Below are 72,089 nucleotides of genomic sequence, written 5' to 3'. Positions count from 1 at the left end.
TACAGACCATAGCGTACATCAAGCTCCCCACTGCCGATGCATATAGGATTTTTGACATATTGAGATCCTCCACCCGCGTGTTCGGACTTTGTCCTTTTGAAAGCTTTAAGTGGGCACCTAGTGGTGTGCCAACAGGTTTGGCACCCTCCATGCAGAATCTCTTGAGTACTCGGCTGATGTACTCCGCCTGAGATAGTCTGAGGATATGTTTAGATCTATCTCTGCTGATCCGCATCCCAAGGATCTGTTTCACTGCTCCTAGATCCTTCATTGCAAATTTTCTTGATAGCTTCAGCTTCAATTTTGCAATCTCATGCATGCTAGCTCCTGCAACTAACATGTCATCAACATATAATAGCAAGATAATGTAAGATGTACCGAAGTCCCGGAAGTAGCAACAGTGATCCTCCTGACATCTCCTGTATCCTATCTCAAGCATGTAACTATCGAACTTGAGATACCATTGTCTGGGTGCCTGTTTCAAACCATAGAGGCTTTTCTTTAATTTGCAGACTAAGTCACCCGTACCAGCTGCAATGTATCCCTCCGGCTGCTGCATATATATCTCCTCATCGAGATCTCCGTGGAGAAAGGCCGTTTTCACATCAAGCTGCTCTAAGTGAAGATCCTCTACTGCCACCATGCTCAGCACCGCCCGAATAGAATTCATCTTGACTACAGGAGAAAAGATCTTTGTGAAGTCGATACCTGCTTTCTGCTGAAATTCTTTTACAACCAGCCTGGCCTTGTACCGCTTCTTCCCACCCTGCTCTTCCTTCAGCCTGTAAACCCATTTGTTTGACAGTGCTTTCTTCCCCTTGGGAAGATCCACCAAATCCCACGTTTGATTCTGCTCCAATGACTTCATCTCATCATTCATGGCCAACTCCCACTCCTTCCTGGTATCAACCTCCAATGCCTCCGTGAAGCATTCAGGTTCGCCATTATCTGTGAGCAGCAAATAACTAAGAGTCCCATCATACCTTTGAGGAGGCTTCCCATGAGTACTACGAGTGGACCTTCTTAGTTGTGGAAAGGGTGCCAATACTTCAGGTTCTTGCTCTGACTGAGTCTTCTGACCAAAATTTGTAGACTCCTCTTCAGGATCCACAAAACACGGCTCAACAGGTTTTGTTTCTGATTCAGTGCTCTGCTGCATTTTCTTATTAAATACCACATCATTACTACGAATGATCTTCCTGTGTTCGGGATCCCAAAACCGATACCCAAACTGTTGACCTCCGTATCCAACGAAAATGCACTTCTTTGATTTGGCGTCTAGTTTGCTTCTTTGACTGGAATCAACATGGACATAACTGGTACAACCGAATACTCGTAAGTGCGCCAAATCAATCTTCTTCGCTGTCCATGCTTCCTCAGGAATTCCAAATTCAAGTTTCTTTGATGGCCCTCTGTTGATCAAGTAGGCAGCAGTGTTAACTGCTTCCGCCCAAAACTGCTGTGGCAATCCAGCATGTATCCTCATACTCCTGGCATGCTCATTAATTATTCTGTTCATCCTTTCAGCAACTCCATTTTGTTGTGGTGTCCCTGGAATTGTCCTCTGCCTGACGATCCCAGCCTCTGCACAGTAGTCCTCAAACTCCCTGCTACAATACTCACCACCGTTGTCTGATCTCAGGCATTTTAACCTCCTTCCTGTCTCGAGTTCTACCATTGCCTGCCATCTCCTGAAGACCCCAAATACCTCTGACTTGTGCTTCAAGAAGAACACCCAAAGCTTCCTGGTAGCATCATCAATAAAAGTAACATAGTACTGAGATCCACCAATGGAAGAAACCGGTGCAGGCCCCCACACGTCCGTGTGCACGAGATCTAGCTTTTCTTGCTTCCGAGGTTTACCTTCTTTGTTGAATGAAACACGCTTCTGCTTTCCGAGAATACAATCCTCACAGAAGTCCATCTGAACACTCCTGAGACCCTGCAGCTTTCCCAACTGGTGCATCACCTCCAGTCCCTGATAACTCATGTGCCCAAGTCTGCAATGCCATAACTTGGCGTCCACATCTGCTGCAGCAACTCCAATAGAGTTCTCCGTGCCGTTGGCGATATAAAGTGTCCCAACCTTCTTGCCACTAGCCACCATCAACGAACCCCTGGATATCTTCCACTGATCAGCTGTGAAAATAGTCTTGTACCCCTGGCTCGCCAACTGTCCAACAGAAATCAGATTCCTCTGCAGTTGAGGCACGTGCCGTACGTCCTCAAGCTCAAGTGAAGATCCAGAAATCAACTTCACTTCCGCGCTTCCCCTTCCTTGTATGGTGCAAGGCTCTCCATCCCCTAAGTAGACTTTGCCGAAGTCTCCCTTCTCATATCCTCCAAGAAGCTTCCGTTGGGATGTAGCATGGAAAGACGCGCCCGAGTCTATCACCCAAGACTCGTCACCGGTAGATAAAGATAGAACGAGGGCGTCCATGTCATCGTTTTCAGCAAGACTTGCCAGATCCTTGCTGACTCTTTCGGTGTGGTCGCCTTGCTTCCCTTTAGGAGATTTGCAGTCCCTCCTAAAGTGCCTGTTGCCCAGATAGACAACCCAAGAGGGGGGGGGGGGGTGAATTGGGTTTTAAAATAATTTAGCTATTTAAAATGTTGTGGATGACTAATTAAAACTATTGCAAGTTGTTTAATTAATTGCTATGTGCTGTAAGTGATATGAGAGTAAGAGAAAGAGAGACAATCAATCACAAACACCAAGTTTTATAGTGGTTCGGAGCTAACCCTTGCTCCTACGTCCACTCCCCAAGTCTCACTTGGGAATTCACTATAACCCCTTGGATTACAGCCGGTTGTTTTCCAAGTTCACAACCAAACTTGTTGTTTTACGAGCTCACAACGAACTCGGTTGGTTTTTCCTGGCTCACCGACTAGAACCGCCCCGATTGTTTTTTCGGGATCACAATCGAACCCTTACACACGTTGGTTTTACACTCGGCTCACCAACCAACCTCAATACCCTTGATTCAATCCTCCGATTGAACCAAGTAAAGACCAGGTGAAAATAAAAGGTACAAACAGAAAACACAGCTTCTCAAAAAGCAGATAAATAACAATATAAACAGAAGAAAAGTTAGAAGCCCTCAAACACGTTTGAGTTGGAGTTGAGTGGGGCTTCTCGAACTTCGGGTCTCCTCTTGAATGTGTGGTCGACTTGAATGCAGGAGGAGGCTTCTTTAATTGCTGGGAAGAGGAAGTTGGATGGAGTTAATGCCGCTCTTCCCTCTTTTCGTTGAAGAACAGGTTGCAGAGATTGAATGCTTGATTACTTTGAGTGGAATAGTTGTTCTCTACTTTGCTACAGTCCTCTGTGGCTATTTAAACCAACCCCCACGGAAACTAGCCATTAGAGACCTTTTTCTGCCCGTTCTGCACACTCTGCACAGCCTGACAATATGTCCGTTGGTGGGTTGGAGTCGACTCGCGCGATCAGGAGTCGACTCGGCTGTAGCGGGAGTCGACTCATATTTTTCTGGAGTCGACTCGGCAACTGTTTCGGATTTGAATTAAAGTAGCCTCTTCGACTGGGAGTCGACTCATCTTGACCCGGAGTCGACTCGCCAACTTCTGGAGCTGACTTGGCATTTTCGGAGTCGGCTCATCCCATGAAGTCCACGGAGCCAATTTTCAACTTGGCCAACTCGAGTCGACTCGACTGTCCTGGGAGTCGACTCGGCGCTCAGAGCCCGAACTTCCGATCTTCTGTCTTTTGGCTCGTCCAGTCTTGGAGTCGACTCGAACTTCCCCGGAGTCGACTCGGCTCTCAGTTTCCGAAACTAAGTCTTCTGCCCTTTTGGTGTACCGCTGCCTTGGAGTCGACTTGAGCTTTCTAGGAGTCGACTCGGCTCTCAGACACAGCAGATTGGTCTTCTGTCTTCTTTGGGGTCGCGGTGTCTAGGAGTCGACTCGCGTATTGCGGGAGTCGACTCGAATCTCAGAGTCCGAAAAACGTTCTCTGACTTTTTCCTTGTGTTCCTCTGAGAGTCGACTCTCACTTTCTTTGGAGTCGACTTGCCAACCATCGGAGTCGACTCGCGTTCCACTGGAGTCGACTCGAATCTCAGACCCAAAAACTGCTCTCTGACTTTTCTGCCTGTGACTCCTAGGAGTCGACTCATACTACCCTGGAGTCGACTCGGTGAACATCGGAGTCGACTCGCGCAGTTCAGGAGTCGACTCGCTGACAGGTTTTGAGTTGATGCTTTCTGTTCGTCTGTCTGTTCTCAGTCGGAGTCGACTCGTACTGATCCGGAGTCAACTCGAGCTCGTGCCAGTGAACTTGATACGCTTGGAGTCGACTCGTGATACTCTGGAGTCGACTCGAGTCTCAGACTTTGGTTCAAGCTGATTTCTTAACTTATCCAAAATATTATGAACCAAGTCTAGAGACACTTAGACAAGATTTTCACTGAAACACTTAATTTAATTCATTAGTAAACAAGAGATATACTCAAATGCTTTGAGCTCATCAAAATCAAATAGGGTTTTAATCAATCACTCCACAATCTCCCCCTTTTTGATGATGACAAAACATTGAGTATATGTAAAGTGAATTGCTCTATAAACAAGGAAGTAAAATCCATAAATGAATTCAGATGTCTGGTAATTTAATTTATCCAAGTTTGAAAGGTGTGAACAATAAATTTCGGAGTTAAAGCTCCCTCTTTCATTTGGAATTATATAAGCCTTCATATCATGCAATCAATTGTTTGGCTTATATATCTTTAATGATTTAGCTTGCTTAAAATTCAGATTCTTCCCCTCAACATATGCAATCTACTTTGTTTTGATTCTAAGAATTTTTGACTTTTAAATTTTTGGTTTTTAGAGGAAAAATCTGTCAATTTTTTCTTGAGTAGGATTCAGCTAATCTCCGAATATCCCTTGAATAGATTCTGGAGATTACTCCATTAGGAGCCCCAAAAGAGAGATAATGAGCCTCGAGGTACCAGATCCACTTAGAACAAATTTTTGTATGTTTTAAAAGTTTTTCTTTTTTTTTATTGATTTTCATTGATTTCTTTTACATATTTTATACATATTTCTCTCCCTTTTTGTCATCGTATCAAAAAGGAGGTAAGCACACACAATCAATCATAGATCAAATGGCACAGAATTGAAGAAGATATGGCTACTCATTGTATTGATTTGTATGTAAATACATTTGAGAATACAATAAGTAAAGCAAAAATAATACATGTCAAAACAAAACACAAAAAAAAACAGCTATGGTCTCCTCGAGGATGTAGCTCCTCCTCTCGAGGATGTATCTCCTCCTCTCGAGGATGTGGCTCCTCCTCTCGAGGATGTGGCTCCTCCTCTCAATCTGCTCTGCTCCATGAGGAGGGTGACTGCATCTGTAACATGCCCGAGCTGAGTGATAATCGACGAAGTGGCTCTGCTATGTGTAGTGGAGAGCTCAGTCACCGACATCTGAAGTGCGTCCAGCTTGTCGATGAGCACATTCGACAAGCGCTCGGCCCCCTCGGTAGTGGTGTGCATGTCACGTCCTATGTCATCCCGCATCTGTCGAGTGGTGCTCGTGACCTCACTCATGCTATGGAACTGGGCCTGGAGCAAAGTCCTCATGTTGTAGATCTCTTCCCGCACATGAGCCGTCATGTCAGTCACGGCCGTCAGGGAAGGGACCAACGCTGAAGATGGAGTGGGAGAGGGAGCAGGCACTGAACCTCGGAGCTCCCGAAGCAGATCATCCCGCAGATCTCGGACTATCTCCTGCCGCAGCTCCCGGAGCTGCTCAGGAGCGATGCGGACCTCCATGGGTGGTGGAGCCGAGGAGGAGGGTCCGGCGGAGGTGGTAGGAGCAGAAGTGGATGGAAAGTCCGGTAAGTCAGGATAGTCAGAATCTGGCTCAGGACTAGGGGAGTGTCTGGTGGTCTGTGTGGTGATGGAGGACTTCCTAACCCATGTCCCCTCTATCTTCCGAAACCCCATCCTGTGTAGGGTCCCCAGACGCATGCGATCAGTCCATCGCAATGCGCGAAAGGGTTCCCCCTCAGGGATAGGAATCTCGTACTCCCTAAACAACAGAGTGAATACCATACCGTAGGGTAGGGTGAGCCTAGGTCTGTCTAGTGGCTCACACAGGTATCGATAAATGAGTTTGGGGAAGTTGATTGGGGTGTCCTGAAGCATGTAGAACATGAGAGCTAGGTCTCTCTCAGAAACAAAATCAAATCTCCCGGTCTTAGGGAAGATGGACCTAGACAATATACTCAGGAGGATCCGCACCTCAATCGAAAGTGAGCTAGCGGATACCTCGTCTAAGGGTGACTGGGGTGGATGCCCTAGAATGGCCGTAAGGGCCTCAACCCTGTCCTCGGGGTGTGTGGGAGCCACCCCTACTTGTGGAAGGTAGAGGATGTGGGCAATAAGATCCTCCGTAATGAACAGAGGGACACCGGCTACCGTGCCCTCGATACCCCCATCTCCCCGATGGACGGTACCGTAAAACTCTCTAACTAATCCAGGGTAAGTTGGGAGATCTAATGTGAGGAAATACTCTAAGCCCTGGACACGCAATCTCTCACCTATGGTGAAACCCTCTCGGGAGAGATAGTCGAAATCAACATATCTCCCGGTGGTGACGGCCTTCCCGGCGCACGGCCTCGCGGGAACCGCCCTCGGCGGGGAACGAGCCGGAGGTTGTTGCCTCGCGGGATCGTGCCGAGCCTTGGAGCGCCTCTCGGGACCGGCCTCGGGTCGGGACCTCTTTCGGACTACGGTTTTACGCGGCATAAGGACCTAGATGGGAGGAAAACCCTAAGGGACGGTGAAAGGTTGACGGAAAAGGCTTGGGGACGACCGGGGACGACCTAGGAGTCGGCTCTAGGACTTGTGAACAGTGGCGGCGGAGAATAGAAGTGTTTTCAAAACGACAAAGTTAGGGTTAAAAAGTCGGATCCCGACTGCGAGTCGACTCCACTGAGTCGCGAGTCGACTCGACCTCGAGTTGACTCCAGAATATGCGCGAGTCGACTCCCCCTCTGCTGCCATCAATCTCGAGTCGACTCCCGCAAATGCGCGAGTCGACTCCCCCTCAGGTGCCGACTCTGAAACTTACTCGAGTCGTCTCTAACTTTGGCACGCACCTAAAAATCACTAAATTATGATCTGATTTGATGATCATTGAAAAGAAACTCTATTTTAACCACAATCTAATCATCAAAATCAACGAATCTAGTGGAAACTACCACTAGGATGGATCAATCACTCCTAATCCCCTCCTAAGCACACTAAACCTCTCTTCACTTAGGGGTTTTGTAAAAGTGTCTGCTAATTGATCATCAGTACAAACAAATTGTAGTGTCACATCACCATTCAGTACATGATCTCTTATGAAGTGATGTCTTATCTCAATGTGTTTAGTTCTTGAATGCTGAATTGGATTTTTAGTTAGATTAATGGCACTTGTATTATCACAGTTAATAGGTATTTTATCTTGTTTAATTCCATAATCTTCTAATTGTTGTTTGATCCACAAGATTTGAGCACAACAACTCCCGGCTGCAACATATTCAGCTTCAGCAGTAGATAATGCAACCGAGTTTTGTTTCTTGCTAAACCATGAGATTAGGTTTTCTCCTAGAAATTGGCAAGACCCGCTGGTACTTTTTCTATCAAGCTTACATCCAGCGAAGTCTGAATCTGTGTATCCTATTAGGTTTAGGCTAGATTCTTTAGAATACCATAACCCTATGTTCTTTGTTCCTATTAGGTATTTAAAGATTCTCTTTACTGCAATTAGATGTGATTCCTTAGGATTAGCCTGATATCTAGCACACATGCAAACACTAAACATAATATCAGGTCTACTTGCAGTAAGATACAATAAAGATCCTATCATACCTTTATACAGTTTCTGATCTACAGATTTACCTGATTCATCTTGGTCTAATTTGCATGATGAGCTCATGGGGGTGCTGATTGATTTGTTTCCCTCCATATCAAACTTCTTGAGCATCTCCTTGATGTATTTGGCTTGATTGATGAAGATGCCTCCTTCAGACTGTTTGATTTGAAGCCCGAGGAAGTAGTTCAGCTCTCCCATCATGCTCATCTCAAATTCACTCTGCATCAAATCAGCAAATTCTTCACAGAGACGATTGTTAGTAGCACCGAAAATGATATCATCAACATAAATCTGTACTAGTAGCATATCTTGGTTTTTCTTTTTCAGAAATAGTGTTGTATCTACATTACCCCTAGAGAACTCATGTTCTAGTAGGAATTTGCTAAGCCTCTCATACCATGCTCTAGGTGCTTGTTTCAAACCATAAAGTGCTTTGTTCAATTTATAAACATGATTAGGGTATTGATGATTTTCAAAACCAGGAGGTTGTTTTACATATACCTCCTCATTAATATACCCATTTAAAAATGCACTTTTTACATCCATTTGAAATAACTTGAAGTCCTTAGAGCATGCAAATGCTAATAATAATCTAATAGCCTCAAGTCTAGCTACGGGAGCAAAGGTTTCATCAAAATCTATACCTTCTTCTTGATTATAACCCTTTGCTCTAGTCTAGCCTTATTCCTTATTACAATTCCATTTTCATCTAGTTTATTTTTATAAATCCATTTTGTACCTATAATTGGATATTCAGAAGGTCTCTCAACTAGATTCCATACTTTGTTTCTAGTAAATTGGTTTAATTCTTCTTGCATTGCATTTATCCAATTTACATCATTTTCGGCTTCTTCTATGTGTTTGGGCTCAAAGTGTGAGACAAAAGCTAGATGGTTATTTAAATTTCTAAGGGATGCTCTAGTCCTAACCGGTTGAGATGGATCATCTAGAATTAGTTTCTTAGGATGCCCGTGAGCATACCTCCAAGCTTTAGTTAGCCCATGATCCACAATAGCCTCTTGGCTTGATGATGCATCTTCAATCAATTTTTGATTGTCATCTTGTAATGTCATCTCATTTATCTTTTCTTCAAGAATTTCAGCATCATCATCAAAATTACCTTTCTTACTAGAGGAAAAATCACTAGAATCATCAAACACAACATGTATGGATTCTTCTATAACTAGGGTTCTTTTATTAAAGACTCTATAGGCTTTACTAGTTGTGGAGTAACCTAAGAATATGCCCTTATCAGATTTAGAGTCAAATTTACCTAGATTATCTTTCCCATTATTATGAACAAAACACCTACATCCAAAAACATGAAAGTAATTAACTTTTGGTTTTCTGTTTTTCCAAAGTTCATAAGGTGTTTTCTTTATAATGGGTCTTAATAAAACTCTATTTAATATATGACAAGAAGTATTAATGGCTTCTCCCCAAAAGTACTTAGGGAGGTTACTTTCACATAACATAGTTCTAGCCATTTCCTCTAGAGTTCTATTTTTCCTTTCCACAACTCCATTTTGTTGTGGTGTCCTAGGTGCAGAAAAATTATGGGTTATCTCCTTTATCACATAATTGACTAATGCTTAATAGGTTATGCTTAAGACCATCAACATATCTAACATTATTAATAAAAGTAGAAGGGGTAATTTGAACTTTACCAATACCAATGATGTGACCTTGGTTGTTGTCTCCAAAAGTCACAGCACCTCCCTTCTTAGCTTCAAGGGTGGAAAATTGATCCTTGTCACCCGTCATGTGTCTTGAGCAGCCACTATCCAAGTACCAGCAATTTTTATTGACCTTGGCTGCAAGACACTCCTACACAAGCAGATCATATAATCTTAGGTACCCAAGTTTTCTTGGGTCCTTCATAGTTAGTCATATTGGTTCCTTTTGGAACCCATACCCTTTTAATTTTTCTTTTAGTTTTCCCTTTCCTATAGTCACATACATTTGCCTTATGTCCTACAGTTCCACAACAAAAGCAGATTACTTTCTTAGTTTTGCTTTCTCCAGCTTTAACAAAGAAGTTACTAAGAAGTTTTTGTTTATTTTTTGGTTTATACCCTAAACCCGCTCTATTAAATACTGCTCGTTGACTATTTAGTATCATGTTCAATTTTTCAGAACTATATGTAAACTTTTCTACCAAAGGTTTGTACTTTTCAAGTTCTTTAGTTAGAGTTTGTTTTTCGGCTTTTAGAATGTTTAAATCTTTTATGAGATTCTCGTTTAAGTTTTGTTTATTGTTTTTAAGTCCTGAAATTTCCTTAGTTAATTTTTCATTATCTTTACTCAAGGTATTAGTCTTTTGAGTTTAGAGTTGATTGCTTGTCTTAAGTTCTAAATTTTCTTTGATAAGAACATCTTTATCCTTAACTAATGAATCATACTTACGGATATAAGTTTGGTTAGTTACTTTTAGTTTTTTGTTTTTAGCATTTATAGCCTTATATTCAATCATTAGTTCATTAAAAGCATCATAAAGCTCATCAAAAGTAAAATCTAAAGACGATTCGGACGTTACCTCATTTTCATTGGCCATGAAGCAGAAATTGGCCTTTTCCTCTTGTTCCTCATCCGATGAAGAGGATGATGAGTCGGAGTCGGATAGTGTTGTGACAAGAGCCTTCTTCTTCTTGTACTTGCTCTCCTTCTTCAGTAAAGGGCACTCAGCTCTTATGTGACCCGGCTTCTTGCACTCATAACACCCAATCCCCTCATTTTTCCTTTCCTTACCTTTGTCCTTGCGGTAGGAATTTGAGGGGCCTCTCCTTTGATGATAGGACTTCTTGTGGTTGATGAATTTTTTGAATTTGCGCACAAGAAGAGCCTCACCATCATCTCCCTCAAGCTCTTCTTCTTCACTACTGCTGCTGCAAGACAAGTCTTTATTAGATGATGTAGATTTAAGAGCTATTACCTTTTTCTTATGGGAGGACTCTTCTTCGCTGTGCTGCTTCATTGTGAGCTCGTGAGTCATTAGGGATCCAAGGAGCTCTTCAAGTGGAAGCTTGTTCAAGTCTTTAGCTTCTTGGATTGCCGTCACCTTGGCTTCCCATGACCTTGGTAGACAGCGAAGAATTTTCCTGACAAGCTCACTGTTAGTATAGTTCTTGCCAAGGCTTTTTAGGCCATTGACAATGTCAGTAAACCTAGTGAACATGCATGTGATTGTTTCATTAGAATCCATTTTAAATAATTCATACTTATGAACCAATATATTTATTTTGGATTCTTTGACTTGATTCGTGCCCTCATGGGTCACTTCAAGTCTGTCCCAAATCTCTTTTGCAGAATTGCAAGTAGAGACCCTATTGAATTCATTTCTATCTAAGGCACAATAAAGCACATTCATAGCTTTAGAATTTAGTTGTGCCTTTCTCATGTCATGTTCATCCCAATCCTTTTCAAGTTTGGGTACCGTGACACCCTCTACATATATGGATGGGATGTATGGCCCATTTACTACAATGGTCCACATCTCATAGTCTTGGGCTTGGATGAATATTCTCATCCTAGCCTTCCAATATGAGTAGTCGGATCCATTAAAGAATGGGGGTCTTTGGGTGGACTGACCCTCAATGTGGGAATATCCAAATGGGGTTGTCATTTCGATCTTTTACTCTTGGGTGGAAGAGTTTAGGCTCTGATACCACTTGTTGCCCAGATAGACAACCCAAGAGGGGGGGGTGAATTGGGTTTTAAAATAATTTAGCTATTTAAAACGTTGTGGATGACTAATTAAAACTATTGCAAGTTGTTTAATTAATTGCTATGTGCTGTAAGTGATATGAGAGTAAGAGAAAGAGAGACAATCAATCACAAACACCAAGTTTTATAGTGGTTCGGAGCTAACCCTTGCTCCTACGTCCACCCCCAAGTCTCACTTGGGAATTCACTATAACCCCTTGGATTACAGCCGGTTGTTTTCCAAGCTCACAACCAAACTTGTTGTTTTACGAGCTCACAACGAACTCGGTCGGTTTTCCCTGGCTCACCGACTAGAACCGCCCCGATTGTTTTCCCGGGATCACAATCGAACCCTTACACACGTTGGTTTTACACTCGGCTCACCAACCAACCTCAATACCCTTGATTCAATCCCCCGATTGAACCAAGTAAAGACCAGGTGAAAATAAAAGGTACAAACAGAAAACACAGCTTCTCAAAAAGCAGATAAATAACAATATAAACAGAAGAAAAGTTAGAAGCCCTCAAACACGTTTGAGTTGGAGTTGAGTGGGGCTTCTCGAACTTCGGGTCTCCTCTTGAATGTGTGGTCGACTTGAATGCAGGAGGAGGCTTCTTTAATTGCTGGGAAGAGGAAGTTGGATGGAGTTAATGCCGCTCTTTCCTCTTTTCGTTGAAGAACAGGTTGTAGAGATTGAATGCTTGATTACTTTGAGTGGAATAGTTGTTCTCTACTTTGCTACAGTCCTCTGTGGCTATTTAAACCAACCCCCACGGAAACTAGCCGTTAGAGACCTTTTTCTGCCCGTTCTGCACACTCTGCACAGCCTGACAATATGTTCGTTGGTGGGTTGGAGTCGACTCGCGCGATCAGGAGTCGACTCGGCTGTAGCGGGAGTCGACTCATGTTTTTCTGGAGTCGACTCGGCAACTGTTTCGGATTTGAATTAAAGTAGCCTCTTCGACTGGGAGTCGACTCGTCTTGACCCGGAGTCGACTCGCCAACTTCTGGAGCTGACTTGGCATTTTCGGAGTCGGCTCATCCCATGAAGTCCACGGAGCCAATTTTCAACTTGGCCAACTCGAGTCGACTCGACTGTCCTGGGAGTCGACTCGGCGCTCAGAGCCCGAACTCCCAATCTTCTGTCTTTTGGCTCGTCCAGTCTTGGAGTCGACTCGAACTTTTCCGGAGTCGACTCGGCTCTCAGTTTCCGAAACTAAGTCTTCTGCCCTTTTGGTGTACTGCTGCCTTGGAGTCGACTCGAGCTTTCTAGGAGTCGACTCGGCTCTCAGACACAGCAGATTGGTCTTCTGTCTTCTTTGGGGTCGCGGTGTCTAGGAGTCGACTCGCGTATTGCGGGAGTCGACTCGAATCTCAGAGTCCGAAAAACGTTCTCTGACTTTTTTCTTGTGTTCCTCTGAGAGTCGACTCTCACTTTCTTTGGAGTCGACTTGCCAACCATCGGAGTCGACTCGCGTTCCACTGGAGTCGACTCGAATCTTAGACCCGAAAACTGCTCTCTGACTTTTCTGCCTGTGACTCCTAGGAGTCGACTCATACTACCCTTGTTGCCCAGATAGACAACCCAAGAGGGGGGGTGAATTGGGTTTTTAAATTAACTTGAATATTTAAAACTTTGTGGATGATTAATTTAAAACTATAGCAAGTTGTTTAATTAAAGCTAAGTGCTGTGAGTAGTGTCCGGGGAAGAAGATGAGAGACAATGCACTACAAACACAAAGTTTTATAGTGGTTCGGAGCTAACCCTTGCTCCTACGTCCACTCCCCAAGTGTCACTTGGGAATTTCACTATAACCCCCTTGGATTACAGCCGGTTGTTTTGCAAGCTCACAACCAAACTTGTTGTTTTACGAGCTCACAACGAACTCGGTCGGTTTTCCCAGGCTCACCGACTAGAACCAAACCCCGATTATTTTTCCGGGCTCACAATCAAACCCTTACACACGTTGGTTTTAACTTGGCTCACCAACCAACCTTAAACCCCTTGATTCAATCCCCCGATTGAATCAAGTAAATACAAGAGATAGAAGAAAACAAAAAATAGCTTCTCAAAAAACAGATTTAAAACAATATAATCGTAAAGGAGTTAGAAGCCCTCAAACGCTTTTAAGCTGGTGAAGAGGTATGGCTTCTGGAACTCCGGTCTCCTCTTGAAAGAGTGGTCGACTTGAATGCAGGAGGAGGAAGCTTTGATTGTTGGGAAGAAGTTGTTGGAGCAGTAAATGCAGATCTCCCCTTTTTCGTTTAAGAGCACTTGGAGAGCTTGAAAACTTGAATGCTTGGAGTGGAATGTCTATTCTCTGCCTTGCTACAGTCCTCTGTGGCTATTTAAGCCAACCCCCACGGAAACTAGCCGTTACTCTGCTTTTTCTGGCCGTTCTGCACACTCTGCGCAGCCTGACAATATGACCGTTGGTGAGTTGGAGTCGACTCGCGCGATCAGGAGTCGACTCGGCTGTAGCAGGAGTCGACTCACGCTTTTTCGGAGTCGACTCGGCAACTGTTCCAAATTTGAATTAAAGTTGCCGTTTTGACTGGGAGTCGACTCGTCTTGACCTGGAGTCGACTCGCCAACTTCTGGAGCTGACGTGGCAATTTTGGAGTCGGCTCATCCACTGAAGTCCGTGGATCCAAATTTGAATTTTGTCCACTCGAGTCGACTCGACTGTCCTGGGAGTCGACTCGAATCTCAGAGCCCGAACTCCCGATTCTCTGTCTTTTGGCTCATCCAGTCTTGGAGTCGACTCGAACTTCCTTGGAGTCGACTCGACTCTCAGTTTCCGAAAGTTGGTCTTCTGCCTTTTGACGTGAAGCTTGTCTCGGAGTCGACTCGAGCTGTCTGTGAGTCGACTCGAATCTCAGAGGCAGTAACATGGTCTTCTGTCTGTTGATGGTCGCTCAGTCTCGGAGTCGACTCGCGTACTGCTGGAGTCGACTCGAATCTCAGAGTCCGAAAATCGTTCTCTGACTTTTTCTTTGTGTTCCTCTGAGAGTCGACTCTTACCTTCTTTGGAGTCGATCTGCCAACCATCGGAGTCGACTCGCGTTCCACTAGAGTCGACTCGAATCTCAGACCCGAAAACTGCTCTCTGACTTTTCTTTGTGTTTCTCTTGGAGTCGACTCTTACTACCCTGGAGTCGACTCGTTGAACATTGGAGTCGACTCGCGCACTTCGGGAGTCGACTCGTTGACAGTTTCTGAGTTGAAGCTTTCTGTCCTTCTGTCTGTTCTCAGTCGGAGTCGACTCGTACTGATCTGGAGTCGACTCGAGCTCGTGCCAGTGAACTTGATACGCTTGGAGTCGACTCGTGATACTCGGGAGTCGACTCGAGTCTCAGACATTGGTTCATGCAGACTTCTTAACTTATCCAAAATACTATGAACCAAGTCTAGAAACACTTGGACAGGATTTTCACTGAAACACTCAATTGAATTCATTAGTAATCACAAGATATACTCAAATGCTTTGAGCTCATCAAAATCAAATGGGGTTTTAATCAATCACTCCACAATCTCCCCCTTTTTGATGATGACAAAACTTTGAGTATATGTAAAATGAATTGCTCATAAAACAATGAAGTAAAATCCATAAATGAATTCAAATGTCTGATAATTTAATTTATCCAAGTTTGAAAGGAGTGAAACATTAAATTTCGGAGTTAAAGCTCCCCCTTTCATTTGGAATTATATAAGCCTTCATATTATGCAATCAATTGTTCGGCTTATATGTCATTAATGATTTAGCTTGATTAAAATTCAGATTCTCCCCCTCAACATATGCATTCAACTATGTTTTGATTCTCTAAATTTCCTTTTAATGCTTTGAAGTTTTTGAACTGAATTTTATCTTTTTAGAGGAAAAATCTGTCAATTTGTTTTTGAGTAGGATTCAGCTAATCTCCGAATATCCCTTGAATAGATTCTGGAGATTACTCCATTAGGAGCCCCAAAAGAGAGATAATGAGCCTCGAGGTACCGAATCCACTTAGAACAAATTTGTGTGTGTTATTAAGAGTTTATCTTTTTATTTATTTCCATTGATTTCTTTTACATATTTTTTCATATTTCTCCCCTTTTTACATATTTTATACATATTTCTCCCCCTTTTTGTCATCATACCAAAAAGGAGGTAATCACACACAATCAATGGCACAACCAATCATCAAATGGCACATAATTGAAGATAAAATGTCTACTCATTGTATTGATATGAATGTGAATACATGTGAGAATACAATAAGTAAAGCAAAGCAAGACAAAACACAACTCAAACACATCTATGTCCTCCTCGAGGATGAAGCTCCCCCTCTCGAGGATGCATCTCCTCCTCTGGAGGGTGTGGCTCCTCCTCTCGAGGATGTGGCACCTCCTCTGGAGGATGGTGCTCCTCCTCTCAATCGGCTCTGCTCCATGAGGAGGGTGACTGCATCTGTCACATGTCCGAGCTGCGTGATAATAGACGTGGTGGCTCTGCTATGTGTAGTGGAGAGCTCTGTCACCGACGCCTGAAGCCCAGTCACCGATGTCTGTAGTGCGTCCAGCTTGTCGATGAGTACATTCGACAAGCGCTCGGCCCCCTCGGTGGTGGTGTGCATGTCACGACCAATCTCCTCTCGCATCTGTCGAGTGGAGCTCGTGACCTCACTCATGCTGTGGAACTGGGCCTGGACCAAACTCCGGATATTGTAGATCTCTTCCCGTACATGAGCCATCATGTCAGTCACGGCTGTCAAGGAAGGGACCAGGGCAGAGGAAGTGGGCGCGGAAGAGGGAGCAGGCACCGAGCCGCGGATCTCCCGAAGCAGCTCGTCCTTCAGATCTCGGACGATCTCCTGCCGCAGCTCCCGGAGCTGCTCTGTATCAATACGGACCTCCATAGATGGTGGAACTGAGGAGGAAGGTCCGGCAGAGGTGGTAGGAGCAGGAGGAGTGGATGGGAGGTCTGGATGGTCTGGAAGGTCTGGGTAGTCTGAATCTGGCTCAGGACTGGGTGATGGTCTGGTGGTCTGAGCAGTGAGAGTGGACTTCCTAACCCAGATCCCTTCTCTCTTCCGAAACCCCATCCTGTGCATAGTCCCCGTACATAAGCGATCAGTCCATCGCAAGGCACGAAAGGGTTCCCTCTCAGGAATGGAAATCTCGTACTGCCTAAAAAGAAGAGTGAATAACATCCCGTATGGGAGTGAGAGCCTAGGTCTATCTAGGGGCTCACACATATACCTATAAATGAGCTTTGGGAAGTTGATCGGGGTGTCCTGAAGGATATAAGACATAATAGCTAAGTCCCTCTCATTCACAAAATCAAATCTCCCTGTCTTAGGGAAGATGGACCTGGACAGAATGCTCAAAAGGATTCTCACTTCAATAGGAAGTGAGCTAGCAGATACCTCATCTAGGGGGGACTGAGGTGGATGCCCTAAGACGACCGTAAGGGCCGCAACTCTATCCTCAGGGTGTGCGGGAGCCACCCCTACTAATGGAAGGTGAAGGATATGGGCAATGAGGTCCTCTGTGACACGCAACGGGACACCTACTACCGTGCCCTCGATACCTCCATCTCCCCGATGGACGGTACTGTAAAACTCTTGAACTAGGCCAGGATAGGTGGGAAGATCCAAGGTGAGGAAGTACTCTAGGCCCTGGGCTCTAAGCCTATCGCCTATGGTGAACCCCTCCCGGGAGAGATAGTCGAAATCGACAAACCTCCCGGAGGTGACGGCCTTCCCGGCCAACGGCCTAACGAGAACCACCCTAGGCGGGGAACGATCCGGAGGTGGTTGCCTCGCGGGATCATGCCGCGCCTTGGAGCGCCGCTCGGGACCGGCCTCGGGACGGGATCTCTTCCTAACGACGGTCTTACGAGGCATCTTGACCTAAACGGGAAGAAAAATACCTAGAGGACGGTGAAGGACCGACAGAGGAAGCTCGGGACGGACCGGAAATGACCTAGGAACGGACGGAAACTCAATGTCCGGCGAAGAATCGACGGGAAAAGGGCTTGGAGACGATCGGGGATGACCTAGGAGTCGGCTCTAGGGCTTTGTGAACAGTGGCGGCTTGAGGAAAAGTATTTGCGAAACGACAACCCTAGGGTTAAAAAGTCGGATCCCGACTGCGAGTCGACTCCCCTGAGTCGCGAGTCGACTCGACCTCGAGTCGACTCCAGAATATGCGCGAGTCGACTCTCTGTTAGCGCATGTAGACTTCGTGTCGACTCCCGACATTGTGCGAGTCGACTCCCCCTCAGCTGCCAACTTTGCGAGTCGACTCCCGCAAATGTGCGAGTCGACTCCCCCTTAGGAGCCGGCTCTGAAACTTACTCGAGTCGTCTCTAACCTTGGCACGCACCTAAAAACCATGCCATAATCGTGCCAAATGAGGGAAAATCAGCTAATTAAGGACTGATTTGATGATCACTGTATAGAAACTCTATTTTAACCTCATTCTAATCATCAAAATCAATTAATCTAGTGAAAAACTCCCACTAGGATGGATCAATCACTCCTAATCCCCTTCTAAGCACACTAAACCTCTCTTCACTTAGGGGTTTTGTAAAAATGTCTGCTAATTGATTATCAGTACACACAAATTGGAGTGACACATCACCATTCAATACATGATCTCTTATGAATTGATGTCTTATCTCAATGTGTTTAGTTCTTGAGTATTGAATTGGATTTTTAGTGAGATTTATGGCACTTGTGTTATCACAATTAATGGGGATTTTATCTTGTTTAATGCCATAATCTTCTAATTGTTGTTTAATCCATAAGATTTGAGCACAACAACTCCCGGCTGCAACATATTCAGCTTCTGCAGTGGATAATGCAACCGAGTTTTGTTTCTTGCTAAACCATGAGATTAGATTTTCTCCTAGAAATTGACAGGACCCGCTGGTACTTTTTCTATCCAGCTTACATCCAGCGAAGTCTGAATCTGTGTACCCTATTAAGTTTAGGCTAGATTCTTTAGAGTACCACAGCCCTATGTTCTTAGTTCCAATTAAGTATTTAAAGATTCTCTTAACTGCAGCTAGGTGTGATTCTTTAGGATTAGCCTGATATCTAGCACACATGCACACACTAAACATAATATCAGGCCTACTTGCAGTAAGATACAGTAAAGAACCTATCATACCTCTATAAAGTTTTTGATCTACAGATTTACCTGATTCATCTTGGTCTAACTTGCATGATGAGCTCATGGGGGTGCTGATTGACTTGTTTCCCTCCATATCAAACTTCTTGAGCATCTCCTTGATATATTTTGCTTGATTGATGAAGATGCCTCCTTCAGATTGTTTGATTTGAAGCCCGAGGAAGTAGTTCAGCTCTCCCATCATGCTCATCTCAAACTCACTCTGCATCAAATCAGCAAATTCCTCGCAGAGGCGATTGTTAGTAGTACCGAAAATGATATCATCAACATAAATCTGTACTAATAACATATCCTTATTTTTCTTTTTCAGAAATAATGTTGTATCTACATTTCCCCTAGAGAATTCATGTTCTAATAGGAATTTACTAAGTCTCTCATACCATGCTCTAGGTGCTTGTTTTAGTCCATAAAGTGCTTTGTTCAGTTTATACACATGATTAGGGTATTGATGATTTTCAAAACCAGGAGGTTGTTCTACATACACCTCCTCATTAATAAACCCATTTAGAAAAGCACTCTTTACATCCATTTGATATAGTTTGAAGTCCTTAGAGCATGCATATGCTAATAGAAGTCTAATTGCCTCAAGTCTAGCTACGGAAGCAAAGGTTTCATCAAAATCTATGCCTTCTTCTTGATTATAACCCTTTGCTACTAGTCTAGCCTTATTCCTTATAACAATTCCATTTTCATCTAGCTTATTTTTATATATCCATTTAGTACCTATAATTGGATATTCAGAAGGTCTCTCCACTAGATCCCAAACCTTGTTTCTAGTAAATTGATTTAGTTCTTCTTGCATTGCATTTATCCAATTTACATCATTTTCGGCTTCTTCTATATGTTTGGGCTCAAAGTGTGAAACAAAAGCTAGATGATTATTCAAATTCCTAAGGGATGCTCTAGTCCTAACCGGTTGTGATGGATCATCTAGAATTAGTTCCTTAGGATGCCCGTGAGCATACCTCCAAGCTTTAGCTAGCCCATGATCCACTATAGGCTCTTGGTTTGACGATTCTCCTTCAATCAACTTTTGATTATCATCTTGTAATCCCATCTCATCTATCTTTTCTTCAAGTATTTCAATATCATCATCAAAATTAACCTTCTTACTAGATGAGATGTCACTAGAGTCATCAAAAACAACATGTATAGATTCTTCTATAACTAGGGTTCTTTTATTAAAGATTCTATAGGCTTTACTAGTTGTAGAATAACCTAGGAATATTCCTTCATCAGATTTAGGATCAAATTTCCCTAGATTATCTTTCCCATTATTATGTACAAAACACCTACATCCAAAACATGAAAATAGTTAACTTTTGGTTTTCTGTTTTTCCACAGTTCATAAGGTGTTTTCTTTATAATGGGTCTTAATAAAACTCTATTTAATATATGGCAAGAAGTATTAATGGCTTCTCCCCAAAAGTACTTAGGGAGGTTACTTTCACATAACATCGTTCTAGCCATTTTCTCTAGAGTTCTATTCTTCCTTTCCACAACTCCATTTTGTTGTGGTGTCCTAGGTGCAGAAAAATTATGGGTTATCCTCTTTTTACTACAAAATTCGTCAAATAATTGATTTTCGAATTCGGTACCATGGTCACTTCTAATGGCTATGACTGAAGACTCTCTAGCATTTGTTACTTCCTTATGGAATTTTTTAAACATAGAAAATGCTTGATCCTTATGTGCTAGGAACATGACCCATGTGTACCTAGAGTAATCATCTACTATAACAAGACCATATTTATTTCCACCTAGACTTGTTGTTCTAGTTGGACCAAATAGGTCCATGTGTAATAATTCTAGAGACCTAGAGGCAGAGACATATTTTATGGATTTAAAGGAGTTCCTAGATTGTTTGCCAAATTGACATGCTTCACATATTTTGTTCTTTTCAAATTTTAATTTTGGCAAACCTATCACGGAGTCTCTTTTAACTAATTTAGTTATTGTGTCCATGTTTGCATGACCTAACTTACGGTGCCATAACCAACTAGCATCATTATCTTTAGTTTCATTTACAACTAGACATTGGTTATGTTTTGCAAGATCTTCTAGGTCTACAACATATACATTTCCACGTCTAATCCCTTTAAAAACTAAGCTATTATCATTAGGATTTGTTATAATACATAGTGATGGTTTAAACATAACATCATATCCTTTATCACATAATTGACTGATGCTTAACAAGTTATGCTTAAGACCATCAACATGTCTGACATTATCTATAAAAGTAGAAGGGGTGATTTGAACTTTACCAATACCAATGATGTGACCTTGGTTGTTGTCTCCAAACGTCACAGCACCTCCCTTCTTAGCTTCAAGGATGAAAAATTGGTCTTTATCACCCGTCATGTGCCTTGAGCAGCCACTATCCAAATACCAGCAATTTTTGTTGACCTTGGCTGCAAGACACTCCTACACAAGCAAATCATGTCATCTTAGGTACCCAAGTTTTCTTGGGTCCTTCATGGTTAGTCAAGTTGGTTCCTTTTGGAACCCATACCCTTTTAATCTTTCTTTTAGTTTTCCTTTTCCTATAGTCACATGCATTTGCCTTATGTCCTATATTTCCACAACAAAAACAGATCATTTTCTTAGTTTTATTTTCCCCAGCTTTGACAAAGAAGTTACTAAGAAGTTTTTGTTTATTTTTCGGTTTATACCCTAAACCCGCTTTATTAAATACGGCTCGTTGACTGTTAAGTATCATGTTTAACTTTTCAGAACTATATGTGAATTTTTCAACTAAGGGTTTGTATTTGTTAAGTTCTTTAGTTAATGTTTGATTTTCGGCTTTTAGATCATTTAGTTCTTTTGTTAGATCCTTGTTTAAGACTTGTTTATGGTTTTTGAGTTCTGAAAGTTCCTTAGTTAGTTTTTCATTATCTTTAGTTAAGGTATTAGTTTTCTTAATTAAGAGTTGGTTGCTTGTCTTAAGTTCTAGATTTTCTTTGGTAATAGCATCTTTATCCTTAATTAAAGAATCATACTTACGGATATAAGTTTGGTTAGTTACTTTTAGTTCCCTGTTTTTAACATTAACATCCTTATATTCAATCATTAGTTCGTTAAACGCATCATAAAGTTCATCAAATGAAAAATCATAGTGCGTATCAGAAGTTACCTCATTTTCGTTGGCCATGAAACAAAAATTGGCCTTCTCTTCTTGTTCTTCATCCGATGATGAGGATGATGCGTCGGAGTCCGATAGGGTGGTGACAAGGGCTTTCTTCTTCTTCTTGTACTTGCTGCTCTTCTTTAGTAAGGGACACTCAGCTCGGATGTGTCCCGGCTTTTTGCACTCATAGCACCCGATCCCCTCACTTTCCCTTTCCTTACCTTTGTCCTTGCGGTAGGAATTTGAGGGGCCTCTCCTTTGATGATAGGACTTCTTGTGGTTGATGAATTTCTTGAACTTGCGCACAAGAAGAGCCTCACCACCATCTTCCTCATCTTCTTCTTCTTCACTGCTGCTGCTGCAAGACAAGTCCTTGTTAGAAGAAGTAGATTTTAAAGCTATTATCTTTTTCTTATGGGAGGACTCTTCCTCGTTGTGTTGTTTCATGGTAAGCTCATGCGTCATAAGGGATCCAAGGAGCTCTTCAAGTGGAAGCTTGTTCAAGTCTTTAGCTTCTTGGATTGCCGTCACTTTAGCTTCCCACGACCTTGGTAGACACCGAAGGATTTTCCTGACAAGTTCACTATTAGTATAGTTCTTGCCAAGGCTTTTTAGGCCATTGACAATATCAGTAAACCTAGTGAACATGCATGTAATTGTTTCGTTAGAGTCCATTTTAAATAGTTCATATTTATGAACCAAAATATTTATTTTGGACTCTTTCACTTGATTCGTGCCCTCATGGGTCACTTCAAGTCTGTCCCAAATCTCTTTTGCAGAATTGCAAGTAGAGACCCTATTGAATTCATTACGGTCTAAGGCACAATAGAAGACATTCATTGCTTTAGAGTTTAATTGTGCCTTCCTCATGTCATGTTCATCCCAGTCCATTTCTAGTTTAGGTACCTTAACACCATCTACGTATATGGATGGGATGTAGGGCCCATTTACTACAATGGACCACATCTCATAGTCTTGGGCTTGGATGAATATTCTCATCCTAGCCTTCCAGTATGAGTAGTCAGATCCATTGAAGAAAGGGGGTCTTTGGGTGGACTGACCCTCAATGTGAGAAGATCCAAATGGGGTTGTCATTTTGATCTTTTAACTCTTGAGTGGAAGAGTTTTTGGCTCTGATACCACTTGTTGCCCAGATAGACAACCCAAGAGGGGGGGGGGGGTGAATTGGGTTTTTAAATTAACTTGAATATTTAAAACTTTGTGGATGATTAATTTAAAACTATAGCAAGTTGTTTAATTAAAGCTAAGTGCTGTGAGTAGTGTCCGGGGAAGAAGATGAGAGACAATGCACTACAAACACAAAGTTTTATAGTGGTTCGGAGCTAACCCTTGCTCCTACGTCCACTCCCCAAGTGTCACTTGGGAATTTCACTATAACCCCCTTGGATTACAGCCGGTTGTTTTGCAAGCTCACAACCAAACTTGTTGTTTTACGAGCTCACAACGAACTCGGTCGGTTTTCCCAGGCTCACCGACTAGAACCAAACCCCGATTGTTTTGGGCTCACAATCAAACCCTTACACACGTTGGTTTTAACTTGGCTCACCAACCAATCTTAAACCCCTTGATTCAATCCTCCGATTGAATCAAGTAAATACAAGAGATAGAAGAAAACAGAAAATAGCTTCTCAAAAAGCAGATTTAAAATAATATAATCGTAAAGGAGTTAGAAGCCCTCAAACGCTTTTAAGCTGGTGAAGAGGTATGGCTTCTGGAACTCCGGTCTCCTCTTGAAAGAGTGGTCGACTTGAATGCAGGAGGAGGAAGCTTTGATTGTTGGGAAGAAGTTGTTGGAGCAGTAAATGCAGATCTTCCCTTTTTCGTTTAAGAGCACTTGGAGAGCTTGAAAACTTGAATGCTTGGAGTGGAATGTCTATTCTCTGCCTTGCTACAGTCCTCTGTGGCTATTTAAGCCAACCCCCACGGAAACTAGCCGTTACTCTGCTTTTTCTGGCCGTTCTGCACACTCTGCGCAGCCTGACAATATGACCGTTGGTGGGTTGGAGTCGACTCGCGCGATCAGGAGTCGACTCGGCTGTAGCAGGAGTCGACTCACGCTTTTCCGGAGTCGACTCGGCAACTGTTCCAAATTTGAATTAAAGTTGCCGTCTTGACTGGGAGTCGACTCGTCTTGACCTGGAGTCGACTCGCCAACTTCTGGAGCTGACGTGGCAATTTTGGAGTCGGCTCATCCACTGAAGTCCGTGGATCCAAATTTGAATTTTGTCCACTCGAGTCGACTCGACTGTCCTGGGAGTCGACTCGAATCTCAGAGCCCGAACTCCCGATTCTCTGTCTTTTGGCTCATCCAGTCTTGGAGTCGACTCGAACTTCCTTGGAGTCGACTCGGCTCTCAGTTTCCGAAAGTTGGTCTTCTGCCTTTTGACGTGAAGCTTGTCTCGGAGTCGACTCGAGCTGTCTGTGAGTCGACTCGAATCTCAGAGGCAGTAACATGGTCTTCTGTCTGTTGATGGTCGCTCAGTCTCGGAGTCGACTCGCGTACTGCGGGAGTCGACTCGAATCTCAGAGTCCGAAAATCGTTCTCTGACTTTTTCTTTGTGTTCCTCTGAGAGTCGACTCTTACCTTCTTTGGAGTCGATCTGCCAACCATCGGAGTCGACTCGCGTTCCACTGGAGTCGACTCGAATCTCAGACCCGAAAACTGCTCTCTGACTTTTCTTTGTGTTTCTCTTGGAGTCGACTCTTACTACCCTGGAGTCGACTCGTTGAACATTGGAGTCGACTCGCGCACTTCGGGAGTCGACTCGTTGACAGTTTCTGAGTTGAAGCTTTCTGTCCTTCTGTCTGTTCTCAGTCGGAGTCGACTCGTACTGATCTGGAGTCGACTCGAGCTCGTGCCAGTGAACTTGATACGCTTGGAGTCGACTCGTGATACTCGGGAGTCGACTCGAGTCTCAGACATTGGTTCATGCAGACTTCTTAACTTATCCAAAATACTATGAACCAAGTCTAGAAACACTTGGACAGGATTTTCACTGAAACACTCAATTGAATTCATTAGTAATCACAAGATATACTCAAATGCTTTGAGCTCATCAAAATCAAATGGGGTTTTAATCAATCACTCCACAACCCTGGAGTCGACTCGGTGAACATCGGAGTCGACTCGCGCAGTTCAGGAGTCGACTTGCTGACAGGTTTTGAGTTGATGCTTTCTGTTCGTCTGTCTGTTCTCAGTCGGAGTCGACTCGTACTGATCCGGAGTCGACTCGAGCTCGTGCCAGTGAACTTGATACGCTTGGAGTCGACTCGTGATACTCTGGAGTCGACTCGAGTCTCAGACTTTGGTTCAAGCTGACTTCTTAACTTATCCAAAATATTATGAACCAAGTCTAGAGACACTTAGACAAGATTTTCACTGAAACACTTAATTGAATTCATTAGTAAACAAGAGATATACTCAAATGCTTTGAGCTCATCAAAATCAAATAGGATTTTAATCAATCACTCCACAGTGCCCCATCTTCCCGCAGTTCCAGCACTTCGCTCCCTTGTTCTGAGGTGCTTGAGACCTGCTGGATCTCGACTTCGAGTCGCTTCGAAATCGACCGTCCTTCTTTTGTCTTCCCCGATTAGAGATGTTTAGTGCACTTCCAGACGACTCCGTAGCTCCAGAAGATTTCCTTCTTGCTTCTTCACTCAGAAGCACTCCCACAATGTCATCAAAGATCAACTTTCCCGTCGCCGAAGAGTTGCTCACCGCCATCACCAAGCCCTCCCAGCTATCAGGCAATCCGGAGAGGATTAGCAATGCTCGAATCTCATCGTCAAAACTAATCTCCACTGACTCCAACTGGGCCGTGAGTCCATTGAACTCGTTGAGGTATTCTGCTACGCTGCCGCCATTTTTCATACGAAGATTAAACAACCTCTTTATGAGAAATACCTTGTTTGATGCTGAGGGTTTCTCGTACATCCGACCAAAAGGATTAAGGATGACCAAAGTCAGGCAGAATGCTTCTATTGTAAGAAGCAGGGGCATTGGAAGAGAAATTGTCCTCAGTACCTTACCTCACTTGACCCGAACAGGCTAAGCAAGAGAAAACGGCAATCAGTTGCTGATCAAGGTATTTATATGATAACACCTTGTAATTTCTCTATATGTGATAATTCAACCTGGGTATTAGATACTGAAAGTCCATTTAATATATGCAATTCGTTGCAAGGACTTCAGGTCAATGAGAGATTTGAAAACAGCGAGAGATTCCTGAATGTTGGAGATGGAAGATCTGTTCCAGTTCTAGCTTTAGAAAATCTCGAACTTGTTTTCAATTCTCATGTAGTTGTCTTGAGTGATTGTCACTATTGTCCTACATTCTTATTGAATGTAATTTCCGTAGGCCTTTTGGCCATGAACGGTTATGAAATTTCAATAAAGAAATATTCTTGTGATATCATTATGAATGGTGTTACTATAATGAATGGACAATTGAGCAAAGGCATCTACTTGTTATCACAACCTATTAATGTAATGTACACGTCAAGTAAGCGTCCTAGAATAGATAATGTCACGGATGTCTACCTTTGGCATCATAGGCTAGGTCATATTAACAAGAACAGGATGAACAGGTTAAGTAAAGTGGAAATCCTCAATGTTAATGATTGTGAATCATTGACAACCTGTGAATCATGTCTTCTTGGTAAAATGACCAAATCATCTTTTACCGAAAAAGGTGAACGAGCCAATGATTTATTGACCCTTGTACATTCTTATGTATGTAGACCAATGAGCACAGATGCTAGAGGTGGGTATTCATATTTCGTTATATTTACAGACGACCTTTCTAGGTATGGTTATGTCTATTTAATGAGACATAAGTCTGAATCATTTGAAATGTTCAAATTATATCGTAATGAAGTAGAAAAACAAACTGGAAAGAGTATTAAAACTCTTCGATTAGATCGAGGAGGTGAATACCTCTCCAGTGAGTTTTTGACATATCTAGGAGAGAATGGGATTCTCTTCCAATGGACTCCTTCTGGTACACCACAGTATAACGGTGTATCAGAAAGGAGAAATCAAACTCTATTAGACATGGTTCGATCCATGATGGGGTTTGCTGATTGTCCATATCCTTTTGGGGATATGCTCTTGAGTCAGCCTGCTACATTCTAAATAAGGTTCCAAGTAAGTCTGTAAATAAAACACCACATGAGATGTGGACTGGACGTAAGCCGATGCTCTCTCACCTTAGGGTTTGGGGGTGTCCAGCGTACGTCAAACGTTTGAAGACAGACAAACTTGAACCCAAGTCTGACAAATGTTTCTTTGTTGGTTATCCTAAAGAAACTAAAGGATATTACTTCTACTTTGCTAAAGAACAAAAGTTGTTCGTAAGCAATAGAGCTGTTTTCTTAGAGAAAGAATTCCTTAGTGAAGGAACTAAAAGCTTTAATGTTGAGCTTAGGAAAGTTCAACATGTAGAAGATCCGACACCATCTACTGAACTAGTTGAGTCGGATTTGATTAGATCAGATCCAGAACCCATATTAGATGCACCATTAAGGCGATCAGGTAGAGTACCACGTCAGCTGGACAGATACTATGGTTTCTTGGTCCGGGACGGGGTTTCTGTCGAACTTGATGAAAACAATGAGGATCCGATCACCTACATAGATGCGATGCAGAGGTATGACTCTGATACATGGCTTGGAGCCATGCAATCCGAAATGGAATCCATGAAGGTCAATGATGTATGGACATTAGTTGACCCACCCGAAAGGATTAAACCCATAGGGTGTCAGTGGATTTTCAAAAGAAAACGGGGCGCAGACGGAAAAGTAGAGACCTATAAAGCCCGTCTGGTTGCCAAGGGATATCGTCAACGTTATGGTATTGACTATGACCAGACGTTTTCTTCTGTGGCAATGCTCAAATCCATTCAAATTATGCTTGCGATAGCAGCACAGTTAGATTATGAGATCTGGCAGATGGATGTTAAAACCGCTTTTCTAAATGGAGATTTAGAAGAGGAGGTGTATATGATGCAACCTGAAAGTTTTATATCTGCAGATGAGTCTAAGGTGTGCAAACTTCAAAAATTCATTTATGGATTAAAGCAAGCTTCACGGAGTTGGAACATACGATTTGATAAGGTGATCAAATCATATGGCTTCATTAGGAATGAAGAGGAACCTTGCATTTATAAATGGGCAAATGGTTCAGTTATCATATTTCTTATTTTGTATGTGGATGACATTCTTTTAATCGGGAATGACATTCCTGCATTACAAGAAATAAAGGTTTGACTATCATCTCAATTTGCCATGAAAGGTTTGGGAGAAGCATCTTACATCCTAGGGATGAAGATCTATAGAGATAGATCTAGAAGATTGCTTGGATTATCCCAATCCACATACATTGATACTATACTGAAGAGGTTCAGTATGATTAATTCTAAGAAAGGCTATCTTCCGATGGGCCATGGAATTAATCTCTCTAAAAGGGATTGTCCGACAACCCCTCAAGAAAGAGAGAGTATGGATAGAATTTCATATGCTTCGGCAGTGCGATCTATAATGTATGCCATGACATGTACTTGACCAGACGTGGAATACTCACTAGGAGTAGTGAGCAGATACCAGTCTGATCCAGGTAGCAACCACTGGAAGATTGTAAAAACCATTCTTAAGTATTTGAGAAATACTAAAGATCAGTAGCTTGTCTATGATGATTCTGACTTAAAACTTGAGGGATATACCGATTCAAGTTTTCAGTCAGATCAAGATGATAGCAAGAGCGTGTCGGGATATATCTTTACTCTTAAGGGTGGGGCCATCTGTTGGAAAAGTTCCAAGCAGCATACAGTGGCAGTACATGTGAAGCAGAATACATCGTAGCATCTGATGCAGCCAAGGAAGCCGTATGGTTGCGCAAGTTCATCACCGAGCTGGGAGTGGCACCTTCCATTGATGGTCCAGTTCCTATATTTTGTGATAACACTGGAGCCATAGCTCAGGCAAAGGAACCTAAAGCACATCAGCGGACCAAACATTTTCTGCGACGCTATCACCTAGTTCGAGAGATTATAGAACGAGGTGATATTGATCTTCAGAAGATTGACACAAAAGAAAATCTGGCTGACCCATTTACCAAAGTCCTCGGCATTAAAGAGTTCAACGAACACAAGTCGAAGATGGGTATTAGATACTGTGCCGATTGGCTTTAGGCTAAGTGGGAGTTGTTGGGAATTGTATCCTAAATATCAATCGTCAGCATGTTGATGATTAAATGAATTGACAAATTAATAAAGTATTATTTGGCATTATTCATCATTTCATCTTCAAATGAACTCTTATATGATGAAGTCCTTAGGACTTATGTTATGATAAAGGAGGATTTATCTTTGAGTCCTTAAACTTGTTCGCGACCAAATGATATGTTGTTACTAGGACGACAACATTATCGAGATTAGGTCGTTGTGTGACATATACGTTGGTTGTCCTCTTAACCAAGGAGTATGGAGATACTGATATGCCATACAGGTGAAGTGTAGGAGTACATTTCACTGAACGTGACCAATTCCGGAATGCTCTACTGTCGAGAGATGTTCCAAGTAGATATGAGTATAAGTTTGGCCCTCTGACCGGAGACCGCAACCTGTGACTAGTAAGCAACTCACTGTACTTTGGTACCGGACTACCTGAATTTCTAATTCAGTGACGGAAGGTCACTGGGTGTAGTCAAGTACTTGCATAGTCAGTTGTGAGTTAAGATGGAATTGACCCCTCCTGGGAAACGGAGATAATGTCTTGTGATTAATTTAGCAAAATCTTGGCCAGGATAATCCCAGTGAGGAGTCATGGGATATCTAAAGTTAATCACATAATGGATGTACTAATTATAGGGTTGACAGTGAGCTCTAAGTCATCCTGGCATTAGGAGTCAAAGGGATTGAATTATACAGTAACCATAGTCCAGGGTTCCAGAATATTTGCTTCGCATATATTCGGCCTATCCGGATGTCGGGTACCATTGCTAGATGGTCACATCGATTAGTATAGGAAGACGTTCCTATACGACCGGCTTAGGTTCGAACCTATGAGGTCACACGCATAGAAATTTCTAGGTTGATCAAATAGCTGATTGATGATTAAGAATCATTCAGGAGTAATTTGGTCAATTTGATTGACAAATTATTATAAGCAAAAGTTGCAGTAAAATAATTATTGAATTATTTGAGGATTAATTAGCAATTAGATTGCTAATGAACTCAATTTGATTGAGTAATTAAGCTTAGGTCGAGCCAAATTGAATAGGATTCAATTTGGGCTGCATCAAGGTTTGACCTAATTGGATTGGGTTCAATCCAAGTAGATAGAGCTTGACCCAATTGATGGGACTTGACCCAATTGGATTGGACTTGATCCAAATCAATCAGAATTGGATAAGGAGAAGAATCCCTAAATTTTAGGAACCCATCCTTATCTTCTTGGAGAAGAATGACACCTTAATTTATCCCCAATATTTTCTACGCCTATCCTCTTTATTTTTGGCCAAAAAATGGCGTGAAAAGAGAGCATGCGTGGGGCTATATTTTCTATAAAAATGGCGCCTTAAATCTTTCTAGAAAGATTTAGATGAATTTCCTAATTTGTAGGGATTGCATGGTGCATGAAATAGGGTGGTCTGCGGCTAAACTTTGGATGCATGAATTGCTATCTTTTAGGGATTCAAAATGCACAAAATTTGGATATGTTTATGTCTTCTTAGCTGCCAAACCACCAAAATTTTTTGGAAATTTTATCAGCCAAATTAGTTGGCTAAAATAGGTGTGAGGTGTGGGGTGGTCTTTTGGCTATAAAAGACCCCCATACCTTGGGTTCAAGAAAATATACCATATTTAGAGATTTCAAAAAATTCTGAAAAAATTCTCTGAGGGCCTCCATCCCTTCTTCTCCTTCTTCCTCACGTCCATCCTCCATCTCCTTGAAGAACAATCAAAGATTGAGTGTTTAGAAGGAGAAAGCTTCAGCCATTGCGGCGTTCCTGCGCGAGCTAGCACTCCCGCGGAAGACGATCTACCTAGGGCTTTGCGTGTACTTCTCATAGAGGCCATTCATGTGCATGGCTGCGAAGTCAAGGATCAGATCCATAAGTTTCTTCCATCATAAAAGGTATTAATCCTACATCAATATTTTATTTGGAGTCAGGGTCTAGGTCTGATTTCCCGAGGTTTTACCCTCCTTTGGGGCTCCTCACGGAATTATCTCCAGAATCCATTCGATGGATATTCGAAGATTAATCGGAATAGAGTTCTTAAGTTTCAGATCTGATAGTTAATCATGCATGAAAGTTTTAGCATAATTGTTTAAACGATTCCGGCATAATCCTATGTGTTCTTAAGGTGCTGATTTCTAGATTTGATCTTGTAAGTATGCATGAATTAAATTATTTGATTCGATTTTTTCGCTGCATTTTTGAAACTTAAAAAGAACTACGTATGGCTTGATCCTCCTTATGAAGGGGTACGTAGGCAACCCGATCAGGTTCAGCTATGGTTTAAAAAAAAAAAAATCAGTATGCTTAACACCGAAGAACCTAGGTTTCACTTTCACTCATAGCACACTAAGGGGTCTTTCCCTTTCTCCTTATCCTTTTCTACCTCACCTCTTGTTATAGGATACCTTTTGAGGTTCATCTTCCTTCTCCTCATGAACTTACTGAATTTTTTTGCGAGGAGGGCAATATCATCAGCCTCATTCTCATCTTCTCCTTCATCACTACTCTCATTACATTCCTTTTGGGTAGAAGCCTTCAGTGCTATTCCTTTTCTCTTATGATCCTCATCCTCAAGGTGTTGGATCATGGTAAGTTCATGAGTCATCAATGATCCGAGAAGCTCTTCTAGAGGAAGGATGCTGAGGTCCTTGGCTTCTTGTACTGCCGTCACTTTGGCTTTCCAAGAACGTGGTAGTGAGCGAAGAATCTTTCTGACAAGATCACTGTTAGAGTATATTTTTTCAAGACTCTTTAGTCCATTAATGATATCAGTAAATCTAGTAAACGTGAAAGTAATATTTTCAGATGGTTCCATTTTAAACAATTCGTATTTATGAAAGTAAATCCTATGTTCTTCGGTGTTAAGCATGCTGAATTTTTTTTTTTAAAAAACCATAGCTGAACCTGATCGGGTTGCATACGTACCCCTTCATAAGGGGGATCAAGCCATACATAGTTCTTTTTAAGTTTCAAAAATACAGCAAAAAAATCGAATCAAATAATTTAATTCGTGCATATTTACAAGATCAAATCTAGAAATCAGCATTGTAAGAACACATAGGATTATGCCGAAATCATTTAAACAATGATGCTAAAACTTTATGCATGATTAACTATCAGATCTGAAAGGTAAACACTCTATTCCGATTAATCTTCGAATATCCATCGAATGGATTCTGAAGATAACTCTATGAGGAGCGGGTAAAACCTCGGAGAATCGGACCTACATCCTGACTCCAAAATAAAAGATTAATATAGAATTAATACCTTTTATGATGGAAGAAACTTGTGGATCTGATTCTTGACTTCGCATCCATGCACATGAATGGCCTCTATGAGAAGTACACGCGAAGCCCTAGGTAGATCGTTTTCCGTGGAAGTGCTAGCTCGCGCAGGAACACTGCAGTGGCTGAAGCTTTCGCCTTCTAAACACTCATCTTTTGATTGTTCTTCAAGGAGATGGAGGATGGATGTAAGGAAGAAGGAGAAGAAGGGATGGAGGCCCTCAAGAAATTTTTTCAGAATTTTTTGAAACATCTAAATATTGTATATATTGAACTCTAGGCATGGGGGTCTTTTATAGCCAAAAGACCCCCCATGCCTCACACATAATTTAGCCAAGCTACAAAAGACCCCCCCAATTAATTGGCTGATAAAATCTCCAAAAAATTCTGGCGACTTGGTAGTTAAGAGGATATAAACATATCTAAATTTTGTGCATTTTGGATCCCTAAAAGATAAGAATTCATGCATCCAAAGTTCAGACGCAAATCACCCTTTTCATGCCCAATGCAATCCCTACAAATGAGGAAATTCATCTAAATATTTTTAGGAAGATTTGAGGCACCATTTTTATAGAAAATATAGCCCCACGCTGTTGGGTTGTGGAGCCTGATCCATTCCCTTTTCCTAGACCCCTATGTGCACTATGGTGGTGGAGGATCAAGGGAAGACAAGCCGGAAAGAGTTTCGAGAAGATTCGGAGTTGAATCAGCAAAGAAAGAAACCTTCAGCAAGGTCCGGAGTCGACTCCAGCAGACTTGGAGTCGACTCTGGCACGCAGGTAGTCTTAGCACAGTTTTTGGAGTCGACTCCAGCAGACCTGGAGTCGACTCCCCAGTGTTGGAGTCGACTCGAGAACTCCAGGAGTCGACTCCCACAGGCAGACAGAGAGGCATTTTTCTGTGGACTGTTGCCGAGTCGACTCGCAGTATTGCGGGAGTCGACTCGAGCACGGTTTTTACGCGAGGCTGAGTTATGAACCGGGTCCAAGCCAAGGTTTTTTGAGCCCTAATCAAAGTAAGAGATTGGGAGGTATATATAGACTTCTTAAGGGACACGAGAGGCAAGGTTGCAACCTAGAGAAATCCTAGAACTCATCAACGAGAGGTTCCAAAAAGTAGATTCTTTGTGTGCATCAGGAAGACGACGTGTTGCTCGTCTTGAGAGAGATTGTTTGCTGTGAGAAAGAGAGTTTGTTTCTCTTCTCTTGAATCTCTGTAACTTTCTTTGATCATATAGTGAATTATTGATCTGTGCGGCTGTGGACGTAGGAGCAAGAGACTCCAAACCACATAAACTTGAGTATCTTGTGCGTTTTGCTATTGTTTTGCCGTGTTATTCATTTCTCCTACTATCCTTTATATTCCGCATTCGTAGGGTTGATTCCCTAACAACTGGTATCAGAGCAATCTGGTTCAAAGGAAATAAGTGGGAGCAATGGCGGCTGAAGAAGGCAAGGTCAAGATTGACAGATTTGACGGCAAAGACTTTGGTTTCTGGAAGATGCAGATTGAAGATTATTTATATCAGAAGAAACTTCATCTACCTCTTGAAGGTATGAAACCGATAGATATGTCACAGGCCGACTGGGATTTAATGGATCGTCAGGCTTTGGGAGTTGTTCGCTTGACGTTGGCTCGAAACGTTGCGTTCAACATTTTGGAAGAGAAGACAACAGCAAGTTTGCTGAGAGCATTGTCGAATATGTATGAAAAATCCTCGGCCTCTAACAAGGTGTACCTGATGCGCCGTTTATTCAATTTGAAGATGAGTGAAGGTTCCTCAGTTATGGATCACATCAATGAGTTCAATCTGATTACGAGCCAGTTGAGTTCGGTGGAAATCAGCTTTGAGGATGAAGTTCGTGCTCTAATACTCCTATCCTCCTTGCCAGAAAGTTGGGGTGCAACGGTGACAGCTGTAAGCAGTTCCTGCGGCTCAAACAAACTGAAGTTTGAGGAGGTCCGAAATCTGATACTCAGTGAAGATATCAGAAGGAGGGAGTCTGGTGTGAAATCTGGTTCGATTCTGAACACATCTGAAGGCAGAGGAAGAACTGTGCAACGCAGTGAAAATCGTGGCAGATCGAAGTCTAAGAGGAGGAGCAAGTCTAGATCGAAAGGCGATGGCTGCTGGCATTGTGGCAAGATGGGCCACACGAGGAAGAATTGTTGGCTCAGAAAGAAGAATCCAAGCAAGGGGCAGAATGAGGAGTCCGTGAATGCAACCACAGATGAAGCCAACGATGCTTTGATTCTCAGCGTGGACAGTCCTATGGAATCGTGGATACTAGACTCTGGAGCTTCGTTTCATTCTACCTCACGGAAGGAGTGTATGCTGAATTACACTGCAGGAGACTTCGGAAAGGTTTATCTCGCTGATGATGAGCCTTTAGATATTGTGGGGAAAGGTGAAGTTCATATCAGGATGCTGAATCAGTCAGTGTGGAAACTGAAGAATGTGAGGCATGTCCCAGGCTTGAAGAGAAACTTGATTTCTGTTGGGCAGCTTGACAGCGAAGGGTATGTTACTACCTTCGTAGGTGGTTCATGGAAAATTACCAAAGGTGCTATGGTGATAGCACGTGGGAACAAGTTGGGAACTCTCTACATGACCAATGACACCAAGGATACGGTGGCATTGGCAGAAAGAGGTGCAGATAGTTGTCTTTGGCATCGCAGACTCGGACATATGAGTGAGAAAGGTATGAAGATGATGGTGAAAAAGAACAAGCTAGCAGATCTGAAAACTGTTGATGTAGGTCTCTATGAAGACTGCATATTTGGAAAGCAGAAAAGAGTTAGTTTCTCAAAGAGTGGAAGAACACCGAAGACAGAAAAGCTAGAGCTTGTACACACAGATGTGTACGGGCCTTCACCGGTTGCATCTCTTGGAGGCTCACACTATTATGTCACGTTCATCGACGACTCTACCAGAAAGATTTGGATTTATTTCATGAAGCACAAATCAGAGGTATTTGTCACCTTTAAGAAGTGGAAAAGTCTTGTGGAGAATGAATCTGGTGTAAAGATAAAACGACTAAGGTCTGATAATGGCGGTGAGTATGACAGCAGCGAGTTCAAGAAATTCTGCGCAGAGAATGGAATCCGAATGGAGAAGACAATACCGAGCACACCGCAGCAAAATGGGGTGGCTGAGCGAATGAACAGAACCCTGAACGAGAGAGCCAACAGTATGAGGATCCATGCTGGTGTGCCCAAGATGTTTTGGGCTGAGGCAGTCAACACCGCAGCGTATCTGATAAACAGAGGCCCGTCGGTTACCCTAGATTGCAAATTGCCTGAAGAAGAGTGGACAGGAAAAAGAGTAAATTTGTCACACTTGAGGGTCTTTGGGTGTGTCTCCTTTGTGCACATCAATGCAGAGAAAAGGGACAAGCTAGATGCAAAGTCCAGAAAATGTTTCTTCATTGGATACGGTACAGATGATTTTGGTTACAAGTTCTGGGATGCGCAGAACCAGAAGGTCATCAGAAGCAAGGATGTGATATTCAATGAGCGAGTTCTCTATAAGGACAAGAATACTTCAGATCTTGAAAATGTAGGGGAGCAAAGCAAGGAAAAACAGCAAGTTGAGTTGCAAGAGATTACAGAAGAAGACGTTGCCAAAAGAGTTCAGAGAAATCCTAAAAATTCAGAAACTGTTGCGGCACAACCTCAACCAAGTATACCGCAGCTGAGAAGATCTACAAGAATCTCCAGACAACCGGATAGATATTCATCCTCTTTACATTATCTGCTATTGACAGATGAAGGTGAACCCGAGTGTTATGAAGAAGCCATGGAAAGCAAAGATTCGGTGAAGTGGGAGTTAGCCATGAAGGACGAGATGAAGTCCTTGGATAGAAATCAAACTTGGGAGCTCAGTTCACTACCAGAAGGCAAGAAGGCTTTACAGAACAAGTGGGTCTACAAAGTTAAAGAGGAACATGATGGCAGCAAGAGGTACAAAGCAAGGTTGGTTGTGAAAGGCTTCCAATAGAAGGAAGGTATCGACTACACTGAGATTTTCTCTCCGGTAGTCAAATATTCAACAATCAGAGTGATTCTGAGTATTGTGGCAGCAGAAAATCTGTATTTGGAGCAGTTGGATGTTACAACTGCATTTCTCCATGGAGAGATTGATGAAGACATCTACATGCAGCAACCTATCGGCTTTGCAGTCCCTAGCAAGGAGAACCTTGTATGCAAACTGAAGAGAAGTTTGTATGGTTTGAAACAGGCCCCGAGGTTGTGGTACAAAAAGTTCGATGGATTCATGATCAACAATGGTTTTGCAAGATGTCAAGAAGATCATTGTTGTTATCATAAGGTACTTGATGGCAGTTTTATCATCTTACTCTTGTATGTTAACGACATGTTAATAGCCGGACCGAACCTACAAGAGATTGAAAGATGGAAGAAAGAGCTATCAAGTAAGTTTGCAATGAAAGACATGGGTGCAGCAAAACAGATGCTTGGGCTAAGGATTGAAAGGGATAAGGTGGCTGGAACACACTGAAGCTTTCTCAAGCTAACTACATTGATAAGGTGCTGAATAGATTCAATATGACAGATGCAGATCCTGTGAAGACACCTTTGGCAAGCCACTTCAAACTTTCAAAAGAGCAATCACCCAAGGATGATGAGGAGCTGAAGAAGATGTCAAGGGTACCATATGCTTCAGCTGTAGGCAGCTTGATGTATGCTATGATATGCACGAGACCCGACATTGCACATGCAGTTGGAGCTGTGAGCAGATACATGGCCAATCCGGGTAGACAACATTGGGAGGCTGTCAAGTGGATCCTAAGATATTTGAAAGGTACCAGAAATGTAGGCTTGTGTTATAGAAAAGGCAGTCAAACACTACAAGGTTTTGTGGATGCAGACCTAGGAGGTGATACTGACACTAGAAGAAGCACCACAGGGTATGTTTATACCGTAGGCGGGACAGCAGTGAGCTGGTTCTCACAACTGCAAAAGATCGTTGCTCTTTCGACAACTGAGGCAGAATATGTTGCCATTACAGAAGCCAGCAAGGAGATGATTTGGCTACAAAACCTTCTGAAAGAGCTGGGCAGAGAACAGAACTGTAGTGTACTATTCTGCGACAGTCAGAGTGCTATTCACTTAGCTAAGAACCCATGTTTCATGCGAGAACGAAGCACATACAGCTGAGATATCACTATATCAGAAAGTTGCTAGAAGATGGCAGTTTGTTACTTGAGAAGATTCAAGGAGTAAAGAATTCAGCTGATATGTTGACTAAGACAGTCACTACAGAGAAATTGAGGCTATGCATGGCCTCAATTGGCCTCCAAAGATAGTTGAATGGAGGTGCCGCACAAAGAATACATATCAAGATATGGAAGTTTGTTTTATTTTTAAGATAGATGCACAACTGGATGTATCAGTCTCCAAGTGGGAGAGTTGTTGGGTTGTGGAGCCTGATCCATTCCCTTTTCCTAGACCCCTATGTGCACTATGGTGGTGGAGGATCAAGGGAAGACCAGCCGGAAAGAGTTTCGAGAAGATTCGGAGTTGAATCAGCAAAGAAAGAAACCTTCAGCAAGGTCCGGAGTCGACTCCAGCAGACTTGGAGTCGACTCTGGCACGCAGGTAGTCTTGGCACAGTTTTTGGAGTCGACTCCAGCAGACCTGGAGTCGACTCCCCAGTGTTGGAGTCGACTCCCACAGGCAGACAGAGAGGCATTTTTCTGTGGACTGTTGCCGAGTCGACTCGCAGTATTGCGGGAGTCGACTCGAGCACGGTTTTCACGCGAGGCTGAGTTTTGAACCGGGTCCAAGCCAAGGTTTTTTGAGCCCTAATCAAAGTAAGAGATTGGGAGGTATATATAGACTTCTTAAGGGACACGAGAGGCAAGGTTGCAACCTAGAGAAATCCTAGAACTCATCAACGAGAGGTTCCAAAAAGTAGATCCTTTGTGTGCATCAGGAAGACGACGTGTTGCTCGTCTTGAGAGAGATTGTTTGCTGTGAGAAAGAGAGTTTGTTTCTCTTCTTTTGAATCTCTGTAACTTCCTTTGATCATATAGTGAATTATTGATCTGTGCGGCTGTGGACGTAGGAGCAAGAGACTCCGAACCACATAAACTTGAGCGTCTTGTGCGTTTTGCTATTGTTTTTGCCGTGTTATTCATTTCTCCTACTATCCTTTATATTCCGCATTCGTAGGGTTGATTCCCTAACACACGCCTCCTCTCTTCTCATGCCAATTTTTGGCCAAAAATAAAGAAGACAAGCATGGAAAATATTGGGGATAAATCAAGGTGTCATTTTTCTCCAAGAAGATAAGGATGGGTTCCTAAAATTTAGAAATTCTTCTCCTTATCCAATTCTGATTATTTCGACTCATAATCCTCTTCAAATAAGATCTTCTAATTGATTTGGATCAAGCCTAATCCAATTGGATCAAGTTTCATCAATTGGGTCAAGCTCAATCTACTTGGGTTGAACCCAATCCAATTAGGTCAAATCCTGATGCAGCCCAAATTGAATCCTATTCAATTTGGTTCAACCTAAGCTCAATTACTCAATCAAATTGAGTTCATTAGCAATCTAATTGCTAATTAATCCTCCAATAATTCAATAATTATTTTAATGCAACTTTTGCTTAGGATAATTTGTCAATCTAATTGACCAAATTATCCCTGAATGATTCTTAATCATCAATCAGTCATTTGATCAATCTAGAAACTTCTATGCGTGTGACCTCATAGGTTCGAACCTAAGCTGGTAGTATAGGAACGTCTTTCTATACTAATCGATGTGACCATCTAGCAATGGTACCCAACGTCCGAATAGGCCGAATATATGCGAAGCAAATATTCTGGAATCCTGGACTATGGTTACTATATAATTCAATCCCCTTGACTCCTAATGCCAGGATAACTTAGAGCTCACTATCAACCCTATAATTAGTACATCCATTATGTGATTAACTTTAGATATCCCGTGACTCCTCACTTGGATTATCCTGGCCAAGGTTTTGCTAAATTAATCACAAGATATTATCTCCTATTTTCAGGAGGGGTCAATTCCATCTCGACTGACAACTGATATGCAAGTACTTAACTGCACCCAGTGACATTCCATCACTGAATTAGAAATTCAGGTAGTCCGGTACCAAAGTATAGTGAGTTGCTTGCTAGTTACAGGTTGCGGTCTCAGGTCAGAGGGCCAAACTTATACCCATATCCACTCGCAACATCTCTTGACAGTAGAGCGTTACAGAATTGGTCACGTTCAGTGAAATGTACTCCTACACTTCACCTGTGTGGCATACCAGTGTCTCCACACTCCTTGGTTAAGAGGACAACCAACGTATATGTCACACAACGACCTAATCTTGATAATGTTGTCGTCCTAGTTATAACATATCATTTGGTCGCGAACAAGTTTAAGGACTCGAAGATAAATCCTCCTTTATCATAACATAATTCCTAAAGACTTCATCATATAAGAGTTCATTTGAAGATGAAATGATGAATAATGCCAAATAATACTTTATTAATTTGTCAATTCATTTACAAAATTCAATCATCAATATTCTGACGATTGGCTTTTAGGATACAATTTCCAACAGCTCCCACTTAGCCTAAAGCCAATCGGCACAGTATCTAATACCCATCTTCGACTTGTGTTCATTGAACTCTTTGATGCCGAGGATTTTGGTAAATGAGTCAGCCAGATTTTCTTTTGTGTCAATCTTCTGAAGATCAATATCACCTCGTTCGACAATCTCTCGAACTAGGTGGTAGCAACGTAGAATATGTTTGGTCCGTTGATGTGCTTTGGGTTCTCTTGCTTAAGCTATGGCTCCAGTATTGTCACAAAATACAGAAACTGGACCATCAATGGAGGGTGTCACGCCAAGCTCGGTGATGAACTTCCGCAACCATACAGCTTCCTTGGCGGCATCAGATGTTACGATATATTCTGCTTCATATGTAAAATCTGCCACTGTATGCTACTTGGAACTCTTCCAGCAGATGGCCCCACCCTTAAGAGTAAAGATATATCCCGACACGCTCTTACTATCATCTTGATCTGACTGAAAACTTGAATTGGTATATTCCTCAAGTTTTAAGTCAGAATTACTGTAAACAAGCCACTGGTCTTTAGTATTTCTCAAATACTTAAGGATGGTTTTTACAACCTTCCAGTGGTTGCTACCTGGATCAGATTGGTATTTGCTCACTACTCCTAGTGAGTATGCCACGTCTAGTCTAGTACATGTCATGGCATACATTATAGATCCCACTACCGAAGCATATGAAATTCTATCCATACTCTCTCTTTTATGAGGAGTTGTCGGACAATCCCTCTTAGGGAGGTTAATTCCATGGCCCATCAGAAGATAGCCTTTTTTGGAATTAATCATACTGAACCTCTTCAATATAGTATCAATGTATGTGGATTGGGATAATCCAAGCAATCTTTTAGATCTATCTCTATAGATCTTCATCCCTAGGATATAAGATGCTTCTCTGAAATTCTTCATGGCAAATTGAGATGATAGCTAAACCTTTATTCCTTGTAATGCAGGAATGTCATTTCCGATTAGAAGAATATTATCCACATACAAATAAGAAATATAATAAATAAATCATTTGCCCATTTATAAATGCAAGGTTCCTCTTCATTCTTAATGAAGCCATAAGATTTGATCACCTTATCAAATCGTATGTTCCAACTCCGTGAAGCTTGCTTTAATCCATAAATGGATTTTTGAAGCTTGCACACCTTAGACTCATCTGCAGATATAAAACCTTCAGGTTGCATCATATACACCTCATCTTCTAAATCTCAATTTAGAAAAGCGGTCTTTACATCCATTTGCCAAATTTCATAATCTAAATATACTGCTATCGCAAGCACAATCCGAATGGACTTGAGCATTGCCATGGAAGAAAACGTCTCATCATAGTCAATACCATGACGTTGACGATATCCCTTGGCAACCAGACGGGCTTTATAGGTTTCAACCTGATCGTCTGCTCACCGTTTCCTTTTGAAAATCCACTTACACCCTATGGATTTAATTCCTTCGGGTGGGTCAACTAATGTCCATACATCATTGATCTTCATGGATTCCATTTTGGATTGCATAGCTCCAAGCCATTTATTAGAGTCCTACCTCTACATTGCATCCATATAGATGATCGGATCCTCATCGTTTTCATCAAGTTCAATAGGATCCCCATCCCGGATTAAGAAACTATAGTATCTGTCTGGCTGATGTGGTACTCTACCTGATCGCCTTAATGGTGCATCTAAAATAGGTTCTGGATTTGATCTAATCAATTCAGACTTAACTGGTTCAGTGGATGGTGTCGGATCTTCTACATGTTGAACTTTCCTAAGTTCAACATTAGAGCTTCTACTTCCTTCTCCAAGGAATTCCTTCTCTAAGAATACAGCTCTATTGCTTACGAACAACTTTTGTTCTTCAGCAAGGTAGAAATAATATCCTTTAGTCTCTTTAGGGTAACCGACAAAGAAATATTTGTCAGACTTGGGTTCAAGTTTGTCTATTTTCAAATGTTTGACCTACGCCGGACACCCCCAAACCCTAAGGTGAGAGAGCATCTGTTTACGTCCAGTCCACATCTCATGTGGTGTTTTATTTACAGACTTACTTGGAACCTTATTAAGAATGTAACAAGCTGACTCAAGTGTATATCCCCAAAAGGATATAGGCAGACTTGTAAACCCCATCATAGATCGAACTATATCTAATAGGGTTCGATTTCTTCTTTCTGATACATCGTTATACTGTGGTGTACTAGGAGGAGTCCATTGGGAGAGAATCCCGTTCTTTTCTAGATATGTCAAAAACTCATTGGAAAGGTATTCGCCTCCTCAATCTGATCGAAGAGTTTTAATACTCTTTCCAGTTTATTTTTCTACTTCATTATGATACAATTTGAATATTTCAAATGCTTCAGATTTATGTCTCATTAAATAGACATAACCATATCTAGAAAGGTTGTCTATAAATGTAATAAAATATGAATACCCACTATTGAAAATCCGCCCATGCCGCAGAAAATTTTAAAAAAAATTTCAGATGCAGCGGAAGAGGCATAAGCGGGATCAATCGCTCATCCTATGAACGTTGTTCAATAACCATTCGTAGATAGATTAGAATTAAAAACTTATAAACTAATTATGAAGATTAGATCCTCACCTTGCGTGGGTAGATGATCACCGCAAACTGAAGTTCATAATTTAGGATGAAGGTTCGCTTGAAGCCGTTCACGCGTCTGGCCTCTACGGGTATCCACACGAAGTAGAGATCCGATCAAAGCTTTCTTGTCTTCCCGGGGTGCTAGCTCCCTTGCAGAGACTTCTTTTAATGGCTGACGTCCTCCCTTTGAATCAACCCTTGATTGTGCTTGGGAGGAGGAAGAAGAAGGAGGAACTTGGATGAAGAACCAAAAGCTAGACCTGTAGCCTTTTCCCTTGCTTGCGTTGGAACCCAAGAGAGGGAGAGGAGGGATGCCGCCAAGACTTCCTTTGCTTTTCCCTTGCTTGCGGCTGAAGACCAAGGGGAGAAATGGTGGCCACGGCTTGGAGAGGGAGAGGGTTTCAATGATCAGCCCTAGGGTGCCGCCCACATCCCTTTTTAAAGCATGAAGGGCTCCTACAAATTAGGAGCCCTTGATACTTTACCAAGAGGGGCGCCGGCCCCTCTTGTGTTGCCGCACCAACAAAGCAAAAGAGGAGGGGCGCACGCCCCTCCCTCTTGGCTAACCCTAGTCCTCCTCTAAGGAGGATTAGGAGGTCTTCTAGTGGCTAAGTCCTAATCTAATTAGGCTTAGTCCAAGGTTTAACCAATTTGGGTTTTATACAAGTCCTAATCCAATTAGAACTTGAATGAACCATGACTCAATTGAACTCTTCAATCCTAACCCAATTAGGAGTTGTTGCTGGTGGTCCAAACCGAGAACGATTGGCACAGCGGTGTGAACGGGATTCCCTTGGAGTTGGGTTGATTGCGCTCCACCTTCCACCGGGAAACCTGCAAGCAAGCCTCGCACCACCACTGGGGTAGTGGGGGCCCTCCGACGATCAAGTCAGAGGAGATTGAAGGAGAAGGAGAGATAGCAGCAGCAGGTAAGAGAATACTCTGGAAAACCTTTGCTTACCCTCCCCCTTCTCCCCCCCAGCCGCATACATACCAGGCTGGGGGGTCTTTCTGGGGGGTTGGTCATCGTGCGGCACGATGGAGTTGCCACTGGCATGGCCGTTACAGGGCGTCGTGGGGCAGCGCTGAGTACGGCCATGACAGGGCGTAGTGGGGCTCCGCTTTGTACGGCTGTTACAGGGGATCGTGGAGCAGCGCCGGATGCGACCGTTGCAGGGAGTAGTGGAGCAGGGGGCCGCGGCGTGCCTCAGGAGAACAGCCTGTTGTTGTCGGGAGATTGCCGACTCGGGGTCGGATGACTGGATCAGGGGGCAGCCGACTCGGAGTCGGGCTGCGGAGCCGAAGATATCCGACTCGGGGTCGGATTGCTGGATCAAGGGGCAGCCGACTCGGGGTCGGGCTGCGGAGCCGAAGATATCCGACTCGGGGTCGGATTGCTGGATCAAGGGACTGCCGTAGTCTTCCTGGGCGCGCGTGCCGGTCACGTGGGGCATGGTAGCTAAATTCTCCCGTAACAGGAGTCATCTTGATTCATTAGGTTAATGATTAATTAGGACTTAGGAGATTCTAATCCAATTAGGACTTATTTAATTTTAGTCCTAATCCAATTAGGACTCTTATTTGAATCCGAAGTCCTAATCTAATCTGGACTTCTAGGAATCCTGTTCTAAGTAGGAATTCATATTGAATTCAAAATCCTGATCTAATTAGGATTGTAGGAATCCTACTCCAAATAGGACTTCCAATCCTAGTCCAAGTAGGATTTCTAGTCCCAATCCAATTAGAACTCCCGGAATCCTACTCCAAGTAGGATTCTTGTTTAAGTCCAATTAATTAATTTCCATTGTTTCTTCTTTAATTTATTATCAATCGAATTGATTACTTGTGATTCATAATCACGTTTCAACCATCGGATCGGTCAATACTTCTAGTGTGTGTGACCCCATAGGTTCTATTCTGACTGGTAGTGAGATATATTGCAATCTCTATCACAATATCATTGAAAACTTCTTTCAATGGGTTGGAACAGTTCCAACTCAACTCATCAGGATTTATCGATTATCGAGATATTCTCTGTGAGTCTCACCATCCACCAGTGACACCTAGCAGCATGTAGTGGCTACCCAGTAGAATGGAATGATGAATCTCTAGATGCAGTTATCGTATGATACAGTCCTACTATCGTGGATCCCTACAGGACGGAGGTCATGGACAACTCGTCAAACCCCATCGTCTGTCATATGTCAAAATTTATTGGACTTAAGTTCGAGAATGGAAAACTCTTTCTCCACTATGCATACTGCCCCGGCCGAGGTCTTACTAACTCAGTCTTATAAATCACATAGGATCTCTCCTTATCTACCAAGGTCGATAGATTCCATATAGGTGCATACCCTACTCCTACAGTGAACCTATTGCAGCCAATCTACACTGCATGGACCCGTATGTCTAGAGACCATGTATACGTGCAGTCAAACTATAATAACCTCACTGTGAGTAGCCGAAGCACCGCAGGTCAAAGGACCATTCACACTACTGCAACATCAAGCAAGTCACTGACGAGTGGATAGACATCCAAGTGACTTCCTGTCTTAGTCACGCTCAGTACCCTTGTTTTTAACAAGCACCTGCACTATTACTTCAGTGTCGCCACACCGTGGTCTCGAGCCTCGTCCATCCATAAGGAAAGCAATATGTACACTGATCTCATCGGATCGATCACCGTCCTCGTGATGATCCATTGACCAGGAGTATTTAGAATTTAATCATCAATGATGCATGGCTCAAATTCTTAACTCTTAAGAATATGCATCATCATCTTATTAATTCTTGGACGATTCATAGACACATAAACAATATGAATGAAAAAGATGCCTTTTATTTATTCAATAATAAATAGTCAAGTACAAAATTATGTCCTAGAATTAACAATGTGTCAGCCAAATTGGCTTCTAGGGCATACATCTAACAATCTCCTACTTGCACTAAAGCCAATTAGTTATCTAAGTCCCATCTTCTCAAGGTGGGCTTTAGTCTTTTGCTGACTCAGCTGCTTAGTGAACGGGTCCGCCACGTTGTCCGCGGAGTCTACTCTCTGCACTTCGACATACTTCTTCTCAACATAGTCGCGTATGAGGTGGAAGCGCCGCTCTATATGCTTGGACTTCTGATGAGACCTTGGCTCTTTAGCAAGAGCTATGGCGCCATTATTATCGCAGTAGAGTGTTATGACATCTGATGTCATCACGTCCAACTTTGCAATGAACTCGAATCATTAAGTGATCCAATCAAAATGTGATTGACCATGTCGGCCAGGTAAGTGAGATCGGTGGAAGGGATATGCCATTAACTCGACAAAGACGAATCAGTGCGAGTAGCTCACAATTAAAAACCACCGGTCAAAACTGCCAAACTTACCTTAGACACTGACTGGTTAAATAATTTCGATTTGATTACTCAAATGACTCGGGCTACACCTCTGAGCCTAAATCAAGTTCCATCTTGGTCTAATCAAAGACATGGACTTGATCCATCTACAACTATTATAAATTGACCTAGAATTTTCTTGACCTAATCTAGTTACTACTTAATTAGATTTGATCAATTATTCTATTTGTCCATGTATGATTCTAACCCTAGGTCTAACCCAATCCTAGGAACTTGATTCAAGCTAACCCATATGCCCAAAGAATTATGCAATGTTAATTAATTGAGTTACAATTCTATTTCATAACACTTAATTCTCAATTAAGTTTAGACTTATGAAAGTTTTGATCATTGCATATTTCTTTTTAATTATATATTAATTACAATCTTTCAGTTCTTAAAACATATTTTCAGATCTGAGTTTTTGTAGTTAATCATATGTAATCAGATTTAATGCATGTTTTAAGTTATTATGTTTTATGTTCATGCATCACATATACACAACAACATGAATTAATTCAAACAACATACATCTTATGTATTTATTTTTTCACTTTTATTTTCAGATCTGATTTGTTCATTAAAATTAGAGATCATATAAATCATAAACTTTATTTAGATCTAATCTAAACAATATTATAATTTCAGATTTATTCATGTTACTAATCCTAACACAAACATGCATCATATGCATCCAAAATTTCAGATCTACTTAATCATGCATAATCAGCAATTAAATCAATCATAAAAAATACTTTAGATCTAATCTAAATATGTTAATGATTTCAGATTTAATTACAAGAATTAAAATATAAAAGTTTAAATATAAACCTGGCTCTGATACCACTGAAAGTGAATCCTAGGTTCTTCGGTATTAAGCATGCTGATTTTTTTTTTTTTAAAATCATGGTTGAACCTGATCGGGTTGCCTACGTACCTCTTCATAAGGAGGATCAAGCCATACGTAGTTCTTTTTAAGTTTTAAAAAGTAGCGGAATTATGTTAAACAATTATGTTAAAACTTTTATGTATGATTAACTATCATATCTGAAAGATAAACACTCTATTTCGATTAATCTCCGAATATCCATCGAATGGATTCTGGAGATAACTCCGTGAGGAGCCCTAAAGGAGGGTAAAATCTCAGGGAATCAGACCTAGACCCTGACTCCAAAATAAAAAGATTAATATAGAATTAATACATTTTATGATGGAAGAAACTTATGGATCTGATTCTTGACTTTGCAGCCACGCACATGAATGGCCTCTACGAGAAGCACATGCGAAGCCCTAGGTAGATCGTCTTCCACGGGAGTGCTAGCTCGCGCAGGAACGCAGCAATGGCTGAAGCTTTCTCCTTCTAAACACTCAACCTTTGATTGTTCTTCAAGGAGATGGAGGATGGACATGAGGAAGAAGGAGAAGAAGTGATGGAGGCCCTCAGAAAATTTTTTCAGAATTTTTTTGAAACTTCTAAAAATGGTATATTTTGAACCCAAGGCATGGGAGTCCTTTATAGCCAAAAGACCCTCCCACGTATCACACCTAATTTAGCTAATTAATCTGGCTGATAAAATTCCCAAAAAATTCTGGTGGTTTGGCAGCTAAGAGAAGATAAACATATCCAAATTTCATGCATTTTGGATTCCTAAAATATAGGAATTCATGCATCCAAAATTCAGCCGCAGACCACCCTATTTCATGCGCCATGCAATCCCTACAAATTAGGAAATTCATCTAAATCTTTCTAGGAAGATTTAAGGTGCCATTTTTATAGTAAATATAGCCCCACGCCTCCTCTCTTCTCATGCCAATTTTTGGCCAAAAATAAAGAGGATAGGTGTAGAAAATATTGGTGATAAATTAAGGTGTCATTCTTCTCCAAGAAGATAAGGATGGATTCCTAAAATTTAGGGATTCTTCTCCTAATCGAATTCTGATTTCCTCATCAAATAAAGTCTTCTAATTGATTTGGATCAAGCCCAATCCAATTGGGTCAAGCTCGATCTACTTGGGTTGAACCCAACCCAATTAGGTCAAACCCTGATGCAGCCCAAATTGAATCCTATTCAATTTGGCTCAACCTAAGCCCAATTACTCAATCAAATTAAGTTCATTAGCAATCTAATTGCTAATTAGTCCTCCAATAATTCAATAATTATTTTAATGCAACTTTTGCTTTGGATAATTTGTCAATCGAATTGACCAAATTACCCCTGAATGATTCTTAATCATCAATCAGCCATTTGATCAACCTAGAAACTTTTATGCGTGTGACCTCATAGGTTCGGACCTAAGCCGGTAATATAGGAACGTCTTCCTATACTAATCGATGTGACCATCTAGCATGGTACCCGACGTCCGGATAGGCCGAATATATGCGAAGCTAATATTCTGGAACCCTGGACTATGGTTACTGTATAATTCAATCTCCTTGACTCCTAATGCCAGGATGACTTAGAGCTCACTGTCAACCCTATAATTAGTACATCCATTATGTGATTAACTTTAGATATCCCGTGACTCCTCACTAGGATTACCCTGGCCAAGATTTTGCTAAATTAATCACAAAACATTATCTTCTGTTTTCAGAAGGGGTCAATTCCATCTCGACTCACAACTGACTACGCAAGTACTTGACTGCACCCAGTGACCTTCCGTCACTGAATTAGAAATTCAGGTAGTCCGGTACCAAAGTATAGTGAGTTGCTTGCTAGTCACAGATTGTGATCTCAAGTCAGAGGGCCAAACTTATACCCATATCCACTCGGAACATCTCTTGACCGTAGAGCGTTCCGGAATTGGTAACGTTCAGTGAAATGTACTCCTACACTTCACCTATGTGGCATACCAGTATCTCCACACTTCTTGGTTAAGAGGACAACCAATGTATATGTCACACAATGACCTAACCTCGATAATGCTGTCGTCCCAGTAACAACATACCATTTGGTCGCGAACCAGTTTAAGGATTCAAAGATAAATCCTCCTTTATCATAACATAAGTCCAAAGAACTTCATCATATAAGAGTTCATTTGAAGATAAAATGGTGAATAATGCCAAATAACACTTTATTAATTTTTCAACTCATTTACAAAATTCAATCATCAATATGCTGACGATTGACATTTAGGATACAAATCCCAAGACTGAGTTCGATAAATTTCTGGCCAGGTATTTTGGAAAAAGAGTTTTCCATATCTTGAATTGGAAGTCGTGTAAATTTGACATATGATGGACGACGGAATTTGACGAGATATTCATAACCTCCGTCACGTCGGGATCCATGATAGAGGGACTGTATCATACGCTAATTGCACCAAGAGGTTCAGATATTCCATTCTGCTGGGTTGCCACCACATACTGCTAGGTATCACTAGTGGATTGTGAGACTCAAGGCATTCACTTGGTGATCAGTGAACCTTGAGTGTAGAACTGAATTCGTTTCAGTCCACTGAAAGGAGTTTCAGTGATATTGAGATGGAGATCTCAATATATCTCACTACCAGTCAGAATAGAACATACGGGGTCAAACACATAGAGGATTTAATTAGTCAGACTATCATAATTATGATTTGAAATCATAATAGAAATCAATCATCAATATGATTGGTGATTGAATTAACCCACTAAGTGTTAGTGAGTTAATGAAAGAAGAATTAAGTGGAATTGATTGCAATTGGGCTGATTTAACGAGCTAAATCAAATTGGGTTCGATCCAAATTGATTTGGGTTCATGATTGGGTCAATTTGATTAAACCAAGGTTTGTGCGGATTTTAAAGACCACATATCATCGTAGGATGAATATGACTTAAGTCATGTTCACACTATGTGGACTTTAAAGTCCACATGGCGTCGTAGGATGTATGCTCCCAAATCAATTAATTCTTCTAATGAGATTAGGAATCCTAATATGATTGGAAAATTATTCAATTGATTAAATAGACACATGTCATGCATCTATGAGCACAAGGATTGGACACTTGGCATTAATCCAAGGGTGGGTTATAGTCCCACACTCCTAATAAGATTAGGAGGAGCCCTAAACCCAATCTATAAAAGGGTAGCAAGGGAGAAGTTATGAATTAATTCTCTCCTCTTCCTCTCCACGCCTCCTCTTCTTTCTTCCTCCTCCACGGCAGCAAGAGGTCTTCGTCCTCCTCTTCTTCCATGGTAGCAAGGCAAGAAATATCCACGTGCAAGGTTCCTCCTTCCTCTTCCTCCATCGCGAGCAAGGTTGAAGAAGAAAGGGTTCTTCTTTAAGGAGGTATGTTGCAGATTTTTATCTTCTAATCTATATGATAGTCATGAGAGGTCTTTACAAGGAGCTAGCACTCCGGTAAGACCCTATCTTAGATGATTAGATCCTCGTGTGGATACCTGTAGAGGCCGGACAATTGTGTGGCTCAAACAGGAACCTAGATAGATCATCAGGCTGCGGTGTTCTTCATCTGTAGAATTTTTGAAGATGAGATCTTCAAATTAATTTAATTTTAGTTTCAGTTTTATGAATCTTAATCAACCTTCCTCAGATCCTAATCTCTCCTTCCTAATGAATTCAAAGAACTTCTGGATTTGGATCTAGAAAAATTTTTGAATTCTACGATCCGAGGCGCATTCATGCGATGAACGACATCCCGTTCGAATTCTGCTGCGAACGTCGCATCGAACGGGGCGTAACTTAGCAGTGGTATCAGAGCAAAGGTTCGATCTCTGGAAACTCTCACATGTAATCATGTGATGAAGCATGGCTCTCCGTCCGGAGGCATATAGAGATGTGTGCTCTGATAGGTATACATGGGTGTCACTCTATTTTTAATAGGATCGAACCCATGTAGGAGTGAAGTCTCCCCCTTCAGTGGTATCAAAGCCATGGATCTAGGGAGCATGATTAGGACCTAAGGATTGATTACCACATTTTTAATCTGATTTTTAAAGAAATTATGCTTGCTAGATTTTCTGCGTGCTGAAATTTTCAGCATGCAGATTTTTTATTTGCTATGATCTTGCAAATTATTTTAGAATTGCAATAAGATTACAATGTTTAAAATCAAGTAATGCATGATCTGAAATCCAGAGAATAGCATAATAGGTTTAAAATTTTAGATCTGAAAATATACATGAGATGCATATGGCAATCATAATGTTCATACTTGTTTAAGGTTATGTTTAAAATAATGTATGCATGAGATGTATGTATTAGTTAAACAAAAATTTATTTGCATGAGATATAAATAAAACCCTTAAACAATAGGACATTTACATAAGATGTAAACTGAAACAATTATGTCATTTACATAAGATATAATCACATAATATATGAAAGGGTTTCATAATTACATAGGATGTAAACCTGAACCAATGTGACATTTACATAAGATGCAAATCGAATAACATATGGTATAGGGTAGATGGTTACATTAGATGTAAATTCCAAGAGACCTAAAACCTCCCTAAATCAATCGAGAGTGAACGATACATTGAGCTAGCCATATTTGATTAATTGATCTAATTGGTGTCTAGGTAAGCTCAAAGGTGGTTACTTAATTAGGACCTTACTCTCTGAGTAAGGAGAGCCTCCCACCCGCTTACCTGACCAATTGATCGATTACCTCCTATGGAAAGCTCAAAGTTGAAATCACTAAGATCTGATTACCCAATATTAAGTCGATTGATCTTCCACCATAGTAGAGTTGCTAAGATCTTTCCGGTGTTGATTAGTCTCGGCTGGATACAGTGGGCTAGTTGCATCGGGGGATTGGAACTCTCTATTAACATGAGATGTTATGGGGTAAAGGTGGGGTTGGGCTCCAAAAACTGTTAAGTGAGGACCCAATTACAGCTTTATTTTCGCAGGATATACGGTGGGTCTGACTGATCGGTTATTTCAATTTCGGTTATATGGATTGAAGCAAGCACTTAGGGCTTGGTATGATCGATTAAGCAAATTTCTGCTTAATAATGACTTTAGTAGAGGAAATGTAGATAAAACACTGTTTCTCAAAAAAAAGGACGAAAATCTATTAGTGGTACAAATATATGTAGATGACATAATCTTTGGTGCCACAAATGATACTCTTTGCAAAGAATTTGCTGATCTAATGCATGGATAATTCGAAATGAGTTTGATGGGAGAACTAAGTTTTTTTTTCTAGGATTACAAATCAAACAAACTAAAGAAGGTATTTTCATTCATCAAACTAAGTATACAAAGGAAATACTAAAGAAGTTTGGGAATAAAAATCATAAGAGAGTAGGCACTCCAATGAATCCTACTAGTAAGCTAGACAAAGATGAAAAAAGAAAGAGTATTGATATTAAGCTTTATAGAGGACTAATTGGATCCTTGCTCTACCTTACTGCTAGTAGACCAGACGTCGTATTTAGTGTAGGAATATGTGCTAGATACCAATCAGATCCTAAGGAGTCACATTTAAGTGCTGTTAAAAGAATTCTTAGATATTTAAGAGGAACTATGAATATAGGATTATGGTACTCAAGAGACTCCTGTCTAGATTTGCTTGCATACTCAGATGCTGATTTTGCTGAATGCAAATTAGATAGGAAGAGCACTAGTGGAACTTGTCAATTCTTAGGAAACAACTTAGTATCATGGTTTAGCAAAAAGAAGAATTCAGTAGCACTGTCAACAGCTGAAGCTGAATATATAGCTGCTGGTAGTTGTTGTGCTCAAATACTATGGCTTAAGCAACAACTAGAGGACTATGGAGTTAAGCTAGATAATATTCCTATTAAGTGTGATAATACTAGTGCCATCAACCTTACTAAAAATTCGGTTCAGCATTCTAAAGCCAAACACATAGAAATAAGATATCATTTTATTAGGAATCATGTGCAAAATGAAAACATATGTATTGAGCATATATGCACTGAAAAATAATTAGCCGACATATTCACAAAACCCTTGAGTGAAGATAGATTCTGCACGCTAAGGAGGGAATTAGGCATATGTAATCCTTTTTATTGAAGAGATATAAAAGGGAGCAAGCAGTCTCATGATACATTCCTCTCATTTCTAAAAACCCATGAAACATGAGTCAAACTTGTAATCTATAGATTCCTTACTCATGTATCATTGTTCCAGAAAGAATTTGTAAGGATTGGAAGCAAGGAAAATTTTTAGAAGTGAAAAGGAAGAGAAAGGAAAAATTTATGAACTCGGGTCGACCCAACCCAGAATAGGGTCGACCCAAGAAAATTCTTGAGTCGACCCAACGTCGGGACCCCACTGTTAAAAGGGGGACCCGTGAGCTATCTAGGGCACTGTTTACCCTTTGTCCTCTTCCGAAAATCCTATTCCCCACTCTCAAATCTTCTCCAATCATCTCCAAACAGTAGATTACTTCAAGATCTTGGAGAAATGGGACCCAAGAGAGCCGTAGCCAAGCGATCCGGGAGAGTCTCATGATCTTGTTTAGAGCCTAGGATATGTATCTAGTTCTCATATGTATTTTGTGTTTATCATGTATTTTGAACTTTGATTGAGGAACATTGTATTTGCTTTTGTTTTTGGCATTATTGTACTAAAATGTTCCTATTTTGATCAATGAAGTTTGAATGTTTGTTATTTATTGTATCTATTCCCATGCACCTATTTGATGATAACAAAAAGGGAGAGAAGTAAAGAAAGAGAAATAAGTTGTGTAAGAAAAGAGAAATAAGTTGTAAAACAAATTGAAAATTATAATGGAAAAGCATATACATTTAAGGGGGAGCAATTTGTAACAATGAAAATGATCAAATCTAAAATTTCAATTAAATTTCAGAATTTGGCACATAGAATTTCAGAATTTGGCACGCACCTTTCACACCTCGATACATAACCTGAAACTCATGCCTTATCTCAAATTTTTGGAGTTTCATCTTTAATGAAATATAAATGAAAGGGGGAGCAATTCAAAAAGTTAAATTGGAAACATTTGAATGAAATAGGGGGAGACTTCACTCTCATATTTGAAAAGCTGAAATTCAGCAACTTGAGCCCTTTTAAAACTGATTCTAAGATAAGTATCAATAGGCTCATACTCTATATTTTGTAATCATCAAAAAGGGGGATATTGAGGATGATAGTGTTATTTTGATGATTAACAAGCAATAATCAAGAGTATGTTACAAGTTAATTCGATACTTCATTTATAAGTCTGTTACTCTCAGTATATTTGTATAATAAGATAAAGATGCATTTCATTGTTTATTTGGATGAATCTAACCTTGAGTTGCAGCAAAGTGTGGATTGAGTCGACCCCAAGGATGATTGAGTCGGCCCCGGCACATCAAGAAAGCATTTGGCACACTTCTGCAAAAATGGCACGGATGAACAGTAGTTGGGTTGACCCAAGGAAAGCATGAGTCGACCCAAACCTCAAGCCTCTCAAAGACTCAAGAAAACAGTTCTCTGGAAACACTGAGAGGGTCAACCCAAGAGGAAGTTGAGTCGACCCACGCTTGAGTCGACCCAAACACTGAGAGAGTCGACCCAAAGGCAATGGCAGAACAGATAACAGAAAAGGTTCTCTAGAAACCCTGAGAGGGTCGACCCAAGAAGAAGTTGAGTCGACCCAACTGAACCTTGAGTCGACCCAAAGAAATGTTGGGTCGACCCAACTGAAGAAAAGCTGAATTGCAAGTTTCTGTGGTTCTGAGAGGGTCGACCCAAGGAAAGGTTGAGTCGACCCAAGTGAAAGTTGGGTCGACCCAAAAAAAGCTTGAGCTGACCCAAGTCTGATGAACAGTGGTTTGGGTCGACCCAAGAAAAGTTTGGGTCGACCCAAGCACGGGCAGAAGCATAACGGCTAGTTGTGCAGAAGTGCTTTTTGGACTCCCAACGGCTATAAATGGCTAGTTTCTTCAATCCAACGGTCAGGAAGGACTATTTGGAGGTTGGAGAAGTATTTAAGAGGGAGTATTCATCAGAGAAAGCAAGCTTTGGTAAATACATCAAGTGCATTCAAGAGAGAACCCTAGCAAGGCAAGCTTCATCCAAGAGCTTCATTCAAGAGTCAAAAGAAAGTGGTTGAGCAGATTCCAAGAGTCATTAAGGGCTCCATCCACCCTTGAAGAGTGAAGCATCCTTGACAAAGAAGAGAGAAGTCACATCAAGCGATAACTATTCTCTAAACTCTACTTTGTAGATTATATTATTATATTTGCTCATCTAGGAGCTTAAATCTTCTTACTTTGTTTATTAAACTCCTTGTAAAGGTTAGTTGGTTAGCCCGCAAAACCAACGGAATAGGTTGATTGGTGAACCCGTAAAACCAATTGTAAAGGTTCGTTGGTGAGCCCGAAAAACCAACATAGGTTGTTGGTAAGCCCGTAAAACCAACGTAGGTTGTTGGTAAGCCCGTAAAACCAACGTAGGTTGTTGGTGAACCCATAAAACCAATTGTATAGGTTCGTTGGTGAGCCCGTAAAACCAACATAGGTTTTTGGTGAACCCGGAAAACCAAAGTGTAAAGGTTTTTGGATTGTGAGCCCGGAAAACAATCCAACTGTAATCTGCGGGATTATAGTGAATTCCCAAGGGGTCGCTTGGGAAGTGGACGTAGGTGCTAAGGAGAGCACCGAACCACTATACTTCTTGTTGTTTGTATTGTGATTTGTTTAATTCCACTAACTCATCATTTAACATAAGTAAGATAGTTAAAATTAAGAGAAACCAATTCACCCCCCCTCTTGGCTTGTCACCTTGGGCAACAGGCTCCAATAACTGTTAAGTGAGGACCCAATCACAGCTTTATTTTCGCGGGATATACGGTGGGTCTGACTGATCGGTTATTTCAATTTCAAAAATAAACCATGCAATAGCACGTATCCTGTAGGATAGTGATTACGTGTGTCGGTCCACAGGGATTGAAGAATAAGTTATTTTTTTAAAAAAAAATAAAGAAGAAGGATTTGCTAACTCAATTTAACTAAATTAAACTATGAGTGCGAATTGAAATTTATCAGAGTAGATAGATCTAGGGTTTGGAATCCACCACATAGCATTGCATCATGGACTGTGTTCTTAATTTTTGTCTTTTGGAGAGGCATGCAATTTGGCTACAAGCCTTTTTGAAATAAGAGCATAAAGAGTTTTAGGAAGATCCATCTCAGGCATAGCAAAAAGTGTCTACTTAATTATGCTAACCTAGAGTGCAGCACACCTCATCTTCCTAGGCATGGATCATCTTAGACTACTTTAGCAGACATGAATAATAAATAGCATGCTCAAAGTTTAAACATCGTAAAAGAATTTTTCATTGATAATAAGAATTTAAACAAGCTCCAAAAAATTAAAAGAGTAAGAACTACAATGCCCTGATACATTGCTAGAGCTTCATCCAGCCCTAGACTAGGTGTTCAGCCGCGCATGGTGGCCGAATGTCCTTCCATCTTCAAATGAAAGCCTTCACCTCCCATTCTTCCAAAAATATCACAAACTATTCTCTTCCCCCCTCTTTTCTTTTCTTTTTTTTTTCTCCCAACCGAACCTCTCTTCTTCTCTTCACCGAAACAGGGGTTCCCCTGTTTCTTTCACAACCCAGCTCTCCCCTTCCAAGCCGATGGCCACCCTCTTTATACCCATTCTCCCCCTTGATGGATCCACTGAGAGCATGCTCGAGATGTGGATGTGAGATCACGGGATGCCCGAACGCGGAGGAGGCTGGGATCACGGAGAGGAGTTGGGCTCTTGATGCGGCTCGGAACGCACGCGGTTGATGGCGGAGCTGGATCTTGGCTGTGGGCTGCGTCACGGGCGGAGGAAGAGGCGAAGATGCTGGGATTTCGACTGCTAGGAGTGGATCGTTGATCTCGGAGGAGAAGACGCGGGCTGTGATGGCAAAGGGGCTGGATCTCCGCTGCTGGGAAGAGTCGACTGCACGGGCACGGTGGGCACGCGGCTGATTGCGGCCGACTGGAATCACGGAGAACTGGTCGCCGGCGGATTTGATCACGGGATCGTCGGGAGGGAGCCACGGACGGTGGGTGGTTGGGTGTGATGCTTGGATCCCGCTTGCAGTCGGACGGGCGTTGGAGGTTGCTGGATTACCGGCTGCTGGGACGTTCACCGCGTGCGGGCTGTTGATGGCTTCATCGCGATGAAGCTTGGAATGGGTTGGGGTTGCACCGCGTGGATGATTTGTATCGCTGGCTGCTGGGAAGAGGTCTCCTGTTGCAACGCTGGGAAGGAGAAGATAAACAGTGAATTCCCAATTTTTTATTTTTTATTATTTATTTATTTATTTATTATGTATTATTTATTTTTTCTCTAACACTGTTCACATGAATAGTATTTTCACGAACACTGTTCATATGAACAGTGTTTTCGGCATTTTATTTTTTATTTTTTTTATTTTTTATTTTTATTTTAACACTATTCATATGAACAGTGTTTTAACTGGACACTGTTCATATGAACAGTGAATCGTGAATATTTAGTTATTATTATTATTATGAATTTTATATGAAGGCAGGTAACGAGTTGGTTGGAAATTGACTTTGGATTTGCGGTGGGTCATGATCGTTGAGTTGCTTGAACTTGTTCTCGAGCCCTATGTCTTTTAAATTTAATTCTTGCTAAGCTGCTTCAGATCGAACTCGACCAGACAAGACTAAAAACTGGACCGTGACCTAATAAAAAGGGTTAATCAAACCTTTGCCCCATACATAATTAATTATAACTTTCGATCGAATCAGGACCAAAACCCATTTAATTATAACCTTAGCTTGATTACAACTCCATCAGGTTACCAAATCGGGTCAACACAATCTCGTCCTTATATATTTTCATGAAAGATTATAACCAAGAGAGAGACAAGTTTAGAGTCTGTTTTGAGAAAAGAATTATTTACCCCTTACCATATTTTAAATTCATTTCAATGTTTATTTAATTTTATGGTAAAATATATATTTATCAGTTTAAAAACATTGATAAGTGCTATGGAAAGATAACTAAATTATAGATTATTAAGCACTTATCACATCTCCAAACATATGTTTTGCTAGTCCTCGAGCAAAATAAAACTAGAAAAGAAGAATTTTAACTCACTTTCGCAGGCATCGCGGTTACATTTACTATATGTAACAAGGCTTTAAACCCCTAGGTTACCCTAGTGGACGAGTTGTAGTCTCGTGAGGATTTTCAGTGAAGATACCCACAAACTTCAATAAATCATTTATCATTATTGTTATTATTAATTTCTTTTCTTTTTTTTTTAAAATCAATTGATCCCTAGGTCAAGATGCAATTCAAGTTGAAGTTATTAAGTTTCCATTTAGGGAGTTGTAAGACTCATTTATACTGGAGTGCTCGGTGAAATCTGGACCGTACACAAGCTAAGGATTCGGATCTCCAAAATATTGCTAATACTAGTAGTTTCCAAGGATTGGTCGAAAGGACCTGCTCACTGATTCAAAATCATCTTATCTGCAGGATTTTGAGAGTTGTGGATGTTTACTTTAGTACCTCACGGGCTTTATCTGTAATATTCCAGTTTACTCGAATTTTTAAAACGACGGCTTTCACACTATTGCCTTTTTCAAGGTCAATACAGAGTTTTTTTTTTATAAAAGATATATAAATTGTGCACTTTTACTCTTGTGGTGATTTTTTCGTGTAATGAGCAATCAGTCGACAACTCTCACACCAGTTGGCATAAGGTGTTGGGCATCAAGACTCCCCTACGGACTTATGCTCGGAGTCCTCATCACAAGCCCATTTGACCTTTGACAATAGGTAGCCTTTTTCGATGTTCCTGACTAAATCCATTTTTATTGATGATTTTTTTTTTTTTTTTTTTTTGGATACGATAAATATGATTCATCAGGGTCCAAGATTGCTACTATACTATCAACATAATGTCGAGCTTAGATCTTAGAAGGGTCGGCCAGTATGTAGTGAAATTCCAAAGTATTAATTAGCTTACAACTCCCTAAGAGAGACTTAATAAAAAGAACTTAAATTTATATTACTTCCGACTAGTCATTGGGCTTTTTAAATTTTATATACCTTGTGTATTTATCATTCTCGCATTCATGTATAGAAATTAGGTTTTTTAAAAACAAAAACTTTTTTTATTTAAAATTTTATTATTATAATTATTTTACGAACAAATTTTTTTTTTTGAATGAAAATCAAGAAATGAAAATCAAGATGAATACCCCCAAACCTAAACCTAACATTGTCTTCAATGTTAAAAAAAATCTAAGAGAATTGGGTTGCCTCCCAACAAGCGCTAAGTTTATTGTCTTCAGCCAGACACGGTGCATCCTTAGTTATTTTGATAAACAGGGTTTGTCAAATTAAGAAATTCGATCAATTGCCCATCGGTAACACAGTCCACATAAGGTTTTAACCTTTGACCATTGACTTTTAAAATATGTCCACCATTGAGGTGTTGGATCTCTACTGCACCATAAGGAAAAACCTTTTTCACTACGAATGGTCCATCCCACCTAGAGCGAAGTTTATCCGGAAAGAGTCGCAACTTTGAATTGAATAGCCAAACCTTTTGACCAGGTTTGAAGGACTTACGGTTAATATTTTTATCATGAAAAGCCTTAGTCCTTGCTTTATAAATTTTAGCATTTTCATAAGCCTCATTGCGCAATTCTTCAAGTTCACTTAGTTGGAGTTTTCGGTGAGGACCAGCTACTGCCATATCTAAGTTAAACTTTTTGATAGCCCAGAAAGCTCTATGTTCAAGTTCTACCGGTAAGTGACAAGCTTTTCCAAAAACTAATCGGTAGGGAGACATGCCAATAGGAGTTTTGTAGGCAGTACGATAGGCCCAGAGTGCATCATTTAACCTTTGAGACCAATCTTTCCTATCGGGACGTACCGTTTTTTCTAAGATGTGTTTTAACTTCCTATTGGACACCTCGACTTGTCCACTCATTTGGGGATGATATGGGGTAGCAACTTTGTGGGTGATGTTATATTTGCGAGCCAAAGCCTCGAAAGACCGGTTGCAAAAATGAGATCCCCCATCACTGATGATGGCTCGGGGTGTGCCAAAACGACAAAAGATGTTTTCATGTAAAAATTTAATCACAACCTTGTGGTCATTAGTTTTAGTGGCGACAGCTTCTACCCATTTTGAAACATAATCAACCCCCACAAGAATATATTCGAAACCAAAGGATGGTGGGAAAGGGCCCATAAAGTCAATACCCCAGACATCAAATATTTCTACAATTAAAATAGGATTGAGAGGCATCATATCTCTACGGGAGATGGTACCCATCCGTTGGCACCGTTCACAAGTTTGGCAAAAGTTATGGGCATCTTTGAAAAGAGTGGGCCAATAAAATTCACTCTGTAAAACTTTTGCTGCAGTTTTTCTACCCCCAAAATGTCCCCTACAAGCTTGTGAATGGCAGAATGAAAGAATACTTTGAAATTCGCATTCGGGGACACATCGATGGATTACTTGATCGGGACAATACTTGAATAGATCGGGATCATCCCAATAATAGAACTTTACTTGTGAAAAGAATCGGTTCTTGTCTTGAGTTGACCAATCATCACGAATTCGTCCTATGGCAAGGTAATTTACTATGTTTGCAAACCATACCATTTTCATTCCTTGTACCCCAAATAATTGTTCATCTGGGAAAGCATCATGTAAGGGTGAGGTATTCTTAGAGGGCTCAAGAAGAATCCTAGATAAGTGGTCTGCTACGACATTTATAGTTCCTTTCTTGTCACGAATTTCTAGGTCAAATTCTTGTAGTAAAAGAATCCATCGAATCAGACGGGGTTTGGTATCCTTCTTTGCAAGAAGGTATCGAAGGGCAGCATGATCAGTGAATACAGTAACCTTGGATCCTAAAAGATAAGATCGAAACTTGTCTAGCGCAAATACTACAGCTAGTAACTCTTTCTCAGTGGTGGTGTAGTTCAATTGTGCATCTGAGAGTGCTTTACTAGCGTAGTAGATGACATGAGGTACTTTATCTAGCCGTTGCCCTAAAACTGCCCCAATTGCATAGTCGGATGCGTCACACATTAATTCAAATGGAAGGGTCTAATTAGGGGGCCGTATGATAGGTGCAGTGGTCAATTTCGAGCGAAGATTTTCAAATGCCTCCTCGCATGCTTTATCAAAGACAAAGGGAGTGTCCTTGGCCAGAAGATTGCACAAGGGTTTGGAAATCTTACTGAAATCTTGAATGAAGGGACGGTAGAAACCAGCATGGCCAAGGAATGATCGGATTTGTTTCACAGTTTTGGGTGGAGGGAGATTGGAAATAAGATCGACTTTGGCTTTATCTACTTCAATGCCCCTCTTGGACACGACGTGTCCTAAAACTATGCCTTCTTGAACCATGAAATGGCTCTTTTCCCAACTTAATACTAGGTTGGTCTCCTTACATCTTTTCAAAACTAAGGTCAAATTGTCCAGACAATCGTCAAAGGATAGGCCAAAAACTGAGAAATCATCAATGAACACTTCTAGAAAGTTTTCCACCATATCTGAAAAAATGGCCATCATGCATCGTTGAAAAGTTGCGGGTACATTGCATAATCCAAAAGGCATCCTCCTATATGCAAATGTCCCAAATGGGCAAGTAAAAGTGGTTTTGTCGTGATCGTCCGGGTAAACAGGTACTTGATTATATCCAGAATAACCATCTAAGAAGTAGTAGAAACCTTGACCAGCCAACCGTTCCAAAATTTGATCTATGAAAGGTAGAGGAAAATGGTCCTTCCTAGTCATTGAATTAAGTTTCCTGTAGTCAATGCACACGCGCGAACCCGTGGTTGTGCGTGTTTGTATCAATTCTCCTTCCGTATTTTCAACCACAGTGATACCTGATTTTTTTGGCACCACTTGTGTCGGACTTACCCACTTACTATCAGAAATCGGGTAGATGATTCCAGCATCTAGTAATTTCACCACTTCTTTCTTGACTACCTCCTTCATGTTAGGATTGAGTCTTCTTTGCATTTCTCGGATGGGCTTTACATCATCTTCGAGGTGAATTCGATGCATGCATATGGAGGGGTCAACCCCTTTCAAATCGGCTACAGACCATCCTATGGCATGTTTATTCTCTTCTAGCACCCTTAAAAGTTTAACTTCCTGTTCCGTAGATAAGTTGGCCGCGATGATTACAGGGAGAGTATCTTCTGGTCCTAGAAAAGCATACTTAAGAGTTGTCAGAAGTGGCTTCAACTCGAGTTTAGGTGGAGAATCAATGGAAGGACAAAGTGGTGCGCTAGCAATGGGGGGAAGAGGTTCAGGTTGGATCTTCCAAGGAAGAGAACTCATGGGAGATTGATTGTCGAGTAAGATGTTGACTTCTTCTATGGCCTTGTCTATGTCAAAGTTGTCAATGTCAAAATGGGCCAAGCATGCCTCTAGGGGGTCATCTGCTAAGATATAGGGAAGGGCTTCCTCTACAAGATCATCCATTTCGTCAATTAGGCAACACTCATCTTCCCTCACATGTTGGTCGGCGGCATGAAACACATTCAACTTAATTTTCATGTTCCCAAATGATATATCCATTGATCCAGTTCTACAGTTGATACATGCATTGGCTGTTGCTAAAAAGGGACGACCAAGGATCACAGGGATTTGTTTTTTTAGGTTGGGCACATGTTCCATATCAAGGACGATAAAATCTACTGAAAAATAGAATTTGTCTACCTTGACAAGAACATCTTCAATCATCCTCCGTGGTATCTTCACAGATCGATCAGCCAATTGTAAGGACACCGAGGTAGGTTTTAATTCACCTAACACAAATTTTTCATAGACTGAATAGGGTAGAAGATTCACATTTGCCCCTAGATCTAAAAGTGCTCGGTCGATGGAGTTATTTCCTATGACACAAGAAATAGTGGGAGCACCAGGGTCTTTGAATTTTGGAGGGGTGTTGTGTTGGAGAATGGAACTTACCTGCTCAGTTAGGAGAACCTTTTTAGGCACATGTGTCCTAGATTTCCGCTTTTGGGTGCAAAAGTCTTTGAGAAATTTGGCATAGGAGGGAACTTGTTTGATGGCATCAAGGAGTGGGAGGTTGATTTTAACTTGTTTGAAGACCTCCATCATCTCTTCTAATGAAGTTCCCTTCTTGCCAAAGGGAGAGGGTGCATTAAGTGCTTCAGGGAATGGAGCCTTTGGAATGTGGGTTGTGGCAGATGGTGGACTAGCTGAAGAAGGTTTTGGGTTTTCATGTGATACATTCTTCTCTTCTTCTTCACCTTCCTTATTGTTACCCTCCCCAACCTTATTATCTATTATACGTCCACTCCTTAGGGTAGTCAGAGCATTGGCTTGCTCATGATTTAGTCGAGTTTCTTGAGCCACGTATTGTCCCCTAGGATTACTCATTGGTTGACTTGGAAGCTTACCTTCCTCTCGCTTGTTTAATGCATTAGCTAGTTGACCCATTTGGGATTCTAGCTTAGCAATTGATTGCGTGTGAGAGTGCAATAGTTGTGTGTTTGCATCCAAACCTTGAAGGGCAGTCAACACCTTCTCCTCAAAGGCTGTATTTCTTTGGGTTGGAGGAGGAGGATGCTGAACTTGAGTTAAGGGATGGTAGAGATGAAAATTCTAAGGGTTTTGAAAATTTTGGGAGAAGGGTTGGGAGGTATTAGAAGCTTGCTGCCTCCAAGAAAAATTTGGATGATTCTGCCAACCCGGGTTATATGTATTGAAAAATGGGTCATTACCCGGTCTGGGCTGTGTTTGGGCAGCATTGATGTGTTCTTACACGAGTTCGGAAAATTGGAGTGCTGAGGGGCACTCATGAATAGGATGCGATGGGCTAGAACAGATAGCACACACTTGTGCTTGGGAAGAGCTAACGACATGTCCTCCTATCATTAGTTGGTCAATCTTATGGGACAATGCATCTACCTTGCTAGACAGGTCCATAGAATGACTTATTTCACAAATGGCCCCTTTTCTTTGAAAATTCGGGGGTGCTTGACGAGAACATGAAGCATGGTGGAGGGAGCTTGTAATGGCACGTCTAAACTGGTTCGTTCTTCCTATAGAAAAGTATTTTTTAAGGAATTCTTGTTGCATTTGATCCCAAGAACGAATCGAGTTAGCTTCTAAAGAATTCAGCCATTGTTTGGCTCTATCTTTAAGGGAGAAGGGAAATAATCTAAGTTTTAGAGCATCATCAGTAAAGTTCTGAATCTTGACAGTGGTGCAAATCTCAAGAAATTCATCTAAGTGTTTATATGGGTCTTCGTTGGTGAGCCCATAAAAAGATGGGAGCATTTGGATCACACTAGACTTTATTTCATATTGTACCGCTGCTACTTCAGGTAATCGAATGCAAGATGGGGAAGTGTAAATGGTGGGAGTAAAGTACTCTCTCAGGAGTTTGGGTTGTTCTTCAGCCATCTCAGGAGGTGGGGATGATCCTAATGTTTTGATCTTAGCTCGAATGTTCCTAAGGGTTTGTTCTATTTCAGGGTCAAAAGATAATAGGTTTCGTACTCTAGAACGACTACCTTGCATACACTAGTACTCGATCAATCAAGCATGCAATAAAAGAGAAAAGCATATCAATCCTAGTCTTTGTCCTAAAATCACTAGACAGCTCCTAACTAGTTTGAAGAGGGCACCTAAGCCTCCAATCTGGTCTAATGAACCGAGTTGACCAGGTAAGCTTCCAGGTAAGTGGAGGGGTCACGATGCGTTCGCAAAGGTTCCACTTAAAACCCACTTGCCTCGAACAGATGAACTGTCTCCCTTATAGGGACAAAGCTTGCCTAAACATCAACTAAGCCACAAAGCGAAATTGGTGCAACTTTCGGTGATCTTCGTCCTATTGAGCTCGAATGTCCCTAGGGGCCAATGTCTAATTGATTTTAATTAAAGTGACACTATGTGAGATTGAGTTCACCTAAATTGGGCAAGAGTCCGGTGATGAAATCCGGCTCTTATCTTGTTGGGGTGATTGCCCTTACTAAATGCAGATTAATTGGTGTATGTGTATCAGGCATGCATTCACACTTTTGCTGAAATTAAAATCAAACAATCACCACAAAATTTCAAGCTAATAATTAATTTAAATAAGAAAGGTTTAGAGGTTACCAAAGGAAATTTTCCCAGCAATTTAATTTTTTTTAGGCAAACCTCTACAGCATTCCTTTTCCAGCAGTTCTCTTTTTGATCATCCCAGATTTTTCCTTCGATTCCTGATCAAATAAGATCAAAAGAAAATTTAAAAAAATTAGTAGAAGAGAAAAAAGAGATAAGAAAAGTAACAATAATAGAAAATAATTTTTTTATTTTATTTTAGACATATATATATATATTTTTTTAATTTTTTTTAATTAATTAATTTTTTTAATGATAGAAAAAATAACTATGCTAGTAATCTCCGGCAACGGCGCCAAAAATTGCTCGGTTATTTCAATTTCAAAAATAAACCACGCAATAGCACGTATCCTGTAGGATAGTGATTACGGGTGTCGGTCCACAAGGATTGAAGAATAAGTTATTTTTCTTTTTTTAAAAAAAAATAAATAACGAAGAAGAATTTGCTAACTCGATTTAACTAAATTAAACTATGAGTGCGAATTGAAATTTATCAGAGTAGATAGATCTAGGGTTTGGAATCCACCACATAGCATTGCATCAGGGACTGTGTTCTTAATTTTTGTCTTTTGGAGAGGCATGCAATTTGGCTACAAGCCTTTTTGAAATAAAAGCATAAAGAGTTTTAGGAAGATCCATCTCAGGCATAGCAAAAAGTGTCTACCTAATTATGCTAACCTAGAGTGCAGCATACCTCATCTTCCTAGGCATGGATCATCTTAGACTACTTTAGCAGACATGAATAATAAATAGCATGCTCAAAGTTTAAACATCGTAAAAGGATTTTTCATTGATAATAAGAATTTAAACAAGCTCCAAAAAATTAAAAGAGTAAGAACTACAATGTCCTGATACATTGCTAGGGCTTCATCCAGCCCTAGACTAGGTGTTCAGCCGCGCATGGTGGCCGGATGTCCTTCCATCTTCAAATGAAAGCCTTCACCTCCCATTCTTCCAAAAATATCACAAACTATTTTCTTTCCCCCCTCTTTTCTTTTCTTTTCTTTTTCTCCCAACCGAACCTCTCTTCTTCTCTTCACCGAAACAGGGGTTCCCCTGTTTCTTTCACAACCCAGCTCTCCCCTTCCAAGCCGATGGCCACCCTCTTTATACCCATTCTCCCCCTTGATGGTCCACTGAGAGCGTGCTGGAGATGCGGATGTGAGATCACCGGATGCCCGGACGCGGAGGAGGTTGGGATCACGGAGAGTAGCTAGGCTCTTGATGCGGCTCGGAACGCACGCGGTTGATGGCGGAGCTGGATCTCGGCTGCGGGCTGCGTCACGGGCGGAGGAAGAGGCAGAGATGCTGGGATTTCGACTACTAGGAGTGGATCGTTGATCTCGGAGGAGAAGACGCGGGCTGTGATGGCAAAGGGGCCGGATCTCCGCTGCTGGGAAGAGTCGACCGCACGGGCACGGTGGGCACGCGGCTGATTGCGGCCGACTGGAATCACGGAGGACTGGTCGCCGGCGGATTTGATCGCGGGATCGTCGGGAGGGAGCCGCGGATGGTGGGTGGCTGGGTGTGATGCTTGGATCCCGCTTGCAGTCAGACGGGCATGGGAGGTTGCTGGATTACCGGCTGCTGGGACGTTCACCGCGTGCGGGCTGTTGATGGCCTCATCACGATGAAGCTTGGAATGGGTTGGGGTTGCACCGCGTGGATGATTTGTATCGCTGGCTGCTGGGAAGAGGTCTCCTGTTGCAACGCTGGGAAGGAAAAGATAAACAGTGAATTTCCAATTTTTTTATTTTTTATTATTTATTTTTTTATTTATTATGTATTATTTATTTTTTCTCTAATATTGTTCACATGAACAGTGTTTTCACAAACACTGTTTATATGAACAGTATTTTTGGCATTTTATTTTTTATTTTTATTTTAACACTGTTCATATGAACAGTGTTTTAACTGGACACTGTTCATATGAACAGTGAATCGTGAATATTTAGTTATTATTATTATTATGAATTTTATATGAAGGCAGGTAACGAGTTGGTTGGAAATTGGCTTTGGATTTGCGGTGGGTCATGATCGTTGAGTTGCTTTAACTTGTTCTCGAGCCCAATGTCTTTTAAATTTAATTCTTGCTAAGCTGCTTCAGATCGAACTCGACCAGACAAGACTAAAAACCGGACCGTGACCTAATAAAAAGGGTTAATCAAACCTTTGCCCCATACATAATTAATTATAACTTTCGATCGAATCAGGACCAAAACCCATTTAATTATAACCTTAGCTTGATTACAACTCCATCAGGTTACCAAATCGGGTCAACACAATCTCCTCCTTATATGTTTTCATGAAAGATTATAACCAGGAGAGAGACAAGTTTAGAGTCTATTTTAAGAAAAGAATTATTTACCTCTTACCATATTTTAAATTCATTTCAATGTTTATTTAATTTTATGGTAAAATATATATTTATCAGTTTAAAAACATTGATAAGTGCTATAGAAAGATAACTAAATTATAGATTATTAAGCACTTATCACTGACTTAACCAAGGAACGGATCCAATAACTGTTAGGTGAGGTCCTTATGACTTGAAGACCAGGTTAGCTCAATATGCTTACAAAGCATTGTACAAGAGTTGTACACTCATCGATTATGTATCTTCAATAACTGTTAGATGAGGTGACATGTGGATTGGTGGGACTGCAGCACCCCACTCGAAACCCTAAGTCGCAGGTTTACGTATCTTTACCAGGAGAGTGTGAGAGATCCGAGAAATAGTGGGAGGATTTGATCCAATTTTGTTTTAAAAGTCTCTAAAACAAATTAATGTCAAATACAAATTTCTAATTAGAATCTTTACTCTCTGCAGATGTCAATGGCTTCCAACCCGATAGTTCGAATTCTAGATAACAATAGGTTGACCGGACCAAACTATAAAGATTGGCTCCGCAACTTGAAGATTGTCTTGAGTTGCGAAAAGATAGTTTATGTTCTTGACCATGAACTCCCGGTGTTACCAACCTGTGCAACCAATGAGCAGCATGAGACGCATGCAAAATGGTTGGATGACGACAATAAGGTTAGGTGTTACATTTTGGCATCCATGTCCAACGAATTGCAATACCAGCATGAGAGCATAAAGACTGCTAAGGACATACTAAATCACCTACAAGAGTTGTATGGTGAACAAAGTCGTGCAGCAAGGTTTGAAGTGTCCAAGCGGCTCTTCAAAGCCAAGATGCGTCATGGGCAGTCTGTCCATGAACATGGTTTGACCATGATCAAGGATCTTGAGGAGCTTGAGAAGCTTGGCATGACCATGCACAAGGATTTGCAAACGGATTTGATACTACAGCCGTTGCCATCTTCATATGGGCAATTTATTGTAAAATGCCATATGAATAAAATTGAATGCACCAAACTTGAATTATTGAATATGTTGGTGACAACTGCGGGAGCCTTGAAAGGTTCAAGGGGCACAATTCTCGCTGCTGAGCTAGCTTCTACTTCCAAGAGAAAGTCTACTGGGAAGAAAAAAGAAGCCTGCAAAGAAGCAGATGACCGAAAAAAAGCCGAAGAAGGAAGTTCCTAAAAAGAAGGCCGAACCCAAAGAAAAATGTTTCCATTGCAATGAAGATGGCCATTGGAAGAGGAACTGTCCTATCTACATGGAAAACATAAAGAGCAAGAAGGATGACACGCCTTCTGAAGGTATGTCTAATATGCTCATTATTGAAACTAATCTAACGGTTTCTTCTATTTCCAGTTGGGTTATAGACTCTAGTTCTAGTATTCACTTGTGCACTACCATGCAGGGTCTAAAGGAAAGTAGAAGGTTTACAGAAGGTGCGGTAACCCTAAGGGTTGGCAATGGAGCAAGAGTTGCAGTTGTTGCTGTGGGCACATTTTCTTTGCATTTACCGTCAGAATTTAGTTTGATACTTAGAGATTGTTATTTTGTACCTAGTGCTAGCAGAAATCTGATTTCTGTATCTTGTCTAGCACAGGAACATTATGAATTCAATTTCAATAAAGACTACGTTTCTATTTATTTGCGAAATAAACTGTTTAGACGTGGTTTTATGATTGATGGTCTCTATCACTTACATATGGATGTATCTATGAACATATCTGAGCATACAGTGAGTACCATAGGATCCAAAAGATCTAGAGATGAGATAAATCAAAAGTATTTATGGCACCTCAAACTTGGTCATATAGGAGAAGACATAATTAACAAATTGGAGAAACATGGACTTTTGAGTTCATTGACTTCTGAGTCATATCCGATTATCCTTTGTAAGATACGGGGAGAGGTCCACTGAAATACTTGCCCTAGTACACACTGATGTATGTGGCCCATTCGATGTGCAGGCTAGGGATCAATTTTTCTACTTTATTACTTCTACTGATGATTTCTCATGGTATGGTTATGTCTATCTTATGAGACATAAATCTGAGGCATTTGAAAGATTTAAAGAATTCAGATTTGAAGTAGAAAAACAGATAGGGAAACTCATTAAGGTTCTTCGATCAGATCGAGGAGGAGAATACCTTAGTGGAGAGTTTCGAGATTATCTCAAACAAAATAGTATAGTTTCACAATGGACACCTCCTGGAACAACTCAACTTAACGGAGTGTCAGAAAGGAGGAATCAGACCCTATTGGATATGGTCAGGTCCATGATGAGCTTCACTGACTTTCTTTTTTTCTTGTGGGAAGAGGCCCTACTTACAGCTATCTATATATTGAACAGAGTTTTCTCTAAGTTCGTTCCTATCACACCGTATGAGATATGGCATGGTAAGAAACCAAGTCTGGGTTATCTCAAGATTTGTGGATGTCCAGCCCAAGTCAAGCGACAACAGGCGGACAAGTTAGAGTCTAGGACAATTGGTGCTCGTTTTATTGGATATCCTAAAGAGTCGTTAGGATACAATTTTTACATCCCAGAAGATCACAAAGTGTTTGTGAGCCGACATGCCATCTTTTTGGAAAAACAATTTATCCTTGATAGAGGCAGTGGAAGAAAAACTGAGCTCGAAGAGAAAGTCTCTGAAGAGCAACGAGCAATTGAGCCTAGTGAACCTATTCACATTGAGCCAATACATGAAGAACCTCGTCCACTTCGTAGATCCAGTAGGATCTTCCATCCTCCTGAAAGATACTTAGGTATGCTTACAGAGGAAATAGAGGAAGAGTTTCTCATGGAAGAAAGAGATCATAGTAATGATCCCAAGACCTATAACGAAGCAATGTTAGACATCGACTCCGAAAAATGGATTGATACGATGAAGTCAGAAATAGACTCCATGCATTCCAACCAAGTATGGACCTTAGTAGATCCGCCTGAAGGTATAGTACCTATTGGGTGTAAATGGATCTACAAAAGAAAAATGGGTTCGGATGGCAAGGTAGAGACCTATAAGGCAAGGTTGGTGGCAAAAGGTTATAGTCAGCGCGAAGGCATTGACTATCAAGATACCTTTTCACCGGTAGCCATGCTGAAGTCCATTCGAATGTTGCTTGCCATTGCAGCCTATCATAATTATGAGTTATGGCAGATGGATGTGAAAACTGCTTTTCTTAATGGATATCTTGAGAAAAATATCTATATGGAACAGCCTCAGGGTTTCACTTTCAGTGATGGTGATCACAAGGTCTGCAAGCTGCAAAGATCCATTTATGGACTAAAGCAAGCATCTCGGAGTTGGAACACTCATTTCGATGATGTGATCAAATCGTTTGATTTCATCAAGAACGAAGAGGAACCATGTGTGTACAAAAAGGTCAGTAGGAGGGCTACAGTATTCCTCGTATTGTACGTGGATGATATACTCCTAATTGGGAATGATATTCCCATGCTCACATCGGTCAAGTTATGGCTGTCTAAGAAGTTCTCTATGAAAGATCTTGGTGAAGCATCTTATATTTTGGGGATTAAGGTCTATAGAGATAGATCTAAGAGGATGCTTTGCCTATCACAGAAAATGTACAAAGAGGAGTGCTGAAGAGGTTCAGCATGGAAAACTCTAAGAGGGGATTGTTACCCTAAGGCATGGGATAAATCTCTCCAAAAAGATGTGCCCCAAAACATCTGAAGAGATTCAGCGCATGAGCAGGATCCCTTATGCATCGGCAATAGGGAGCCTCATGTATGCCATGCTATGTACTCGACCTGATATAGCACATGCTATGAGTGTCAGGAGTAGATATCAGTCAAATCCAGATGAGGAGCACTGGATAGCTGTGAAAAATATCCTTAAGTACTTGAGAAGGACTAAGGATCTGTTTTTGGTCTTTGGGGGAGGCACAGAGTTAAAAGTAGAAGGATATACTGATTCAGACTTCATGACTGACCCTGATGATAGAAAGTCTACATCAGGATATGTATTCTTATGCAATGGAGGATCGATAAATTGGAAGAGTTTCAAGCAATCGATTATTGCAGATTCTACCATGGAAGCTGAGTACATTACTGCATCGGATGCTGCGAAGGAAGCGTTCTGGTACAAAACGTTTGTCGAAGAGCTAGGAGTCATGTCATCAGATGCCATAACCCTTTTCTACGACAACAACGGCGCCATAGCACTGGCTAAGGAGCCGAGGTCTCACCAGAAGTCCAAGCACATAGAGCGGCGATTTCATCTAATTCGCGACTACCTCGAAAAGAAATATGTAGAGGTGCAGAGAGTAGACTCCACTAATAACGTGACGGACCCATTCACTAAGCAGCTGAGTCAGAAGAAATTAGAAGTCCATCTTGAAAAAATAGGACTTAAATATATGTTTGATTGGCTTTAGTGCAAGTTGGAGATTGTTAGAAGTATACCCTAGAAGCCAACGTGGCTGACGCATATTTGTAATCTGGGGCATAAATTTGTAATTTGACACTTATTAATAAATAAGATTGGGCAATTTATTTTTTATTCATGTTTGTATGTGTCCATGAATCGTCCAAAAACTTAATAGATGATGATACATAATTTCA

Source organism: Phoenix dactylifera, unplaced genomic scaffold (assembly GCF_009389715.1).
Source record: "Phoenix dactylifera cultivar Barhee BC4 unplaced genomic scaffold, palm_55x_up_171113_PBpolish2nd_filt_p 000408F, whole genome shotgun sequence".
In the NCBI taxonomy this organism is placed as follows: Eukaryota; Viridiplantae; Streptophyta; class Magnoliopsida; order Arecales; family Arecaceae; genus Phoenix; species Phoenix dactylifera.
Note: the sequence above shows the minus strand (reverse complement) of the source record.